The sequence below is a fragment of the Chiloscyllium plagiosum genome, chromosome 9 (genome assembly GCF_004010195.1).
Source record: "Chiloscyllium plagiosum isolate BGI_BamShark_2017 chromosome 9, ASM401019v2, whole genome shotgun sequence".
NCBI lineage: Eukaryota > Metazoa > Chordata > Chondrichthyes > Orectolobiformes > Hemiscylliidae > Chiloscyllium > Chiloscyllium plagiosum.
Genome location: NC_057718.1, coordinates 12,447,002 through 12,519,090, shown reverse-complemented (window position 1 = coordinate 12,519,090; position 72,089 = coordinate 12,447,002).

The following is a 72,089-nucleotide window of genomic DNA, read 5'->3' as shown; positions in this document are numbered from 1 at the left end:
ATGCCCAGAACAAAGCTTCACTGCTGGTTATCTCAGAATTGACTGGCATCCCTGGCACAGCACCATCTTTAAAAGGCTGTTGTACACCTGCACATGAGCTGAGTCCAGGCTTGCCTTTTTTTGGCCCCGTGCATGGCCCCCTGCTTTTCAGGGTAGAGACATAATAGAGGTCCTGCTGGACAGGGTGATGCAGGGAGAGCTATCCTCATTCCCCAGGACTGGCAGTGGAGGCCATGACATCAGACCATGCCAGCCTGCTCTGATATTACCACCCGGGTCAGTGCAATCTCAACAATGTAGGGGAATTGCAGCATTGCAGGAAGAAGGTCAGTTACTCCAGCATATGTGACACCATCTTCTTTCCAATACCTCACACTCACTCTATCCCTCACATCTCCCACCAAGGTCGAAGGTCAACCGCTCTCACTATTGCTTGCACCGTCTTTCTTCACTTGCTGTCACCCACCCTATCTCTAACTCTGTTTGCTCACTGTGCTGCCTACTCACTTGTTTAGGACACCTCCCCACCTGCACCAAAGGTTGTGCCACCCACTGTCATCTCCCTTAAATCCTGCCTTTCTCACTTGCAGAAGAGAAACAGCCCACGTTAAGGACAAAAGGATCAAGAGGAGTCTTTGGGCTTTTTGACATTGGGCTCCTCATCCCTTATACGTGAAGGAATCTGAGCGGGTGACTGACTGTGTCTAGCATCAGAGGCTGGGACCCCCTGACTTGAAGACTATCTCCTCTGATTTGACTGAGGACTGTTGACGACCAGGACCAGCTTCCCAGCTTTGGGCCTGTGTTAAATGGCACGGTAGAAGAGCAGTGTGGTGAGCCTAGTGTCTCTGGCTGAGGGATAAAGAGCAAAATGGCAAGGCAAGGTGATGGAAGACGGTGATGCTCTGAGCAGACAGTAATGCTCAGGGAAAATGAACCCTATGAGAACCTGATCCAGTCTATGAGCTGGGTCCATGTCCCTGAGCACATAGAGTCCTTACTGCAGTATTTCAATGATAGATGTCAGTGTGTCTCGAGGTTCAGCATTGAAGTACAGAAAGGAAATGCAAGTGGATCAGAGATGAGCCATGAGGGTTCTTAGATGCTGGCACATGGTGGATGCCAATGTCCGTGGATGTAGGATGTGGGTGTGGCCCGTGCCTGTGAAGTGTGCCCCAAGGAGTTGGTGCCTGGTGTCCAACATGGAGGTCCTTTGGAGCAAGGGGTAAGCTGGAGTCGCAGCTACCTGCTTGGACTTTCTTCTCAAGAATTCTGGGTAATTTGCTGTGCGCCTTTTGTAAGATAAGATGCTGCATATTAATGAGGTGAGATGTACAGTTATTAAAATCACTAACAAAGAACAATCCCCCTTTACAGGCAGCTCACTGCCCCCTAGTAAGAACTTTGTCTTGACGCCAAGCAGTTACAGCAAAGATGCAGCAAGTTGCTCCCAACATCAAGGTAGGTCTCGCCAGATTTCTCACACAATTCTATTACAAATCTCACCATTCTCCATATCTTTCAGGATCCTCTAAAGTTCTACCCTCAGGGTGTAAAAAGCCACAACACAGGATGTTTACTGGCCGAACATACCACCTTATTTTGGAACATTACTTTGGATTAGTAACAGGTCATGTAAGGCAGCCTTGTCTGTCTCCTGCTTCTAGAAACAACAGCAGAAACTAGTCTGATCAGCAACACTACAACAGTTACCACCTGTAACATCACATGATAAATCATGGAAACATCAGCAAGAAAACGAATCAGTTAAAGTAATACTCAGCTATACCCTTGGAATCTGCCTCTTGGAAATTTAACTGTCAGAAGCCTTTCAGCTTACTATAAACCCTGTTTGTTCACAAGATCTGAACTTCAGCTGAACATCAATTAATCTAAGAAGCTCCAGGTCTGCTACAAAAGAGATTGAAGTACTTCCAAATTGTAATTGTATTGTTTCTTTCTTCATCTGCACTAGAATCTGTGTGTGCATGGTACTGTGTGTGAGATATTCAAAATCACCCTGAATATAAGAAAGCACACTAACCTCACATAAAAACTTGTCACAATAAGGCAGATAAATTGTGTCTGCCACACTTAGCTGACCAAGAACCACTCCGGCTCTTACTGCATCAATCAGCATGTATTGAATGTGGACACTCACCTATTTGGCCATGTTAGAAATGCACTTTCCCTGGTTACAAAGTCCTGGAGTGGCACTTAAACACAGACCCTTTGGCTCAGAGGCAGAGATAATACCCACTGCACCCTCGGTATAGGCTTCAAATACCTACTGCATCCTCAGTATAGGCTTCAAATACCCACTGCACCCTCACTATAGGCTTCAAATCTGTCCTGTTGTGTACAACCATGACACAAAACACTCAAATTCAGATTTTTCTTTTCAAACTTCACCCTTTGGCTTTTATATTCTAACTTTTGCCATAAAAACCTATAATACTTTAAAAAAAAAACAGCCATCAACCTGAGGTCCAGGCTTTAATGTTCTCTGGGTCTATTCTCCCAAATCCATCCAGCCTGGCTCAGCACCAAGCCTCTTCCTCCCGGATATTAACAGCTGCTGGTGCTTTTTAAACTTATTGACATTGAATTCCAACTGGTACTTTTTAGCTTGTTTTAGCACAATCAATAGCCCTTTGTGGCTTCCTTAGGTCATCAAAAGAAGTAACTATGGCTGCTATTGGTATCATCTGGTTGTGTTGACATCACACCCTCTAGGCATATTTAAAAAATCATTGATACATACAGCACATACATTTCCAACCACTCTAAACCCGTCCTAATTCCTTCTTTGCAACTGGAATTGATCCCAAGTGTTGCAGCAAAATGGACTAGAACAAAGTGGGTGTTCTTCTGGGATGTGCAAGCCTGCTCAGCAGGATTCTGTGCTTTACAACTCTCTGCCCACGACAGATCTGCCTCACCCTCTTGATTCGTCCAATAGCCTCCACCCACGGTCAAGCATTCTTACAGTGCCCCGTATATGGATGCAGAACATGCCTTGCCTTTGACTGTATCTGTGTTTCTTCGATGTGCTGGGATAACACAGGGAGTGTCAGCAGGCAGGATGGTAGGGTGGGCGACCTCTGCACTGAAACAGATCATCCTGTCATTATCTCATTGTTGTTTGTGGGAGTTTTGCTCTGCATAACTTGGCTTCTCAACTTTGTAACAGTGACTTCAGAACTACCTCAGTTTGGGAAATCTTGAGGATATGAATGTTGCTACATAAATGAATATCTTTATCTTTTTTTCAAATCCATGTCTCACCAACTGCAACTCCGTCGCACTGCTCTGAGTCAAATAATGTCTCTAAAGGAAAGCATCTTGGCAGTTTTCTGGGTTCCTTGTACAGACCTGCATTGTGTTCTTCCGATTTTATGTGTGTGTGTGTCTGTGTGTGAGCAAATGTGTGGCTGTATTGGTCCCATTTTGAGCCCCGTTCACAGCTGGAACAGAGATTATGGGGACAGGCAGGGACAGTAAAGCTAAAGACACAATCAGATGAGCAGGTGGAAGGTCGAGAGGCCGATTGGCCCACTGACACTCCTATTCCTTTGATTATCTATGATTTGAATATGCAGAAGGAGTAAGATTGCTCATGCTTTAATCTGCCTGCCTGTGGAATATAGTGAGGTGGGTTTGAGATGAGTCTAACCAGCCCTTTACTAAATGCATAACATCAATGTGTTGTAGCAGCAGGAGAAAGTGAGGGATCTCAGTCAGATTTGTTTTTTAAACTGAACAGGCAGCCACTCTCAAACTGGACTAATCCCGGTTTAAGAAGTGCAGCAATGTAGAGCATGGAAGTGTTTCAGTTGTGGAGACTGTGCGGGTGTGAATTGAAGGCTGTGGAGGAATCTCGGCTCAGGTCCTGCAGTCTGGCTCCATTGATCATCAGCTGTTCCTGCTCCGGGTTAAACCATCCACTGCACCTGCAGCTTTGATACAAGTGAAAGGAAGTTGGGCCCATGACGTGATCTTACTGGGGGCTGCCAAAGGCGATGAGCACAAGATAATCTGTCTTCGAAACTTTAACCAGCAACCGACAGGGGAACTCTCGATAAATGGGGTCTTTATATGAGCGGGAGGATGGAGCCACAGGCATGCTTTGTGCTAATGCCTGCACTCTAGTAAATATCTCAGTTCACTTACAGCTGTTTTGTTTTTTTGTGTGTGTTGCTTCTGTCTCAGTGTTTATCCTTCGAATTGTGAAATACCAGCCTTTCGCCCCTTGTACATGTTCATTCCACATCCATTCCACCACCCCATTACCCAGTTCGGTGTCTTGCTGCCTCTTAAGATCTTGACTATCTTCAAGCTCCAATTCCTCCTCAAAGCTGCTGCAGCGAACACTCCGAGGCAAATTGCTTTTGAGGTTTTCTGCTGCTGTCCCCTCCCGATCCATCAGGATGTGGCACTGTTTGAGTGAGGGTGACACATGGGAGGGAAAACCAGTTCAGGAATCACACTGGGTAAGGCTCCTGAGTGGGAGCTGGATGGTGGGGAGGTAGAGGGTGGGGTAACCAAACAGAGGTAAAAAAAAAGGAGGCCTTACCTCTGACCTAAATGATTGCCAAATGATTTCAGTGCCAAGACAGATAGAGAGAGAGAGAGAGAGAGAAATAGTTTGATGGAATATACAGCAAGAATAACAAAGTGACATCTGTCAGAGTGGTCTGATGTTACTGGGAGCCTGGTCTTTGGTCCTGGTGTATGTGAACAGTGAGATACCCTGTTGGCATGGATACTATGTTCCTCTGTCATTAAATACCCTCTCTACAGACTGCAGTGAAAGTGCGGATCTGGGAAACCATTAAAGGTCCCTAGAGAGATAGCTTGGAATTCTACTTATCTTGGACATTGCCATCTGATAGGCTAAGCTCTTACACTGCCCCTTGCAAGGCACTTAACCTTCTAATGAATGCAAGTGTGAACATTTATCACTCTGCGGTTTAGCCTACCTAACTATTTTCTCATGTGTGCTTCCTACATTACCATCCCGTCCCTCTAGTGTAACGTTTACTGCCTTGTGAACTATTGTTCCTCTGACTATCGGCATTCTGCTTTTTGTTCATTTGACACTGCGGACTTTCATCTAAGCAAGATATCTTAAGTAAAAGGCTTCCTGTCTGGCTGAAGGGCTCATTGTGACAGGCAGGATTCCCGGACCACACATAGTCACATTTCCCTAACTTTTTGCTGTTGTTAAAGAGGCCGTGGAGACAAAGGAATAGGATGACACCAGGGAAGATGCAAATATTCTGTTGGACTTTTCGATTGTGGCTGAGTAGATCAGCCAGAAACTCACTTTCTCTTTAACTTCAGCAACTTTAAAGAAACATTAAACCATTCACAGGCTGACTCCAAGCCCTTTACTAAGTTGAGTTTGTAGGTGTAAGAGCAGTCGATTGTATAAATGAAGTGTGTCACAAAGGTTTTCTGAGAAGGGGAAGGAACACATACATGGTTTAAGGATATGTCACCCGAATATCTCTCTCAGACCAAAGGTGATTTCACGCAGCTAATCCCTAAGGCAGCTACTTCCTCAGTGGGAATACAGGGAAAATTAGTGACAGGGAAAGTCTATGTTCAGGGTAAATTGAAGGTGAAGCAAAACAATGGATGAAAAGCAGAATTGAACAGCATTCGTGTTTTTTTAAAAAAGTACTAAACGAAAAGCAGCAATGATGAACCTTTCCAAAATACTGGTTCAGCTTCAACTGGAGTATTGTGTCCAGTTCTGGGCAAAGATATGAAACCATTAGACAGAACACAGAAAAGATTCACAAGAATGGTTTCAGGGATGAGAGGCCTATGTTACATGGATAGTTTAGAGAAACCAGGATTGTTGACCTGAGAGAAAAGTTGAGAGGAGATATGATAGTCAACAATAACCCACTCACTGACAGTCAATTTGGGTTTTCCCATGGATACTCCGTTAGTTACATCCTTAGAACAAATATGAAGAAAATAACTGAAGTCCAGTGGTGAAGTGAAGATAGAACATAGAACAGTACAGCACAGTACAGGCCCCTCAGCCCTCAATGTTGTGCTGACCTTTTATCCTACTCTAAGAGCAGACTAACCTATATACCTTTCATTATACTATATTTCATGTGCCTATCCAAGAGTTGCTTAATGTTCCTAATGTACCTGACACAACTATTGCTGCCAGTAGTGCATTCCATGCACCCACCAGAATGAGATTCTTAACATTAAGGCTGCATTTGATTGAGCCTCAGCAAGACTAGAATCAATGGGAATCCAGGGGGAAACTAGTTCATGTCATACCTGGCACAAAGAAAGGTGGTTGGGGTTGTTGGAGGTCCTTCATCTCAGCTCCAGGACATTGCTGCAGGAGTTTCTCGAATCAACTACATTGCTGTCCTCGTCTTATTTCTAATCTCTGTCTGTATGTACTGCAGTGTTATGTCTTCTGGTGTTCAGTACCTAATAAACCAATTCATTTGCTTACTCAGAAAAAAATGGTTCAATTAGCTCCTTTTAAGAAGTAAATTAATTATGTTCTGGGAAAAAGATATCCACAAAGGAAGAATTCTATTAAAATTAACCTTGTTACACCCACTGAGAGAGGAAGATGAATAAAGAATGGGAGATAGTTTACCCCACCTTACCTGAGAGCTTGATCATTTGGAGTATTTCATCTGGAACTGTAATAAACTTGCCCAGGGACTGGTTATGACAGTTCTCTGACACTGAACCATCCCATGCCCATATGCTACAAATCCTGGACAAGGTAAAGTGGTATACTGATAAGTAGCAAGTAACATTCACACTGCTGAGAAGACTGAGAAGGCAATTCATTGAAATGTATAAACTTCTAACAGGGCTAGGCAAACTCAATGTCGGGAGGATGTCTCCCCTGGTTGGGGTGTCTTGAACTAGGATACTACAGTCTCGGGATATAGCATAGGCCATTTAGGACTGAGATGAGGAAACATTTTTTCAATCAGGAGGTGGTCAACCGGTGGAATTCGCCACTACAGAAGGCTGTAGAGGCCGGCTCACTGAGTGTATTCAAGAAAGAAGTTGTTAAGTGTTTAGATGTAAAAGGCATCAAGGGATATGGAGAGAATGCAGAAATATTGCATTGGATACGGGATCAGCCATGATTGTGTTGAATGGTGGAGCAGGCTCAAAGGGCCGAATGGCCTACTCCTGCTGCTATTTTCTCTGTTTCTATAGTCCAGCCATATAAATACTGTGGCTATGAAGGCAGGTCAAAGGCTGAGAATTCTGTGGTGACCTTCTGTCTCCCAGATGCTTGTCCACCATCTACAAGGTACAAGTCAGGAATATGATGGAATGCTGCTGGTCCCTGCAGTGACGTCCACATCCCATGAATGAATTAAAAACAAAATTTTAAGAACTCCCTACTTGCCTGGTTGAGTGCAGCTCTAACAGCACAAAAGAGGCTTGACACCCTCCAGGACAAAGCAGCCCACTCGATTGGCATCACATCCATAAGCATCCACTCCCTCCACCAGTGACGCTCAGTAACAACAGTGTATATAATCTACATGATACATAATTCAAATTCACCAAAGATCCTTAGACAGCACCTTCCAAACTTACAATCACTTCCATCTAGGAAGATAACCCAGCAGATTCATGGGAACCCCACCATACAGGTTTACTTCCACGCTATTGATCATCCTGACTTGGAACTATATCACGGTTCCTTCACTGTAGCTGGGTCAGCCTCCTGGACCTCTCGGCCTAACAGCATTGTGGATGTCTCTGCAATAAAATGATTGCAGCAGTTCAAGACAGCTCCCCACCGTCTTCCCATGTGCAATCTTAGTTAGGAAATGAACCCTGGCGTATCGAACAGCATCCATACCTGTGAAAGAATAAAAGGGGAGGGTAGGCAAGCAAATGAGGGAAAAAGGGATAAAGGGTCATAGTGATAGGATGAGATGGTGGAGGAGTGGGAAGAAGTTCATGTGAAGCTTGAATACCAGCATAGACCAGTTAGGTTGAATGGCCTGTAGCTGAGCTCTAATTCGATTTGTCTCATATAGATTAACATTCACTCCATGCATGTCTTTTTTACTGTGGTGTTTAACATCTTCGCCTTACATTTCTGCCAATTGTCACTTTTATACAGGTTTGAATTTGTTTATTAGAAACAGATTAACAATGGGATGAGAGGTAAAGTCACCATAGTCCTGCTCTCTCATTAGATAGAGATAACTGGTGGTGATTTAACCTGAGGGTCACCACATCTCAGGAGAGGGGAGAGGTTAGGAAGGAGAGTCCTTCATGGTAACCTCCGCCAGTTGGTGTCAGTCTGTATTACCAACCAGCCCTCCAACCAACTGAGCTAACAGACCTAATAATCTCAGGACTAATCTCAGAGGAATGTAAGTCTCACCTATCATGGCAATTGCATTTCAGGCACAATTGGAATTGCTCCTCCGTGGAGTATAGTGCACAGCCAGATCCATTAGGTAATGTGAAAATTCTGTGTTTTGATGCCAAAAGCCCCAGCAATTTAAGAAACAAAATGCCTGCCAGACTATCGGAGAACGTTTTGCGGGGGGCAGGATAAGTCTAATTAACTGAACACCGAGCAATCTTTTCTCAGGAGTGATCAATGTGTATCAATTACTCTTCTCCTGTATTGCCTTGTTATTCCGTGACAGCAGAGAAGTAGTGAAAAAACTTGTGCATTTATTTCAAGCTTTCCAAAAAGCCCTTTGCAAATAGCTTTTAAAAAATGTAACATAGAACAAGAATAAACAATTTATGCACAGTGAATTCCTACAAGAACTATGTGATAATCTGTTCTGTTGGGGGAGGGATAAATATTGGCTGGACAACTCATCACATTTTCTTTGAACAGCACCTTGGGATCTTTTACATTTGCTGTGATATTTAACTTCTTACCTCCAATATTGGAGTACTTCCTCATACTGGTGGAGCTATATCGATATATGGAAATGCAGATGCTCCAGACAGACCAATAATGGGAAATGCTAAAATGGCTATGCCTAACTAGGACAGTACAGCCTTCATTTATTACTGCGTGTGCCACTGTATTTAATATTGATCACTGTGGCTACTGATTTCTCAATACTTAGCATGCACTGCAGCAATCACCAAAGCTACTTTGTCAGGACCTTCATCCTCGCTGACGTGGACTCTATGTCCTTGCAATCATCCATCACTTCCTGAGTTCACCTCCAAGGCACACCCTATCTGGATATGAATGTAACTCTAACTGCTTTCACTTCACAGTGAAAGGGACCTTAACAGTTTCTAATATCTTCCAGGAACAATCTGAGACAGACAATTACATTGTACTGGGCTGAAAGGTGTACTACATATTATATTTTTGGATTTGGATTTCAAGACAAAATCAGATGATTGTGGATCAGTTCTGTGATACTTAAAAGGTCAAGATGTCAATTTGGAACAGTGAACTAAATACATCAGTTTCAAGAAAGCATGTGGCTGCAGTAAAGTGCCAAGGAGAACATCTGGACTGTTAATGAGTTAAATGTTTATACTGTTGTGTTTATGACAGGCCAGATAAACACAAAGGTAACTACTTTAGTTATGACTTCAGAGCAGAAGGCTTAATGTTTTAGTTACTTCAGAGTTCAGTTCAGAAAATAGAATAATTCCTCCTGACAGAAGAATCAAGTGAGTTCAGGGAACTGAGTCAACTCAACATATGGTATTAGCTGGTGGTACTATCAGGGAGGCAACAGCCTAATGCGATTATTGCTGAAATTCATCTCATCTTCTAGGGACCCAGGTTCAAATCCCGCCATAGTGGAATTTAAATCAGTAAAGAATCTGGAATTAAGGAACAGATGATGACCGTGACACCACTGACAATTGTTGGAAAAGTGCATCTGGTTCACTAATGCCCTTTAGGGAAGGAAACTGCCATCCTTACCTGGTCTGGCCTACATGTGACTCCAGACCCACAGCAATGTGGTTGACTCTTAACTGCCCTCTAGGCAATTAGGGATGGGCAATAACTACCGAGCCAGAGATACCCACAACCTACAAGTAAATTATATATTAAAAAAGTGGTTTCTAGTCTGTGAAGCTTCCAGGCCAAGAGAGTTTGGATAGGAGTCTGCAAGTTGTTAGGACTGAGAACATTTAGATTATTTGAATTGTGAGAGGTAATGTCAGTAGACGCTCGAAAGGAATCTTTTAAAAAAGGTTGCAGCACTTCAAGAAATTGAGAAATGTTATAAGTAATGATTTAAAAAGCTGAGATGGGGTGATATTTCTTTAGAATTCAGTAAAATTAATTGTAAATTGTATTTAATTAATTGTACAAGGATAATGTTGGGAAGTAAATTAAAACTGCTTTAATGATTGTGTAAAGCTCTTAACTGTCTTCTAAATTTAGAAAATTTTGCTTTTTCCTTCGTGTAATAAACTAATGTTCTGTTGTCAAAGAACATCTGCAGCCTCTTGTGAATATGTTGCCGTGACCAACCATCACGTTAACTAACTGCAAAAGTTAAATATATAAGCTTACAAGTCAAGTTCCATTCTGGGATTTGTTCAGTATTTCCATTAGTTGGAAGTTCCAATGATGCTCACATTCAGCAACAGACAATCCAAGCTGATTATGAAAGGAAGGCATTTTGCTGGGTTGCATTTATTAACTGTTTTAGTAATTCATTAACAACAGTTGGAGGGAAATCATTATCACAATGCAAATAAACTGCTTTTACTGGTGCACCTGTTGTGTCAGAGAGAGATGAACCTTATCAGTACTGATCCCACTCAGTGTTCTGTACCAGCCACCTCATCAGAGACTTTGAGCTGGAACAGATGTGATTTAATTTCAAAGTGATAGGAAGCATTTTAGGAAATGTCTACACTTAGAGTGGCCTAACAGCCACTTCCCTTCCTGTGGAGCCTGTCTTGGCATTAACCCTTTCATTGGCCTCTACACCACGTTTATACAAACATACGAGTTAGGAGTAGGAATAGACCCCTCAAGTGTTCAATAATGGCACTCATGACTGATCCACTTTTTTGCCCACCCTTAATAACCTTTCACCCCCCCTCTGCATACCAAGTATATGTCCACCTTTCTCAAGATTTTGCAAAGACTTTACTTCTGGGAAAAATGTCCGAAATACTCACAACCCTCTGTGAGAAAAACAACTCTTCTTATCTCTGTCTTAAATGGACCACCCCTTATTTTTAAACTGATGGGGTAGAATCCCAGTGCCTTGAGGCAAACAACACTGTTGAGGGATCAATCAAAGGCATTTGGAAAGTACACAGAAACTCGATGTCAGGCAGTAATTCCTGTGGGAACTGATTTAAGATTTTTCAATGTACTACAACATGAAACAGATACAAGTGTCATTTTTCATTATGAGTGACTTTTGTTTCACATAGTGGCTTTCAAACTTCACGATTTTGAACCATTACAAGGAAAATACTGCGGTTACAGTCGCTTTCTCAGATATCCAGGGTAAATGCTGTTGAACATTTTTGTTTAAAAAGAACTTCATACAATATTATATTTGATTCATGTTTTCTGAAAATTCTTACAGTTTGCAAATCTTTACACCATGCCCAGATCTAATTGGTCATTTCATAATCCAACACAGAGTGTATACAAATTTGAAAACATACATTATAAAGAAATGTTTCAACAATGTCTTCTTGCATTTATGTAACACCTTTAATGTAGTGAAGTGCTCTAGCGTTTCTCTCAGGAGTGTTATGAAGAAACATTAGACAGGAAGTGATAAAAGGTACTATTAGAGTAAATAACTAAAAGTTCAAGCTTAGGATTTAATGAGAGAGGGAAGTTTCAGAGATAGGGATGTGTGAAGTCAGGGAGGGATAATGCCAAATTTCAGTCTTTTGCTCTCAGTCCTGTCTGAAAGTCTAGTTTTCCAGGGCATCGAAGATTCTGTAGCTTATTCCTGACCTGATAGCAGCAAATCAAATAGTAACACTGGTGTCAATAGTTGCGAGTTTCAGCCCTTATTTACCGTGCTCCATTCCTTTATCAGTTGTTTAAAGTTTATACCTGATTTTTTAATTAGAGTGAATTGATAGTTAAAATCCCTCTAAAGATCTCATTGGTGTGAGATTACAGTTTGCAATATCAGCAAATGTTCATGCCTGGACAAATCTTTGGTAATATGACATTGGAGGAATTTCTCATGAGTATTGTTAGTTAACTCTGTTCTTTATCATTCACCTCAATCCCTTCCCCAGACAACTGTCCAATGCAAAACTGGACTGTTCACAAACTTGGTATCCTGTTTGATCTTGAGATGAGCTTCCTACCAGATAACTGCACTACCACCTAAATCCTCATCTGCTGCTGAAACACTTGGTGTATCCCTGTTACCTTTTACCTGCTCGAACACAATCTTGGCTGGCTTCGTTCTAACTTCCATAAACCTGAATTCATCCAAAACTCTGCTGCCTGTGTCTTTGCTTGAATCAAATCTCGATCATCTATCACCTTGCACTCACTATCTTACATTGTCAGGAATTTAAAAATTCTCATCCTTATTTTCAAATCCCTTCATGACCTCTGTATCTTTACAACTCTTCTTTCTCATAAAACCTTCAGAGATCTGATTTTTACCTCTTCAATATTCTTAACCTGGAGTGCTTCATCTGTGAATTCAGCTGCCTCCATGAACTCTGCATTCCCTGCTTAAACCTCTCCACTTCCCAAACTCTCTTTCTGCCTTTGAGACACTCTTTCCAATCTGCCTCTTTGACCCACCTTAAGAACACATTTTCATCATTCAATGTTGAATGTTGCTTCGTAACGTTCCCCTGAGAAACCCTGGCATTCCTGACCACATTGACCATGTTGCATAAATGCAGGAAGCCATTGTTAAATTACTTCTGGGTTACGTATGTTTTCAAGAATCGGCTGCATTCCAGATCGAATGTTTGACTTTGGGTGATATCTAGGCATAAGTGAGGACTGCGGATGCTGGAGATCAGAGTCTAGATTAGAATGGTGCTGGAAAAGCACAGCAAGTCAGGCAGCATCCGAGGAGCAGGAAAATCGACGTTTCAGGCAAAAGTCCTTGATCAGGATCTCTCCCAGTTTCAGCTTTATTGAAATCTGTCCTGTCAGGGAATGTGAACTCTGACCCTGCTGAAGACAGGTCTGATAAAAAAAGCAACTGCACACTGGAAGGGTTACATGGAAGACCATAGGGTAGAGGGTTAAGGTGAGGAGCAAGTGGTTCAGAGAAGATGAGAGAAACAAACCCCAGAGGATGGTAAGTATAAGGAACATACTTGAGGGTAATGGAGGTAGGTACTCTCGCAACATTTAAGAACCATCTGGATGAACACTTAAAACACCTGGGCACAGTAGGTTATGGACCAACTCCAGGTGAATAGGATTGGTGTAGTTTGGTCTTTGTTGGTCAGCATAGATATGGTGGGCTGAAGGGCTTGTTTCTATGCTGTGTGACTGTAATTGTGGTTATAGATTGTGAGCCTCTGCTTGCATTTCATAGGACACGGCAGACATAAGAGTCTTACCAGAGTGGAGAATCTTATAAAATACAAATCATAGAGGTTGCTTTTTGCCCACATTCTCCCAAATGTTCACCTCACCAAGGGCATATGCTTAGCATAATATCCCGATGGAAGTCATACATGTTGATTTACTCCTTCACTCTGGGAGGTTCAGTAAGTCCAAATCCATGGAAGTGGCATCAGGGGGTTGATTGTATTTGGATGTCGCACCGTGCTTTCAGCAAATGAAGTAGCGTTTTGAAGTCACTGTGGTAACACAGAATAACACAGCAGCCTAATTTACACGCAGCAAACTCCTGCTAACAGCAATGGGATGGCGACCAGGGCAAATTATTCTAAAATGTTGTTGGATGAAGGCTTAATATTGGCCAAGGCACCAGGGAACACTCCTTGCTTTTCTCCCAAGTATTGTAGCGGGTGTTTCACATGCATCCGAGAGAGCAGACAGGACCTCAGTTAACACCTCATCGAAAAGGCAGACTAGTTATTGGAATTCGACAGTAGACCAGTTCTGTTTTTAATTTAGTCTCTAAACGGCCGATAACATTCTTTGTAGATGTGCAATCCCACTCACCTTGACAAAAGGCTGAATACTGAATTAACAGAAAAGCAAGCAAAAAGTAAAAACCTCTGGGACAGGTTGTGAGAAGTATTGGAAGACAAGGCGATGAATTACAGATGTGGTTGCTGGGGTGGTTGGGGGCTTGCCTGATAAAAGGGGCTTGTAATCATGTGGAATTATATCATTAATGTCAAGAGTATGGTGCCGATGGTTTGCAGATGTGAAGGTGGTCAGAGCTGTTTGTCATTAGAGGGTGATTGAGCTGTTATTGAGAGTGTGGTGAAGTGATTGTATTTTTTCGTAATTCATTAACCAGACAGTGGTCAGTAATGAGTGTACCTGCTGTGAATATAGGCTGAGAGCTCTGTGACAGAGAGGGAGGGGGAGCCAAGCATGTTTTATAGAGTCAGGTGTGGAACTGCTAATCTCAGAGTGAGTTTTGAGGTGGACTATATGCCGTGGAGTGCTACTAACTGAGGGGCCGGACCTTTGCAGTGAACCGAGTAGAAATATAGCTCTTAAACAGCACCCTGGTTCCCACACAGCATTGAGTTTAAAAGTTACCATTTCTTTTTAAGGCGATGACAGGTTGATGAGTAAGAGAGAGAGAGTAAATGATTGTAGTCTAAGCCGTGGAAGAGATGTGCTGAGACCCAGCAAATGAACAGGCACATTAGAAATAGGAACACTATAGTCAGCCATTCAGCCCATCAAGTCTGCTCTACATTGGGCTGGATCATGGTCAGTCCTCTACCTCAATGTTATTTTCTCACACTATCCTTATGGTACCTTCAATATCGAGAGCTCTATTGATCTCTGCCTTGGACGCACTGAATGGCTAGGCCTCCACGGCCCTCTGAGGATAGAAATTCCTGCTCAACTTAGTCTTAAATGGCCTGCTCCTAATCCTGAGACTGTGCCCCCTGGTTCTAGAAACACTGACCACAGGGAAATATCCTTAACTGCACTGAGCCCCAGTAAGACTTTTCTGTCACCTTTCATTCTTCGGACTCTAATGAGACAGTACACCCCTCACTCCAAGCTCCCACCTCTGCTGGCTGAGGGGTGGAAATAAAACTTCCCGCTTGACTCCCGTATGTGCCACTGGTTCCACTCTCTGATTGAAAACCTCTGGTCAATGTAACAATGCTATCTTTCTGTGTTATGTATAGAGGCCATAAGGGTGGCATTATGTCTGTGCAGTGGAGTTACCCTGCAGGCATTATTTACAGCTTGACAAATGATTGGGAATGCTGGCATCTAACACTTAGTGAGAGGCTAGACAATGTCTGATCAAAACTCACAGACCCTGGCTGTTGAGAAATCCCACCTGGCCAGCACACTGAGGTGTGTTTAACTCAGACACTCTCACCGTGAAACGGCCTCTGAGTTTATTTACGTTCTTCACTATCTTGCCATTTCTCGGTGAGCTGAAAGGGTCCGTGAGAGGGAGAATTGTTCCCACACTGCGGAGTTCAGAGGAAACAGGAAGTAGGTGACTCAGGGTCAAACCCTGCCAGGCCCACTAACATTGTATGTAACTTGATCCCATGACATGTTGGAAAAGGAGGAAAACACTCTGGGCCTGGGAGCACAAATCACCAACTGTGCTGACAGGAGGGAGGCAATAAAACTCAGCACCTTCTCCTGTCTGTAAGAGCAGGGTTGAAACAAATGTAATTTATAACCAATAAATTGCCGTGGAGAGATTACTACTGTGTCACCTTCACTTTCAACATCTGAGCCTTACCACCGAGTGCTCTTCATCCCCCTCATTGCTTCCTGTGTGTGTGAAGAAATATTCTTGAATCTGGATCTTTAAGCTTTAGGCCTCAGGCCTCAGGGTCTAAGCCTTAGTTCTGAGGCCATGAGTTTTTACACCAGGCCTCATTAGGGCCCATGTAGACCTGCATGGATGCACCAATTGAAGAATGGTGCCAGCAAAAGACAAACTGGACTTAGTACATTCTCAACTTTGACTTAGCAGTTTTACATAAAGGGCTTGACTGCAGATTTGGACCCCAATTCATGGGATTTCCCAGGGCTGGCCAGATTGTAAAATCAGTAATATTCGGAAAGGGCAAAAAAAAACTGCAGATGTTGTAAATCAGAAGCAAAAACAGAAATTCCTGGAAAAAGCTCAGCAGGTCTGGCTGCATTTCAGGTCCAGTGACCCTCCTTCAGAACGAGACTGACTTCAGAAACAAACACTATTTGGAAATGAACAGACAGGTTATAATGGAAATCCAAGTTGAAGTACGAGTCGGACCGGTGAGTGTCATTTTCGAGTCTCACCGTTTTTTTCCTTCTGGTGAGGAGCTGCTGTCAGGCCTCAATTTAAAACCATTCCCATCACACCCACCAATTCCACATCTTTTCTGAAATAGTGTTTCTTTCCTGTGGGAATTCAGGCCTGCAGCCCTAGGTTTCAAACTTAGGAATGAGTAGCACCAGCTATAAATACATTGGCATCGGGAGGCAATAGAACACCAGCAAGTCTGATAAGATTTTTACATCCCCTGGAGGCACAACATTGCAATTTAGGAAAAATGCAGCAGATAATTTGGGCACAGCAAGCTTCCACACAGAGATATCAAGATAATTTCTTTTGTGATCTTGGTTGAGGGATAAATATTGACTAGAATATCAGGAAATTCCTTCTCTGGCTAAAAGTTCAGCTGCTGGGAACATTTTGATCTTCAAAATGCTGCCATGGTGTCCAGAGAATCATCAGAGAAGGCAGCACCTCCAACAGTGCAGCACTTCCTCAGCACTGGACTGGAATGCACACCAAATTCTCCACTGTGGGACTTGAACCCATGATTTGCTTCCTTAAAGGTAAGAGTGCCAGAGCTGAGGCATCATGTGATTGGCATGTGTGCACCAGCATTCTGATAACTTCACCTGCCACATAACCCGTAATAGGTTCTAGCCTCCACCTGGCTAACAATATCACTGCAAAACCCAGTCACGAGAAACATGTCTCGTTACATTGGACTGGGAAGGTAGTGCTGACAGCACACACTGTGTAAAAACTGACTGTGAAATGTGTGTTACAGATTACTAGATGGGGAGTGTGCTTTGTTTATGCTCCACTGTTTACTCAGGGAATGCCACCATTTATACAGCTGCTGTACTAATCTTCAGGACAGGATGCATTCAACTAAGCTTTCCCACAAGCAGCATAGGGGAGGTGGTGAGGTGGTAATGACACTAGTTTAATGAGGCTTATGCTTTGGAGACACAGGTTCAAACCTCACTATGGTTGCTGGTGAAACTTGAATTAAATCAGCTCATGAAAATGAATTGATAATTCTGGAATTTAAAAACCAGTCTCTATGTTTGAAACTATTTCTATTTTTAAAGAAAAATCTGCACTGGTTACTAATTCACGATGGGGAAGGAAATCTGCCATCCTTACCCATATGTGACTCCAGACCCACAGCAACGTGGTAAATTATTAACTGCCCTCTGAGGGCAGGGCAAAACATTCCATTCAAGGGTAATTAAGAGTTGCCAGTCATGCTCACATTCCAAAACTAAACTTTAAAATGTGCAGCTTATTCCGTTTTCCATCATCACCTTATGACATACATATTGCACTGGGATGCCATGATGTTGTGAAAGATGTCAAATTAATTAATGCAAATCTTTCCACCTTAAATATAGCAATTAAGTTCACAACTGGGACAAAGGCATTCAGCCAGTGTACAGTAATAGGTACCAAATATTTACTTAGTAAGAGAACGATGCTTCTTCATAAAACAGAGTGTTAGTAACTGTTCTGTAGCGGGGGCTTGATAGGATTCTGTGCAATGGGTCTGACCTCTTGAGATCCACAACATCACAGGCTCAGGCTCCTCTACAAAGGTTCAAATCCTGTTTGAGTCCTTTAAGCTCAACAATCATTGACTGTGTTGAGCGAGACAGGGGAAGAAAATGCGACAAGAAATTCAGTTTGATAAACTAGGGCATTAATAGGCAATAAATAAGAAACCTCAAAATGCAACCTCCGAATCTCTATAACCTCACCCTCAAAGCCTGATCAGTAAATTCTTCCTGTTTGTGATCTGATTTCAAATGAGCAGGTTTGCTCTATAAAAGATTTGGGTCTGAACATTTTGAAAGGGGCCACTTGTACATATCTCATTATCATTACTTAATATTGTATCTATTATTTCATGTCACCTAAATCCAAACACGGAAACAGTTAGAATCTGTGATTTGAATATTTGCAGATAAGCAGAAGCATGGACTTTTCTCTGATACTAAAAGATCTACAAAGCAGAAATTGTGATTGTCAAAGTTTATATGTGAACATATTTAATACATTGGAAAATTGATGCATTAAAGGCAGAGTACATCAGTATCTGTACATCTGTCTGGCAAGGATTTCTAATCCAGTCTATTCTGCCCTCCCAACTTTTCATCCCATCTCTCTGATATGATCCTGAAAACTGCTACACCTCAAACACAATTTCCCTTTTCATTCCTGGACAGCAACAATTCACACCAGAAGTTTATATCCAAAGTTATTCTTTAGTGGGAATTACTGGCCATCTGTAATTGTTCTTGCCCTGGGTCACATGTTTGGCCATTCTAGAGTCAGTCTCATTGCTGTGAGTTTTGAATCACATGTCGGCTAGTTAAGAAGGGCAGAAATCAGTGAACCAGATGGATTTTTAAAGTCCATCTAATGGGTGATTGTTGTCATGGTCACTCCTATAGAAGCTAGATTTACAATTCCAGGCTTAACTAGTTCAATTTAAATTTTACCAGCCTCTACAGTAGGATTTGAACCCACAATTCCCAAAGCATTGCGTGGCCCACTGGTTAGCACTGCTGTTTCACAGTACCAGGGACCTGGATTTGATTCCACCCTCAGGCAACTGTCTGCGTAGAGTTTGCGAATTCTCCCCGTATCTTCATGGGGTTTCCGCTGGGTGATCCAGTTTCCTTCCACAGTCCAAAGATGTGCAAGTTAGGTGGATTGGCCATACTAAATTGTCCCATAGTGTCCAGGGATATACAGGCTATGTAGGTTGGCTGTGGAAAATGCAGGATTACTGGGATAGGATTGGTTGATGGGTCTGGGTAGGATGCTCTTTGGAAGGGTGGTATGGGCCAAATGGTTTGCTTCCACACTGTATGGATTCTATGATTCATTGACCATTAAGTTGGTTCACTAGCCCAGTGACATTCCCACCATGCCACTTTCTGTCTCAATACTACAACGAGACTAAAAGGTTCTAACAAGGAAAATAGTGCATGGGGAGAATAGAGTAAGGGGCAAACAATGCATGACAGAACAAGAGTGAGGATGAAAGCATCGTGCTAATTTATTATCAAAGCTGAACACTATCACATCCTCACAGCCACACGTCCCATTAGTTCCAGTGTGCGATATGGTCACTGGGAATCTGTAAGGAGTTGGGATGAATGGTAACATTGCAGAGCCAATGGATGATCTGTTTTTGCCATCAGTGCTACAGTTAAGTGTCAGACACTGCAACCAACTTTGATTTCCATTTGTTTAGTACAGACAGGGAGGGTTTAAATGTAACAGAAACCAGAAAATTGAACCTAATAATAGAGCAATCATTGTGTTAACTTCCAAATGACTGTATCTAATTCTGCAAAAAGCCAAACTCAATCTTTTAGAAATATTTCTAACAGACAAATACCCTCTTGAGTTTTTTTCCTAAGGTAGCTGTAACACCTCACCTCTGTCCTAGCTCTAAGAATCTAAGACAAGCACATATGGGACCTAGCTGGAGTCATAGAATGCCTACTATACAGACAGAGGCCACTTGGCTCATTGGGTCTGCACTGACCTTTGAAAGAGCATCCCACCCAGACTCAGTCCCATCATTGAACTGTGCGAGGAAACCTTCGCAGACACAGGGAGAACATGCAAACTCCACACATACAGTCACCCAAGGCGAAAATTGAACCTAGGTCCATGGTGTTGGGAGGAACCACTGTGCCATCACGCTATCCTCACGGGTGAGGTTTATATAACTTCAGCTGCAGAATTCTAAGATTTGGAATTCCCTCCCTAAATTGGATGTCTTTCTCTGTCCTCCTTTAAGATACTCCTTAAGACCTACCTCTTTAACTGAGATTTTGGTCTCATATCCTCATATTTCCTAAAATATGTGACTCAATGCCAACTCTCGTTATCATCTTGACTAGATGTTAAATGCACATGTTCAAGGGCTTTTAAAAATTTCAGAAGGCCAGAAGTTTGTGTTTTTGGAACACCTTGCCACAGAGAACAGTGGGGATAGAGTCCTTGTGTACATTTAAGGCTGAGATTGATAGATTCCTGATCAGTCGGGGAATCAAGGGTTACAGGGAAAGGCAGGAAAGTGGACGTGAGGAATGACAGATCCTATTGAATGGTGGAGCAGATGAGAGGGCCAAATGGCCTAATCCTGTTCCTATTTGTTACGGTCTTACAATTGGGGCAATTCAGAGATTCTGGAGGATGGTGGGGCTGAAATGGATTGCAGAGAAAGCAGGTGACGGTTTGCTGAGAATTGGAATATGAGAATGAGAATTTTAAATTCCAAGGGATTTCAAATGCATTGGTCATCCATGTTCAGAAGCAGACAGTAAGATTTGAGATCAGACAGATGGCCAATTGAACATTCCCATTTCATGCTTCTCAGAGTCAATCCAAGTAGCACAGCTGAGGTTCCAGGGAATGTCAACGCTTCAGGACAATATTATGTTGCCAATCAGCCAACATTAGCCTGGAGCATGCAAGGAGTTGAAGATTCTCTCCAGAACATTGCTGGAAGAAACTCCAGGGAGAAAATGCCTCCCCCAAAATTGTGCATAAGTTATTCTTTTTCCTTTTCTTTGAATGCTTGGGTTCATTCCAAAAATATTGGAGAGGGCTGTTTAAAATGTCATTGGACACGGCAGTCAAGCACTGTCCGAATGGATTGTTTAATTCCTGTTTACACTCTAATCAGAATGGCAGGCTAGCCCCCATGATGAAAGACAGATCCAATGGTGAGAGGGGGTGTGGGGTTTAGTTTGAGCATCATGTGACACAGCCTTGATTCTGAGGGAGCAGCAATGCAGAGTGGGAGAGGGGCTTGCTCCCTCTGGTGGACCCTCAGAATGAGGATGACACCTGATCACAATGATGTCCTGTGTGTGGAATATTTTAACTACGGGACATTGCTGTGCTTCAATTCACATAGTTTTGACAAAACAGGAAACTTCCCCAAAAGGATTTACACATGGTTCATCAACCCTTCTGGCCAGGTTAATGGCACATCTTCAATACCCATCAGGTCCTATACTAATACTACCACTGTGCCACAAGACTTACCTACCTGATAGGATTCACATGGTTAATGTGCAGTGAAGGTTGTAACAGCAGCTCAGCCAGCACTGTAAAGGTATCATTCTTCAGACCTATGCTAAGCTGACACTGCCTCTCCAGTAGAGAGGAGATGACGGTGACTTGACATTATCCTGGCAGGTGGACAAAAAGGAAATGATTGTTATTCAGTCCAGAATTCACACAGGGAGTGGTTCCCTTTTCACAATTTGTTCAAAGTACAGCCAACCCAGGATGGCCCATATTTAATCTTCCTGGGTTTATGCTGACTTAGCTAATCACAGCTGGAGTGGGATAAATAGCACAACCATCAGCCTCATTTGTTTCCTGATGGAACGTACGTCTGCTTATGTCTCACTAATCTCTGACGTCACTGGCAAAAAAGGCTCACTTACAAAAGACTAAATTATTTCCATGGAAACATCGAGAAATACAAATGAAATACTCCTCTGGCCTTATCTCTGATCCTCTCTAGTCTGACATCAAAGGAATTAGCCTTCAGCTTGAGAGAATCCTGGGCCTCAGATTTGAGAAAAGATTTCAAAGCCTCAGGAAGGTTACAGATGGTGTCCACTAAGATGTTTCTCTATTCTTTCATGGAATGTTGACATTATTGGCAATTGTTGCGAATCACTAATTGCCCTTACACTGAGCTGTATTGCAAGGCTGTTTCAGACGCCACTTACAAGTCAACTACATTGCGCCGGGTCTGAAGTCACATGTAGAATAGATCATATAAGGATAGCAGATTACCTTCATGAAAGTCATCAATGAATCCAAGTGTTTCACAATATTAACTGTTGGTTTACATTACTGAGACTGGCTGTTTTCCAGATTTATTAATTAATTTCAAATTTCAGCAGCTCCCAGGCTGGGGTTAGAATCCACATCCCCACAGGGTAGTAGATTGCTAGTAACTTATCATTACACCACCTTCACCTCGACCTGACATTATCAGGGATGAGGGATTTTAATGGTTTCGATGGAGTCCATGGTACAGAAGGAGGTCATTAATTGCATTGCATCTGTATTATCGAAGAACAAATTATCCAAATAAATCCTTTTACACTCCATTGTTGTGTAAGTTACAGCATTTCGAGTGCATATCAGTGTTTTATTTTCAATATTGTGGTTCATCATCTCCGTCATCAGTGAGTTCCAGACAACCCAAACCCTTTGAGTAAGGAAAATCTCCTAACTTTTCTCCAGGTGATCTCCCACTGTTTTAAATCCATGCTTATTGATACCTTTGCTGAAGTAACTGGTCTTTCCTGTTCATTCCATTCAGTGCAATCAATAGTGCCCTGCCTCTGGGCTAGAAGCTCTAGATTCAAGTCCCATCCTGGGAATGACCAAGGAAGTAACAGAGCTAAACAGGTTGAGCAAATCCTTCCAAAACATGCAATAGCCAGAGTTCAATTCCGGAGAGATTCCTGGTGATGGAAAGAACATCAGTCATAACTATCCATAGCTCCAGGCTCCAACTTGCTTCCGAACGTGGATATTGTTGGAGGAACACGATCTCATTAACACACCAGTCACCAGGTGAAATTGGGAAATGTCCAAACTGTTTCCCTTGAAGTAGAAAATGGTATGAGGTGACTGGAAGTGACGACAGGTTTTTAGATTAGATTAGATTAGATTAGATTAGATTACTTACAGTTTTGACAGAGTCGGTTGAGGTAAAACTATCCCTGTCAACAATCAATACTACAACCAGGGGTCATAGGTTTCAAATCATTGGTAAAAGATGTAGAGAGGGGCTGAGGAAACATTCATCCACTCAGAGAGGTGTCAGGATATATAACTCCCAACCTGAAAGATTAATGAAACTAATTCACGAAATAATTTTAATAGAGAGTTGTGTAGGTTTCTGAGGATGAAGGGTTAGGGGTGAAGGTGAGAGTGCATTCGGGTTAGGCCTAGGGTTAGGATTCAGGTGAAGGGTAAAAAGTAAAGGTGTGGGACTAAGTGACTGCTGTTTCAAACAGGGAGTGCAGACAAGATGGGTGAATGTCCTAATTTCATGCTAACAATTTCTACGATTCGAAAAGACGAGAGTTGAAAAGAATTGGCTGAGTGTGTGATGGAGGATTTTATAAACATGAATGTTAAGTGTGGCTGGTGGGAAGTAGGTGTGTGGCAATGGCATCCAATGTCCCGTAGCTCAGGACACGTATTTACTAAAGTTTGTTGACAATGCGACAAGTCTTGATTTGAATATATTAAGGTCATAAAGAGGCCAAAGTGCAGCTCGCTTGTTGTAACTGAAATTTAGATGGATCCAGAAGAAATTTCAGAAGGTCAGGGACGTTGATGATAGAATCACCATTGAACCATTTGATCAATATCCCTTTGTAACCTTAGAAAACCTTCTTCATTGTCTTAAGATTCCCCTGATCCTCACCGTCCACCCCCCTCAGCCTCCGCATTTAAAGGATCATTTAAAGGAACAAGAGTTTGGTCATTAATGCTGTCACAACATAATATTTAAACCCATTCATCACTGTTAGTGTACAGCAACCCAATGAACAACAGAGAGAATATAGAAGGGTCAGTGATTAGAGGTTTTTGGGTCAGAACCAGTTACATATTCAGACAGAGGCATTTAGAATTAGAAGGATACATGCTGTTAAATATGGGGTCTGTATTATCTTGTAGACAGTACACATGGTACACGTGTGTACAGTCAACTCAAGCGAGCAAAATGCACAGTGCAATTTTCAATATACTATGAAGAGAGCTGTTGCCAAATCATCCATGTGGAACTCAACTCCTTATTCATCACCAACATGGACAAGTGTGAGGTGATACACTTTGGACGGAGTAATCGGAATGCAAAGTACTTGGCTAATGGTAAGATTCTTGGGAGTGCAGATGAGCAGAGAGATCTCGGTGTCCAAGTACACAGATCCCTGAAAGTTGCCACCCAGATTGACAGGGTTGTTAAGAAGGTATACAATGTTTTGGCCTTTATTAATAGAGGGATTGAGTTCCGGAACCAGGAGGATATGCTGCAGCTGTACAAAGCTCTGGTACGGCCTCACTTGGAGTATTGTGTATAGTTCTGGTCACTGCATTATAAGAAGGATATGGAAGCTTTGGAAAGGGTGCAGAGGAGATTTACTAGGATGTTGCCTGATATGGAAGGAATGTCTTACGAGGAAAGGCTGAGGGCCTTGAGGCTGTTCTCATTAGAGAGAAGAAGGTTGAGAGGTGACTTAATAGAGACATACAAGATAATCAGAGGGTTAGATAGGATGGACAGGGAGAGCCTTTTTCCAAGTATGGGGACAGCAAACATGAGAGGACACAACTTTAAAGTGAGGGAAGATAGGTATAAGACAGATGTCATTTACTCAGAGTAGTAAGGATATGGAATGCTTTGCCTGCAACGGTAGTAAGATTCGCCAAGTTTAAGTGCATTTAAGTCATCATTGAACAGGCATATGGACATACATGGAATAGTGTAGGTGGGAGGGGCTTCAGATTAGTATGACAGGGCGGCGCAACATTGAGGACCGAAGGGCCTGTACTGCGCTGTAATGTTCTATATTCTATGTTTCACTTGGCAAGTGCTGGTATTGAAAATGCCAGTACTGAGAGATGCCTTTAAACTTATTTAAAATCTTCTGCTTGTGCTGCCTTTGCACTGTTCACTGTTTCTCTACTCTCCATTGTGTTAAACCCATTTATCCAAACAAATCAATACAGTGTTCTATAATCTACAAAATAACCCATAAAAGAATAAAAGCTGAATGTTTAGAAATACTCAGTCTTTAGCAGGGGGTCCATGCCCAAGTTTAGACAAAGGATAGTGGATGATCCTTTAAATGCAAAAGCTGAGGGGGTGGATGATGAGGATCAGGGAAATATTAAGACAGTGAAGGAGGTTTTCTAAGGTTACAAAGGAATCCTGATCAAATGGGTCAATGGGCTGAAAAATGGCAGATGGAGTTCAGCCTGGATAAATGCAAGGTATTGCATTTTGGTACAACCAATAGGGGTAAGACTTATATAATTAATGGTTGAGCCTTGGCTAGTATTGTAGAGCAAAGGGACCTCAGGGTTCAGGTACATAATTCTTTAAAGTTTACTTCACATATAGATAGAGTGTTTAAAAAGGCATGCTTGTCTTCGTTGCTCAGTCCTTAGAGTATAGGAGTTGGGAAGCTATGTTGAAGTTGTACGAGACATTGGTGAGGCCTTTTCTGGAATATTGTGTGTAGTTATGTTGTTCAGTTATAGGAAAGATATGATTAAGCTGGAGAGGGTTCAGAAGAGATTTACTTGGATACTGCCAGCATTTGAGAAGGTTTGAGTTATAAAGAAGGGCTGGATAGACTGGAAATGTTTTCACTGGAGTGTAGGATTTTGAGAGGTGACCTCATAGAAGTCTACAAAATCATGAGGGGTATGGGTAGAGTTAATGGTGTCTTTTTCCTAGGATGGGGGATTTCAAGATGACGGGGCATACTTTTAAGGTGACAGGAAAGAGATTTTAAAAAAAGACATGAGGGGCAAATGTTTTACATAGAGGGTGTTTACATGTGGAGTGAACTTCCTGAGGAAGTGGCAGATATGGGAACAATTACAAGAGCTAATAGTCATTTGGATAAGTACGTGAATGGGAAACATTTGGAGGGATATGGGCCAAGAGCAGGTCGGTGGGACTAGTTTAGTTTGGGATTATGTTCTGCATGGACTGGTTGAACTGAAGGGTTTATTTCCATGCTGTCTGACTCTATAACTCTTCCTGTGCTTTGGGGACAGAGGTAAAGGGCTGAGAGCAGTCGAGTGGGAAATGGGTCAGACACAGTTGAGAGGCCTTTCAGCTCAGTGGGGGATTTTCAGGGGGCAGACTCCTTGATTGGAGGGAAAGAAAGAAGTATTGTATTGCAGAATTGCATCATCAGAACAATTGTGAGGGAGACAGAGAAAGGTAGAGAATGGAATGGAGTCCTTAGAGTGTGAGGAAAACACACTCAAGGTAACTGTGGGAAGCAGTGGGCTTGTACTGAATGTTATAAGACCATAACACTTAGGAATAGAAATTAGACCATTCAGCCCATCGAGTCTGCTCCACCATTCAATCGTGGCTGATAAGTTTCTCAACCCCACTCTCCCGCTTTCTCCCTGTAACTCTTGATACTCAAGAACCTATCCATCTCGGTCTTAAATATACTCAAAGACCTGGCCTCCACAGCATTCTGTGGCAATGAATTCCACAGGTTCCCCACTCACTGGCTGAAGAGGTTTCTCCTTATCTCTGTTCTAAAAGGTCTTCCTTTTACTCTAAGGCTATGCCCTCGGGTTCTCATTTCTCCTACCAATGGAAACATCTTCCCAAAATTCACTCTGTCCAGGCCTTTCTGTCCTTCAAAGTGAAAACAGAGAAGTTGAGGAAGGGGAGGGGAGAGTTAGAAATGGACCATGGGTTGGTGAGTGGGAAATTGGTTGATCATGGATGGTTGGTCTGTGTGTGTCCAAATAGGTTAACAATTTGTGTAGAGACCATTTATTCCACATTCTCCAGAATGAATCATCAACAAGTGTATGAACATATTGTTCCTTGGGTAATACAGACCTTCGGATTCTAAGAGCTGTCTACTTCCTCCATGTTGACGAGATCAGGGTGGAGTGTCAAGATATTGGCCCCCAATAACAAACAGCAGTGTCCAGGTCTGCTGTCATCGAGACTGGATCATGAGTAAATAAATGTCTGTTTTGTTGCTCCCTTGCAAATTGGTTTTGATAAAAGTTATTTTCTGGTGAAGGGGATGGAGTTAGTCAGCATGGTTTACAGTCCTGGGAACTGGACTTTGTCTGGTCTGTTCTCACTGCTATCACTGACTCCTCCTTTCGGCCAACAATCGGATGATAGTTTTGGATCAGCGAGTGCTTTCCCAGGCCCCCTCACCTCAGAGAGAAACAAGACGACATTGGCAGCAGCCTGACAGACCACCCTCATCAATAGATTAAACAAATGGTAGAAATTAGCAGCAATTGAACACTGAGTTCCCCATCCCAACCACAGTGCACACAAAGACACACACACTCAGACACACACACACGTGTATTCAAATGTGCACACTCACACTCAGACACATTCACACAGACACATGTCCATACAACACACACACAGTCACACCAGCCTTCTAGCTTCACCAGGTTGTCACCTCATTTTCAGACAGCTCTGCTGGCGTGACTTCCTCCTGCACCCTTCATTGAACCGGATCAATCCTTGGGCTTGATGATACTGGGATCGGCCAATGCCCTTAAATACTTATTCCCTCTGCTACTGTACATGTTGGCAGCAAGTGTGTGTACCATCTACAAGATGCTCTGCAGTAACACAGCAAGGTTTTTTGACAACACCTTCCAAACCTGTGATTTCGAACACCCTGTCGCAAGGTTGATTTACGCACATACCAACGCCATACCGACAATAGTGGTTTAAAAAGGTGGCTCACCACCACTTTCTTAGGGGTCATTAGGAACAGGCAATAAATGCCAGGTAGCTAGTGATACCCATATCCTATGAATGAATACTTAGAAAAAATGTGAAGGTGTATATTTCCAGAAGTATGGGGAGGGAGGAGGTGGGAAGGATTAATTAAATCAATCTTTCAAACAGCTAGTATCGACATGATGGACTAATGGCTTATTTCTCTACTGCATTATTCTTGATTCTAAACATTCTTTTCTTAAAGCCCGTTAATTGAGCTGTTTAATTGAAATTGCTATATTTGCTATCAGCAGCAAATCAAAGTTATATAAATGTTTTCTCTAAGTTGCTGCACTACTGACCATGGGTTTAGGAGCTGGTTTCAATGGGCAGTTTACTAACAGGGGGTTTATCTGCCCTCACAGTATTGCCAGGCATCTTCAGTTGTTATCTTACAAGTTACCTGTGTGCGGCCCGAGTGTTAATGTGACTGTTGACAAGACTTGCTCTAACCAGCCTTTGTCACTAAACTCTCACATTTCCACACTTGCCACGTTTGTCACATAATCCACATTGGCTCGTGGTTTGCTATTCAAAAATAACCAATCTCACAGTTAACATTGGGAAAAGTTCTGACATTCCGATTGCACCATGAAGCTAGGATTACCAATGTAGGCCAGCAATTGCCATGCCATAAATATAAACTGTTTCATGCCTCGCTCCCAGATTCGAGGGGCCCCCAGCCCTCGGTAGTGTCAACAGGCCCCTGAACCTCAGCAGTTTCAAGAGGCCTCGATTCTGGGCAGTTGAACAGGTCCCAGTCATCGGCAGTGGCTGACTCGTGAAACTAACAGGATGTGGAAAGAGCAAAAAATGATATTTGTCTTTACCATTGTCTCTTTTTTTTAGAAAATAGAATTTATGGAATTAAATAGCGCTGTTTTTGTGGTGACTTATACACATTTTACTGTATTTTCACAAATACAGGTAACAATAATTTTCTACCTATCCATTTCTCTGTCTCTCATTTTTCTAAGTTGCTGATGCATTTCTAGGTTATGACTGCCACACCCTTCAGAATTTTGCCCAAGTTATCTTTATTTGTGGGTGAGTTTGATGAGGACTAGAGGCAGCACCACCATCTTGTGTTCTCACCTGACAGTGAACTGGTGCATTGCCCATGAGGAGTTTTTTCTTAAATGAGGGCATTGCTGACTCCATTAGCATTTATTTCCCTTCCGTAAATGCTCCAGAGAAGGCATGGGTGAACCACAACAGTGCATGTGTGTAGATTCACCCTCAGTACCATGTGGAACGAAGTTACGAGATTTTGACCCAGTGACACTGAAGGCATGGGGATACAGTGCGGAGTGGAAAATTCTTTCTTCCCCACTTGGACAATTGAAGCTGTTGGGACAGATTGTGATTGTTGGGTCAGAGTGTTGAGGAGCAGAGTGTTGAACTGAGAATACTCATGATCCCATTGAGTGATGGGATGGGTGGTGGAGTAGGGGCAATGTCACTGGGTGAGTAACCAGCGTCCCAGACTAATGTTCAAATCCCACTGGTGGCAGGTAATGAAATTAGAATTCAATAAATATCAGGAATAAATGATTTAATGGTGATTATTAAAACAAAATCTGGTACAATAAATTACCTTCAGGTCAGGAAATCTGCCGTCCTTACCCAGTCTGGCCTACAAGTGACTCCATACCCACAGCAAAATGGTTGACTGTTAACTGCCCTCCGGGCAATTAGGGATGGCATTAAATGCTGCACAAGCCAGCGACACCCACATCCCATCAGGCCCTAAGGGCTGAATGGCTTCTCTATGTCACAAAGTGTTTACAGCACTATACTGTCCTGACAGATCCATCATAGTGATTACATTTCTTTTGTTCCTGACTTTACTATGGAATCCCTACAGTGTGGAAGGAGGCCATTTGGCCCATCAAGTCCACCCTGACCCCCCTGGAGAGCGTCCCATCCAAACCCAGTCCCTTACCCTGTCCTTGTAACCCTACATTTCCAATGGCCAATCTACTCCGCACATCCCTGAACACTATGGCCAATCCACCTAACACATCTTTGAACTGTGGGAGGAAACTTATGCAGACACAGGGTGAATGAGTATGCAAACTCCACACAGACAGTTGCCTGAGGCTGGAATTGAACCTGGGTCGCTGGTGCTGTGAGGTAGCAGTGCTAACCACTGAGCTGCCATGTCACCCTTCTGATAAACAGAGCTAATGGATTTGTAAATTCTCTCCTTTGATGTTGCTTGTTTTCATCTTTCCCTCTCCTGAGGGAGATGACTTTTGCCACCTTCAGCTCCTGACCCATTTTCATATTAGGCACTTACCCAGATGATGAGAGATTAACCCAGTGAACCAACTGATGCACAGCTTTATAAAACACTTCTATAGTTTATCCCTTTGAGCGTAATTGCTTCAATTAACACGTGACATCTACTCTGGTTTCTGAGGGTCAGTTGTAGGTCACGTGGTAGCACTCTCTCAACACAGGTAGATGGCTTAAGGCCTCCTCTAGTTGCTTTACAATAACAAGCAGACTGACCCCACTCCTGTTCATAATGGGAGAGCGCTGGATAAGGGGAGATAGACATCTTGAAACAAAACAGAAATTGCTGGAGAAACTCAACAAGGCTGGCAGCACCTGTGGAGAGAGAAAGCAAAGTTAACGTTTCAGGTCGAGTGACCCTCCTTCAGAATTGCGTTTTGTTGAGATGGTGAACTTGGGTGCTGGTGTAACTGCAGTGATAATCTCAAGGCCCAAGCTGGCGATCTGAGGGATACCAATTCAAATCCCATCAAGGCCGCTGGTGGAATTTAAATCTAATAAATGAAAATCAGGAATTGAAAGCTCGCCTTGGCATGGGTGACTGTGACACTAACATCCAATGTCATTAAAGCCCGGTGGCTCACGCATGTCCGTTCAGACAAGGAAATCTACCAGGCCCACCTGGTGTGGCCTACAAGTCTCTCCAGATACAACTATTCAACTATTTTGTTGAATCATAACTGATCTTTGAAAGCCCAGCAAGCTTCCCAGTTCAACAGTGGGTGACAAGTATTGGCCTTTTCAATTACATCCATGTGCCATGAAAAAATAAATTCAGAAATACTGTTGGATGGACTGAAGATTGGGATTAGACATTAAACTGAGGGCCCCACTGCCTGCCTAGGTAGATGTAAAAATTCTTGCAGCATAAATTCAATAAAGAAAAGGGGGCATTAACCTCATTGTCCAGATCAATATTTATCCCTCAATTAACATCAGTAAATTTCTGGTTGTGTGACCATTTGGCACATTGCCATTTGCAGAAGCTTGCTGCGCACAAATTGGCCTTCAGTCTTCCTCCGTTACAACAGTAATCACACTTCAAAAGGTACTTTGTTGGTTTTAAAGCATTTTGAGACATCCGGGTGCTCATGGAAAGGGCTATGTAAATGCAAATCTTTCTCTCTTCTGGAGAGTGGGCAGTTCATCTGGTGCCTGTGAACACCTGGCTCCAGTAGGGAGGGAATGGCTACCTCCATTCCTACCTGACTGGAACTTGGATGGGCAGAGATTTTGACATAGGCGTGTATGCTGGTTTTGTTGTGAGTGCTATCAATCTCGTTTGTTGCCAATGCATAGATTTACTGACAAAAGGTTCTAAGTTCTGGACTTTTTGCAGTGCAATCAGTTTTAAGCCCTCTAATACCAGACAGGCGGTTTACAAATGGATGAGAGTATGTGCCATGGAACAGTAAAGCCTGCAGCTGATGGGACATTATCTGGAAACAACTGAGGTACAGAGATATATTTGCACTGGGGAGCTGTTTGGCTGATTTCCAAAGAACAAATTCAACTCAAAGTGACTCCTGGGTCCTCAAATCCTATTTTAAATTTGACATTACCATTTGTTTGCATCACTCTGCCATGCAGCAAGTAGTTAATAAACTAACATAGAAACCATTAAAGGTTCCTGAAGCATGGCCTGTAAACCAAGCAACAGGTTCCAAACCTTTAGGGGAAAAAAATGGTAGACTTAACTTTGGCATTTAATGCAAAATATGAGCTTCCTATTATGTTATGTGCAATTCATTAGAACACACCTCTATACTATTGGATCTGGAATTGAAGTTAAGCTTTAATACAGTTGAAAGAAAGCTCTTTTGGGATTGACACACGCACATAGAGACACACACAGACAGTCAAAAACACAGTATTTTTCCTCTTCCTAATCTGGTAAAGGACAATTTAAGTCTAGCTGGAATCAGTTAATGACAATAGCTTGCGTTTATATAGTTCCCTTTAAAAAGTTGTCATGCACTTCAGAGGAGTAATTCTCAGAGACAAACTGCTGTAGATGGAAAATAAACCAGGGATTTTCCCTGTCTTTATGACTCAACTATTCACTGGCATCAGAGAAGGCCAGGTACTATTTGTTAAATAAAATACTCAAACAGATTTCATTAGCAGTCTCCTGTACTAATCTTTGCACGGAAGCAAAACTACACATCAGGGAAAGCAGGTCAGTTCCTGGAAATATTCTTGCAGAATTGGTTGTGAGACTGAAACAGTTGTCACAGCATTAATGTGAGTGAACTATGACCTCCCTTCGAACATCCATTACCAAAAATGTTATGGATCTATAAACAGATCTGTTTTTTTCATTTGTCTTTGATTTCTTTCTTATTGCTGGCATTTTGCATCCCTGAGTATTTATTGATAGGGAATGGTTATTTCACAATTTAACCAATTACAGGTTCCATGTGTTTGTTGTATGAATCGAGCGTATTGAATTTTTATGTTAGTAATTCACTTAAAGACATTGGTCAAACCATTACTCACCCTGCCTTCGTCCCTGGATTTTACTGATCTGCAAAGTGACACTTCAGGGAGAATCATATTACAAGAACTTCAATTGTCCTTGAATGACCCGTGAATATTAGAATTGCCTCATCATTTAGGTATTGGAATTTTTTTTTGTCTGTTTCAGATCTGCATGGGGATAAAATGAGGTGTACATGGCCCTGTGCCAATTCATCTATCTCACATGGCACCATTTTCCACACTCAGTTCTCAAGTGTAGCTCCCTCAACAAACCATAGTCCAAACTATTGATGGCTGTTGTGTTCATTCAAGGTCATATCATGGGAAGTGAAAAAGGAACATTTGTATTTATATAGAGCTCTTCAGGACCACTGAATATTTTAAAGCACTTTACAGCCAAGAAGTACATTTCAAAGTGTAAACATGATTGTGATATAGGAAACCTGGCAGATAATCTGCATGTGGTAAGATCTCACAAACAGCAACTTTATAATAACCAGATAATCTTTTTTTTTTGAGAAGTTGTTTGCACAATAAATATCAACCAGGCCACCAGCGTCTAACTGCTCTGCTCCATTTCAAAAAAGTCCATTGAGAGTTTTTATATCCACACTCAAGCCTCACTATATTGTCTCATTCAAAAGATAGCACCTCCAACAGTGCAGCAATCTCTCCGTCCTGCACTGCAGCATCAGCCTTGACTTAGTTTATGTGCTGAAGGGAGATGTGAGGCTAGAACCTCATAATCCAGAGGGAAGAGAGCTACCAACTAAGTCACAGGGCTCAGTGGTGGGCTTTGAGTGCCACATGTCGACAATACCTGATGAATGATATTGCTTTAACAATCTGGAGTGGGGTGAACATAGAACATAAAACATAGAACAATACAGCACAGAGCAGGCCCTTCAGCCCTTGATGTTGCACTGGCCTGTGAACTAATCTCAGCCCATTCTCCCTACACTATCCCATCGTCATCCATATGCTTATCCAAGGATTGTTTAAAATCTCCCCAGTGTGGCTGAGTTGACTACATTGCCAGGTAGGGCATTCCATGCCCTTATCACTCTCTGCGTAAAGAACCTGCCTCTGACATCTGTCTTAAATCTATCATCCCTCAGTTTGTACTATGCCCCCTCGTACAAGCTGACGTCATGATCCTAGGAAAAAAGACTTTCACTGTCTACCCTATCCAATCATCCGAACATCTTGTGTGTCTCTATCAAATCCCCCCTTAGCCCTCTTCTTTCCAATGAGAACAGACCCAAGTCTCTCAGCCTTTCCTCATAAGATCTTCCCTCCAGACCAGGCAACATCCTGGTAAATCTCCTCTGCACCTTTTCCAATGCTTCCACATTCTTCCTGTGATGGGGCGACCAGAACTGTACACAATATTCCAAGTGTGGCCACACTAGCCTTTTGTATAGTTGCGGCATGACATTACGGCTCTGGAACTCAATCCCTCTACGAATGAAACCTAACACACTGTATGACCTCTTAGCAGCACTATCAACCTGGGTGGCAACTTTCAGGGATCTATGTACATGGACTCCAAGATCCCTCTGCACATCCACACTACCAAGAATCTTTCCATTGACCCAGTACTCTGCCTTCCTGTTATTCTTCCCAAAGTGCATCACCTCACATTTAGCTGCATTGAGCTCCATTTGCCACCTCTCAGCCCAATGTTGCAGTTTATCCAAGTCTCCCTGCAACCTGCAACATTCTTCCACACTGTCCACTACTCCACCGATTTTAGTGTCATTTAGGGTGAGGTAGTGTGCCATCAATTGTTTCATGTCACATAACTCTTGCATCATAGGTTAGATGGATCTCTTTGGTATTGTATTTTCTTCACTTACATACAGATAAGTCTCTGACAATCCAGAGAACGTGGTGGGTTGGAAACAGCAAGGATAATCCAGAAAGTACAGAATGCACTCATTTACACCCTCCTCAGTCAGGTAAATATAAGGGGCAATTCTGCCCTTCGTGATTGTAAAGTTGGTAGAATAGACAGAGAAGGATATTTATTCACTTGTACATTGCAGTCTCCCATACTTCTGCCCTCACCCCCTCTCTTCTCTCCCGCAACAGCGATAGGGCTCCCCTTGTCCTCACCTAACATCCCAACAGCATCCACATCCAGAAGATCATCAGCCATTATTTCTGCCACCTCCAGTGAGATGCTACCACCAGACACATACTCCCTTCCTCTCCCCTCCCTTGTCTGCCTTCTGAGGGACCGTTCCCTCTGGGGCACCTCGGCCAACTCTTCTTCATTCCCAACACCCCCTTACTACCCCACGGAGGATCAGAGGGCCCAATCACACCTTCCAAGTGAAGCAGCACTTTACATGTACTTCTCACAATCTAATCTACTGCATCCACTGCTCACAATGTGGTCTCCTCAACACTAGCAAATCGAAGCATAGACTGGGTGATTGCTTTGTAGGACATCTACGTTCTGACCGCAAGAAAGACCCCGAGATTCTAGTTGCTTACCACTTTGACAAACTACCCTTTCCCTGGCCAACATCTCTGTCTCAGGCTTGCTGCAGTGCTCCAGTTAGGCTCAGCGTAAGGTGGAAGAACAACACCTCATTTTCCGCTTGGGGCCCCTGCAGCCCTCCGGACTTAATATCGAATTCAATAATTTTAGGACCTGAACTCCCCCATGTCCTAGCCCCCACCATGTCCTAGGCCTTGTTATCACACAGTGTACCATTACACACCATCCACTGTTAGCCACTAACAGTCTTCATTAACAGCTATTCACCCTCCCAGCCGGATCGTTATCCTTTGTCTGTCCAACTGTTCTTCTCTCTCTTTGGGCTCTATCCCCACCTATTATTTACTCCTTACTCCCTCCCCTCACTCTATCTTCTGCATATAAACTCACATTTTCCTAGCTATCGTCAGTTGTGAGGAAGGGTCACTTTCTCTCTGCTTTCTCTCCACAGATGCTGCTAGACCCGCTGAGCTTTACCAGCAATCTCTATTTTTATCTCTGATTTACAGCATCACAATTTTTTTGGTTTTTAATATTGAATTCAGTGTTGGATCTGTGCTTGATTAGTTGAGTCGGTTTACTGATCTATGCTTAGTGGTTCTTGATTGGTTAAGCCTGGGTGTGGACTCAGGGTAAAGTAAGCAGCCATCATTAAATTACCAGAAGTTGAGCTATGAGCGTGAATGCAATTTGAGATTGAAGGGATACTTTTAAACTCATAAATAAATCTGTTACATGTGGGGGAATTAATCTCTGCTTTGATCTAGGGTGAATAAAGTATATAAAATGCACAACTGTCAATTTAAGGTAAATATTTAGTACCAGTTGTGTTGTTTTCAAACTACATCTGCAATCTTATAACATTGTAAGGATATGTGGACATTGCTACAATAATTCTAACATAGAAAGAACCTTACACAGGAATTTTCCATGGATTTGGAATTAGACTGCCGTGAGTCACTCAGTAATAAGAGGTTATTGTGAGATGTAGACAAAATGTGATTCAGACACTCTGTTTCCACATCCCTCTTTGCACTCACACTATTTTCCTGTGTCATTGATTACCTCAACTTCCAACATCCTCACAAGCAGGAAGTTCCATTAAAACTCCCTGACTGAGAAGATTATTCCTCACATTTGCCCCTCTATCTCTTTTTCAAAACCTTAAATCAGTGTCCTCAAGCATCAATGAATGGAAATGTTTTTTTCTTTGTCGAGTTATCTGAACCTGTCACATTCTTGTATCAAATCTCCCTTTCACATCTTTTGATCTAAACGAGTACAAGTTTAGCTTCTCCAATTGAATCTTGTGACTTAAGACCATAAGACTATGAGACAGTGGAGTAGAAATTAGGCCATTCAACCCATTGGGTCTGCTCTGCCATTCAATCATGGCTGATACATTTCTCAATCCATTCTCCCATTTTCTCCCCGTAACCCTTGATCCCCTTGATACTCAAGAACCTATCTATCTCCATCTTAAATGTACTCGATGACCTGGCATCCACATCCTTCTTTGGCAATGAATTCCATACATTCACCACTCTCTGGCTGAAGAATTTTCTCCTCACCTTTGTTCTGAAAGGTCTTCCCTTTACTCTAAGGATTTTGTGCCCTTAGTTCCTAGTCTCTCAATACCCACCCTGTCCAGGCCATTCAGTATTCTGTCAGTTTCACTTGGATCCCCCTTCATCCTTCTAAACTTCATTGAGAATAAACCTAGAGTCCTCAAGTGTTCCTCATATGTTAAGCTTTTCATTCCTGGGACCATTCTTGTGAACCTCCTCTGAACATACTCCAGGGCCAGTACATCCTTCCTGAGATATGGGGCCCAAAACTGCACACAATACTCCAAATGTGGTCTGACTAGAGCCTAATAGAGCCTCAGAAGTACATCCCTGTTTATATATTCAAGTTCTCTCAAAATACCAACTCAACCTGCAAGTTTACCTTCAGAGAATCCTGGACTAGAACTCCCAACTTGCTTTGCACTTCAGAGTTCTGCATTTTCTCCCCATTGAGAAAATAGTCCATGCCTCCAATTCTACCTACCAAAGTGCATGATCTCACACTTCCCAAGTTGTTCTCCATGTGCCACTTCTTTGCCCACTCTTCCAATCTATCCACATCCTTCTGCAGCATTCCCATCTCCTCAATGCTACCTGTCCCTCTACCTATCTTTGTACCATCTGCAAACATAGCCAGAATGCCTCAGTTCCTTCATCTAGATCATTAATGTATATAGTGAAAAGTTGTGGTCCCAACATTGCCCTTTGCAGAACACCACTAGTCACTGACTGCCATCCTGAGAAAAACCCTTTTATCCCCACTCTCTGCTTTCTGCCAGACAGCCAAGCTTCCATCCATGCTAACACCTTGCCTCTAACACCATGGACCCTTATGTTACTCAGTAGCCTCCTGTGCGGCACCTTGGCAAAGGCCTTCTGGAAGTCCAGGTAGATAACATCCATTGACTTTCCATGGTCTAACCTGCTCATTACATCCTCAAAAGAATTCTAGCAGGTTTGTCAGGCTAGACCTTAATGAAGTTGAAACTTTATTGCTGGAACAGCACAGCAGGTCAGGCAGCATCCAGGGAACAGGAGATTCGACGTTTCGGGCACAGGCCCTTCTTCAGACCTTAATGAAACCATGCTGACTTTGCCCTATTCTATTTCATGGGGCATTGGTTCCACTTCATGGGGCATTGGCATCAATTTTGGAACCGGGGGGACGATTTCCACCTGAACCAATTTGGAACCAGTGTTCTAGCGAATAGGGTGGTCAGTAGGACTTTAAACTTGAGTCGGGGGGGGAATGGAAAGTGAAAGCGACAGGGAGTATGGAGTTAAACAGAAAGATAAGCAGCAGAAGAGCATATGTGCAGGTGCGTTTAAGCTTGAGGCAGACTAGGAATGCAGCAAAAAGGAAGGATACCTTAGGACATCTTATGATTTCCAATATCTCTAATAATGATAAGAAAGTTAGCATTAAGGCACTTTACCTGAATGCTCATAGTATTCGTAACAAAGTAGATGAATTAACGGTACAAATCATCGTGAATGATTATGATGTGGTAGGCATCACAGAAACGTGATTGCAAGGGGTTCAGGACTGGCAGTTAAACATCCAAGGATTTACAACTTATCGAAAAGACAGAAAGGTGGACAGAGGGGGCGGGGTTGCCTTGTTGGTTAAGAATGAAATTAAATCTATGGCACTGAATGACAGAGGGTCAGATGATGTGAAGTCTGTGTGGAGGGAGTTGAGGAATCACAAAGGTGAAAAAACCCATAATGGAAGTTATGTACAGACCTCCTAGCAGTGGTCAAGACCAGGGGCGCAAGATGTACCGGGAAATACATAGGACATGTCAGAAAGGCAAAGTCACGGTGATCATGGGGGACTTCAATATGCAAATGGACTGGGTGAACAATGTTGCCCGTGGATCCAAAGAAAGGGAATTCATGGAATGCTTACAGGATGACTTCTTGGAACAGCTTGTGATGGACCCCACAAGGGAGGAGGCTATTCTGGACTTAGTGCTATGTAATAAGCCAGACTTTATAAAATAACTTAAAGTAAGGGAACACTTAAAAGGCAGCGATCATAATATGGTAGAGTTCAGTCTGCAGTTTGAAAGAGAGAAGGCAAAATTGGATGTAATGGTGTTACAGTTAAATAAAGATAATTACAGGGGCATGAGAGAGGAACTGATGAAAATCGACTGGCAGCAGAGCCTAGAGGGTAAGACAGTAGAGCAACAATGGCAGGTTGCTGGGTGTAATTGAGGACACAGTACAGAGGTTCATCCCAAAGAAAAGAAAGATTATTGGGGGACGGGATTAGACAGCCAAAACTACCAAAGGAAGTTAGGAAATGTATCAAAGTAAAAGAGATAGTCTATAAAGTGGCCAAGAGCACTGGGAAATCAGATGATTGGGAAGGCTACTAAAACAAACAGAAGATAACAAAGTGAAATAAAGAAGCAGAGGATCAAATATGAAGGTAAGCTAGCCATTAATATTAGAAATTATAGTAAAAGTTTCTTTCAATACATAAGAAAATAACGAGAGACAAAAGTAGGCATTGGGCCGCTCCAAATTGATGCTGGAAGGCTAGTGCTGGGAGATAAGGAAATAGCTGAAGAACTTAATAAATATTTTGCGTCAGTCTTTACAGTGCAAGACATGAGTAATATCCCAACAATTAAGGAGAGTTGGGGGCAGAGTTGTGTATGGTAGCCATTACAAAAGAGAAAGTACTAGAAAGGCTAAAAGGTCTAAAACTTGATAAGTCTCCTTGCCCCGATGGGCTACATCCTAGAGTTCTGAGGGAGGTGGCTGAGGAAATAATGGAGACATTGGTTGTAATCTTTCAAAAATCACTGGAGTCAGGGAAAGTCCCAGATGTATTGAGATTTCTAAATTCTTGGAAGTACAGGGTCGGATTAGAACAAGTCAGCACGGATTTAGTAAGGGGAGGTCATGCCTGCCAAACATGTTAGAATTCTTTGAAGAGATAACATGTAGGTTGGACCAGAGAAACCCAGTGGATGTTATATATCTAGGCTTCCAAAAGGCCTCTGATAAGGTGCCTCACAGGAGGCTGCTGAGTAAGGTGAAGGCCTATGGTGTTTGAATTGAACTACTGGCATGGATTGAGGATTAGCTGTCTGACAGAAGGCAGAGAGTTGTGATAAAAGGTTATTTTTTGGAATAGCAGCTGGTGACAAGTGGTGTCCTGCAGGGTTCAGTGTTGGGGCCGCAGCTGTTCACTTTATATATTAATGATCTGGATGAAGGGGCTGGGGGCATTCGGGCGAAGTTTGCCGATGATACAAAGTTAGGTGGACAGGCAGGTAGTACTGAGGAGGTGGGGAGGCTGCAGAAAGATTTAGGAGCTTCGAAATCGACGTTTCGGGCCAAAGCCCTTCATCGGGAAACGTCGACTTCGAAGCTCCTTGGATGCTGCCTGAACTGCTGTGCTCTTCCAACACCACTAATTCAGAATCTGGTTTCCAGCATCTGCAGTCATTGTTTTTACCTTGCAGAAAGATTTAGACAGTTTAGGAGAGTGGTCCATGAAATGGCTGATGAAATTCAACGTGAGCAAGTGTGAGGTCTTGGAAAAAAGAACACAGGCCTGGACTATTTTCTAAACGGTGAGAAAATTCATAAGGTCCAAATGCAAAGGGATCTGGGAGTGCTAGTACAGGATTCTCTAAAGGTTAACTTGCAGGTTGTCCATGATTAAGAAAGCAAATGTAATATTGTTATTTATCTCAAGAGGGTTGGAATATAAAAGCAACGATGTGCTTCTGAGACTTATAAAGCTCTAGTTAGGCCTCTTTTGGAATACTGTGTCCAGTTTTGGGCCCCACACCTCAGGAAGGACATACTGGCACTGCAGCATGTCCAGCAGAGATTCAAATAGATGGTCCCTGGAATGGTAGTCCTAACACATAATGAATAGCTGAGGATCCTGGGGGTTGTATTCCTTAGAGTTTAGAAGCTTGAGGGGAGCTCTAATAGAAACTTACAAGATAATGCATGGCTTAGAAAGGGTGGACACTGGGAAGTTGTTTCCGTTAGGTAGGGAGACTGGGACCTGTGGGCACAGCCTTAGAATTAGAGGGGGTCAATTTAAAATGGAAATGAGGAGACATATCTTCAGCCAGAGAGTGATGGGCCTGTGGAATTCATTGCCACAGAGCGCAATAGATGACAGGAAGTTAAATGTCTTCAAAGTAGAGGTTGATAAATTCTTGATCTCGCAAGGAATTAAGGACGATGGGGAGAGTGCGGGTAAGTGGCATTGAAACACCCATCAGCCATGATTAATTGGCAGGGTGGACTCGATGGGCCGAATAACCTTACTTTCACTCCTATGTCTTATGGTCTTATTTTAGCACACACTTCCAAGTATTCAGAAATTTCATCCTTCACAATGGATTCCAGGATCTTATCCAGGATGAGGTTAGGCTAATCAGTCTGTAAGTTTCCATCTTTTGTCTTACTCCCTTTTTAAATAAGGTTGTTACGTTAGCAATTTTCCAGTCCTTGGGAACCATCCCTGATTCTAGTGATTCCTAAAAGATCACCATTAACACCTCCCCTATCTTTTCAGCTATCTCCCTGAAAGTTCTGGGGTGTAGTCCATCTGGTCCAGGTTATTTATCCACCTTCACATCATTCAGTTTTTCTCACACCTTCTCCTTGGTGATGTTCATCATACTCAGCTCTGCCCCCTCTCTCTCTTGGATGTTTGGAATATTACTCATGTCTTCCACTGTGAAGACTGAGGCAAAGTAATTATTCAGTTCCTCAGCCATTTCTTTGTTCCCCACTACTATCTCTCCAGCACTATTTTCCAGTGGCCCAATGTCTACTTTTGTCTTTCTTTTGCCCTTTAGATATCTAAAGAAACCCTTACAGTTTTCCTTTATATTACTGGCTAGCTTACCCTCGTATCTAAACTTCTTCCTTTTTTTCTTCTTTGTCATCCTCTGTTGGACTTTGTAAGCTTCCCAATCCTCCGGTTTCCCACTGCCCTTCACCACATTATATGAGTTCTCTTTTGCTTTTATGCTATCCTTGATTTTCCTAGTCACCACCCCTTTTCCTGTCCCTGGAACCATTCTGCTAAATATCCCCTGAACCCCCTCATTTCCTTCCTAAAGAGTAGCAACTAGACCTGAAGTGATAGTTTAGCTGTGTCCTAGCTAGAGCTTTGTGAAAGGCCAGCATAACATCCCTGCTTTTCTGTTCAATGATCCTATTTCTGACACTCAATGTCCCACATGTTTTGCTGACCATGCCAGGGAAAATCGAATGCAAAATAGAAGGGTATCAGGTGGAACAGAAGTCATGATTCAAAACAAGCCCACTATTTTTGAAAAAAAAAGCAGAACTACTCTGAAGGGAGACCTTTAAAATATTAGCTAATAGTGAAGACTGCATTGAATTTCTAGTGTATACTGTCTTTACCATACATTCTGTAACTTTACACAGCCTACTAAATCAATGTTTTTTAAACCTGGCAGAGGTGATTTGCAGGGATATTGTTGGGACAGTAAGATTTGAGTTGTAAGGAGAAGCTGAATAGGCCTGGGCTTTTATCAGTGGCTGAGGGATGGCCTTGTGGGGGGTTGTAGAATCATGGCCAGGGTCTTTTTCCTAAGATAGGGGAGTCCAAAACTGGAGGGTGTGAGTTTGGAGTGAGAGGGAGAGGTCTAAAAAGGACCTGAGGGATAACCTTTTCATACAGGGATGGTGCGGATATGGAGCAGGCTGCCATGGGACATGGTGGAGCCGGGTACAGTTGCAACATTTGGGTGGCATCTGGATTGGTATATGGGTGGGAAGGGTTTAGAGACATATGGGACTAGGTCAGAATAGGATGTATGATTGGCATGGATGAGTTGGACTGAAGGGTCTATTTCTGTGCTGTATGACTCTATGAAACTGGTTTTGTGCAACTACAATAAATATAGAAGGTCTTCTGTCACTGTGGGTAGTATCCCTACCTCTGAGCCAGCAGCTACTGTTTCAGGCCCATGGCAGGACGTGTTGGTCATGGAAGGTATATTTGTATCATAGCCAACCAGGTTGATTGTCAGCTTGTAAACCCTTGCAACACCTGATGGCCGTGCTTAGACTGCGACATTTTCTTGATGAGACCATCCTGCAGAAAGCTACAGCAATGCGCTGCAGCACTTTGCCTGCAAGCATTGACCAATCCAATGCAACTCCGTGGCCAGCTTTCAGTAAAAACAGACAGGCACAACCGCAAAATGAGTCCAATTTGGATAACCCATAACTCCGGCTGTGGTGAAGCTACCAGCCATTCCTGCTGGCAGAACAGAAAATCCAATGGGGGAGGCAATGGCTTAGTGGAATTATCAGTGGACTGTTCATCCAGAGACCCAGATAATGGTCTGGGGACTTGGGTTCAAATCCCACCATGGCAGGTGGTGGAATTTGAATTCAATAAATCTCTGGAATTAAGAGTCTAATGATGACCATGAATCCACTGCCAATTACTGGAAAAACCCACTAATATCCTTTAGGGAAGGAAACTGCCATCCTTATCAGGTCTGGCCTACATGTGACTCCAGACCCACAGCAATGTGGTTGACTTTTAACTACCCTCTGAGCAATAGGTGCTAGTCTAGCCAGTGATGCCCTCATCCTAGAAATGAATAAAACAAAAAGCATGCCCACAATGAGCCAAAACTTTGGATTCAAGCTCCTGTTATTTGACCAGGCCAACACATCAGAACGGATTAGGCAACGCCAGAATGTGACATCCAGAAGTAAGGCTAAACATGTGAGAAAATTAAAAGTGCTGTCGATTGCTAACAAGGTGAAATTCATACAAGTGAAAAACTGCGATGTGAAGCAAAAAGAAAAGATTTCCACAATCGAGCTTTTCCCTGCTTTCGTGCTGCAGTGCAACATCACAGAGTCTTTGCGGCTTCAGCAGGAAGCAGGCAGGTCAGTGGGAAGACCAGGGTATTAAAGGATATGGGCCATAGGCAGGTATAGAGAGTTGGGCCATGGCTCAGCCTTGATCTCATTAAATGGTAGAACATGCTCGAAGGGCTGAATGGCCTACTCCTATCCCTGTGTCCGCATGTTGGACTATAACCAGGTGTCATGTGATTTTTAAACTTTGTATGACATTCATCAGCCTCTTCAGGATTATTAGCCTTCTCAGTTGAAGAACATACGACTGCACCATTTGCCAGTTCCCTTGGGTGGTGTGCAATGTTGTCTCCCTCAGCATTTAGTTCCATGGTGGTCTTTGCCAGAATTTTCAAGGAACTTTTAAGGAATGTTCAATATTTCCCACAGAAGAGCTTAAATGGATTCTGCCTGCTCCCCCTTGTCTTGTGTGGTCATAGCTTGGATCTAATATGATGGATTGTGGCTTCCATTACTATCTTACACACCAGCCCTCTAGAACAGCTTGGTGTAGCCATACTTCTTATCAAGAGCTCTGATAATGTGAGAGATCGGCTTCGTCTGCAGTAGGTTTTCAAGTCCCTCAGCGCCCACCAAGCCATTGGCTGGAGCTTGGTTGTGGTGTTGGGAAGCCTGCCTGGTCATTTTCTGTAACCTTATTACATGGACTGTGATGATTCAAACTGTTGGCTCACCATTGTATTCTCGAAGGCAATCAGCGATGGGCAGCGAACGCAGGCTTTATCAGCAATGATCACAACCCAAGAATGAATTCAAAATGGCTTATCATTGGTAAAATTGGGATTAAATGTGGGGTTACTCATCCAGTACCATAACCACATAGTGATCAACTACAGGAGGCGGTGACCAATGTCCTGGGACCTGGTTTTGAATCCCACCATGGAAGATGGTGAAATTTGAAATCAATAGAAAATCTGAAAGAGAGAGCTAGCCTAATGGCAACAATGTAATCATTGTCTGGAAGGCCTATCTGGGAAGGAAATCTGCCATCCTTAGCTGGTCTGACCTACATGTAACCCCAGACCTACTGCAATGTTATTGCCTCTTAACTGCCCACTGGCTAGCAAAAGCTCTAATGTAGGAATATCCACAAAACATGGTACAGCCAAACTTGGGGGGGGGGGGGGAAATTAATACATCATTTTAGTCTACATTGCTAAGACAGTACAACATGAGGCTAAGCATATTGTCCTTAACTTGTATACATTTCTGGTGCAACCATATTTAAAGCATTGAGTTGAGTTTTGAATCCCCTCTGATGCTGGTCCATATCAGAGGGGAATGCCTAGAGCAGCACAGACATGACAAAGGTTATGAGGTTTTGAGGGTCTTGGTGATCAGCACAGACTGAGGGATTATAAGAACAAAAGACACTGGAAAACTCAGCAAATCAGGCAACATCTGTGCAGAGAAACAGAGACAAAGTTTGACACTGATGACTTTTCATCAGAATCATTGACTCAAACATTGGTGGAATTTGCATATTTGCAATGTCTACACAACTCAGCAGAAGCAGGAACTGAGCCTTTTCAGCATTTTCTGCTCTCTCTTCAGATTTTCAGCATCCACATTATTTTCCTTTTCGTCTGAGGAATGTCAGGGCCTGTTTTCATTAGTGAATCCCAACCTTTAAAGAAACAGGGTTGAAAACTTTCAAAATGCCAAAGATATTAGATTCTGTCCGATTGGTTGGACGAAGGAGAAATCAGTTGTGAGCAGTGATTTATTCTTAAAGAAAATCATTAACCCCAAATGTCAAAAGCAGAAATTGCTGGAAAAGCCCAGTAGGTCTGGCAGCATCTGTGGAGAGAAATCAGAACTAACCTTCCTCAGGACTGTAAGTACGCTCCTGAAAGGATGTGGGTGTTTCACATTATGCACCCTGGCATCGAGAACCAGTGGCATCTGCAGTGGAGGCTTTGCTTTGACAGACTATAGGGACAGTTCGAACAATTTTCACCAGTGGCATTGGTATACGTTCTGGTCATGGCCAACAGAACCATCACAGTTGCCTGGGGCAGATTCATTGTCACAAACCTTCTCATTTATATTAGTCGAAGTTATAGATACCAGGTGGGGAAGAATGCCCACACAAAGTCTTTGGCAACAGAGAAATTCAGTCTTGATGAAAAGCATAGATTTATTGCATAGTACTAAGTAGCTAGTTTATCACCTTAGAGTTGTTTGGTCATCTCTTGAGAAGTTAAAGGTAGTACACATTGCTGTTGGCTACACAGACCTTGGCACCAGAATAGCAACACTTGAAAATTCTCATTAGCTCTCATCCCAGGAACAGTCTTTTGTGCTTTGATGGTTGGAGCTCATCTTTGGCTGCCAGTTAACCCTTCCATACAATAATTGCCTTACACAACAGCTGCCATTGTTATGTCAAACTGCAGAATACTGATAGGACTAATCAGAACTATTGCACATCATTGACCTTCCCTACAGTGAAAACAAATCTCACTGTAAAGCATCAACCACGTTCTTGCACACAAACCCCAAATTGTGGAGATTTCTCAGCCTTCATTCCTCTGATAATTCTCAGATTTTTAACAGTAAATCTCATTCTAATGTGTATCCTAACTTGCTCCATCTTCTCCCTCTCAGTGGTTATTGGTACAATGGACCATGAGCTGTCACTTATATCCCTGGATAGAAGTAACACAAAAAAGACTAACCATTTTTGATATGTACTGGATGTCACTTGCATTTGATGCACACATTTTGTGCAGTGATATTCTAGCTCCCTGCCAGCCTTTGCTCCAATCTTTGGTGGCTGTACGTCACATGCCTAATCCCTAAACTCTGGAATTTACACAATAAAGGTGTCCACCTCCCTCCACTCCCTTAAGCTGCTCTTTAGACCAAGCTGTTGCTAACCGGTCTTATTATGTCCCAAGGTGATTCCACCTAAAATTCTACCCGTCAACATTCCCAAAAAGTACTGTGGGAGACTTTACTTCATTAGAGATGCTATATAAATGTAAGTTGGTGTTGCTGTACCACTGGAACTCTGTAGTCATGTTGAGAAAGCAGGCAACAGCTGTATATGCTCTCAAGCCAAACAGATATTTCTGATCACCATTTAGCACCTCACATCCTGTAATCAGTAACAGGAATGAAATACTCTGTAATTACCCTTTACATTGTCTGTGGTAACCGAAGAAGAAAAGAAATGGATGGAAGTCATGCCAAATAAAATTAACTTTACATTGAAACTAAATTGACTGGAATTTATTGCCCATTCCTAGCTGACCTTGAGAAAATGGTGGTAAACCTTCTCTTGAACCGTGGCAGTGAAGGGCTTCCACAATCTACAGGGAGTGTCCCAGGAATTTGACTCCCTCATGAAGGAACGGAGATATATTTCCATGTCAGAATATTTCATGCCCTGGAGGGGAACGTTTTAAGTGGTAAGGGGTTCTCAGGTTTGGGATGCACTGTTGAAGGAACATTGGCGAGTTATAGTCATACAGCACAGAAACAGATCCTTCGGTCCAACAAGTCCATGCCAACCATAATTCCAAACTAAACTACTCCCACCTGCCTGCGCATGGCCCATATCCCTCCAAACCTTTCTCAGCCATGTGCTTATCCAAATGTCTTTAAACATTGTAACTGTATCCACATCCATCACATCCTCTTGAAGTTCATTCCTCACAGAAACCACTCTCTGCCTAAAAAATTTGCCCCCATGTCTTTTTTAAATCTTTCTCCTCTCACCTTAAAAATATGCTCTGTAATCTTAAAATCCTCAACCCTAGGGAAAGAAAATCTGTCATTCACCTTATCTATAGAGTCAAAGAGTCATAGAGATGTACAGCATGGAAAATGACCCTTCGGTCCAACCCATCCATGCCGACCAGATATCCCAACCCAATCTAGTCCCACCTGCCAGTACCCGGCCCATATCCCTCCAAACCCTTCCTATTCATATACCCATCCAAATGCCTAAAACTGCTGTTGTTTTGACTTTTTTTTCCTCAAAGTTCCAAAACAATGCAACAGCATATGAAATAGTAATTGCTGCTTCTGGAATTCGAGGAAATCACCTCCAGCACCTAAAATACCTCAAAAAAAAAGAGCAGCTGTTACAGCCTGAAATTTTTTCCATCCTCCATCTTGGATTACCCAGAATCCATTTCATGATTTTATAAACTTCTATGAGGTCATCCCTCAACCTCCTATGCTTCGGTGAAAAAAGTCCCAGTCTATCCAGCGTCACCTTATAACGCAAACCCTCCACTCCCAGCAACGTCCTGGTAAGTTTAAATTCAATTAATTGAATAAATCTGAAATGAAAATCTTGTAATGGTGTCCATTGTATGAAAACCAATTTAATTCACTCCTGCCCTTTAAAGAGGAAATCTGATATATATATATATATAATTCCAGGTTCAGAACTTTACAATTGATTCTTTACTGTCTTGTGAAAAAGTCTCACACGCTACTCAGTTGTAGCAAACTAAAATGAAAATTAAACAGGAGAAAAACTAGATGGATTTAACAGCACTGTAGGTGTACTAACACCACATAGACTACAATTTGCCCCCTTGCCTTTCAATGGCATTACCATCACTGAATTTCCTCAACATCCACATCCTGAGGATTACCATTGACCGGAAACCAAGTTAGGCCAGGTATATAAATAGTGTGGCTACCAGAGCAGGTTAGAAGCTGAGAATTTTGCACTGAATAACTCACTTCCTGTCTCCCCACTACCTACAAGGGAGAAGTCAGGAGTGTGTTGGAATATTCCTCACTTATCTGGATGAGTGCAGCTCCAACAACACTCAAGAAACTTGGCATAATCCAGGGAAAATCTTGACTGGTATGCCAGCCATTTACCTTCAAAATTCACTCCCTTTACCAACAATGCACAGTTGCAGCAGTGTGTACATCCACAAAATGTAATGCAACAAGATTCCTGTGACCATAACTTCCAAACCCATAACCTCTACTATCTACAAAAGTAAGGGCAGCAGATATATGGTGACACCACTGCCTGCAAGTTCCCCTCCAACCTGACATGGAAATCTATCATCATTCCTTCATTGTTGCTGAGTCAAAATCCTGGATCCCCAGCAGCAATGTGGGTGTGGCTATACCACATGGAGTGCAGTAGTTCAAGAAAGCAGCTCATCACCACTTTCTTAAAGGCAATTAGGGATGTACCTTACCAGCAAATGGCCCCATCGTATCCAAAAAAATCAATATGAATGTTCAAATTAGGAGCAGGAGTGGATCCTTCAGACCATTAAGCCTGCTCTATCCTTCAATAAGATAATGGCTGATCTGATTATGACTTCAACTTTATATCCCTGCCTACCTCCAGTAACTTTTCACTCCCTTGTCAGTCAAACGTGGGTCTTAAAATATGCAATGATTCAATAGGAAAATGTTATTTTCACACACATACATGTTCCATCTGGATACAGAAGGCAAGAGTCCAAACTAATCCCTAATCTGAACAAATACTTTTCCTGTCGTGGTAGCCCCAAAGCTAATGAATTGACTTTTACTATGCGAGTAAACTATATTGTACATAACCTAACTCTCTTTACTGCATTATGGCAGAGACCACACCACAGGGGGAGCCATACTTTGAAATTGCTGAGATAGTGAAAAACAATTCTCCAATAACCATGCAGTCATTGTTGATTGTTGCATAATCCCATCTGGTTTACTAATATCCATCTGGAAGGAAATCAGCCACCTTTACTCTGTCTGGTCTACATGTGACTCCAGACCCAACACAATATGGTTGATTCTTAACTGCCCTTTGGTCAGTTAGGGATGGGTAATAAATGTTGGCCTCGCCAGCATTGCCTATGTCCCAAGAATTAATACAAAAAAAATTAGTCGAGGCAAAAATCTTTCTTTTTAGCTACAAATTAATTGAAATTTAGCATCATGCCTTGAAAGTCACTGAAGTGGATGTTCTCACATTGAAGGGACTTTGGTATTCATTCCAATAAGAAGGTTTTACATCCCCCTCCAAACTCCGAACAATGAACACTGCTTGCAAACTGAGCTCCAAAGAGTAAAGATTTGTTTGTGGATGATATATTGATTGTCTTGCGTTGGAGAAGAAACATTATGGGGAAAGACAAGTTCCCAGTTAAAAACGTTTGCCTTTGGAAACCTGATATTCTAAATGGATACTCTACAGGATTCTAATCACATGATAGGAGATACTTGAGACTTGTACATCGATTTGAAATGTAGTCGGAAGATAAAAGGAGCGATGGCTGATGTCAATCAATAAAGTTCTTTTACCAGCTACCCTTAAAGATAAACTTCAAAGTCACAGCCTATAAAGCTCCTAACCTTTGTTGATTGGTTATGTGAATCAGTTATCCTCTTGCACATTATGCACATTATTTATCGGGCGAAGCTGAGATTTGAGAGGATTGGTTTGCCTCTGTCAATAATGTGGGTACTGCAAGGACACAAAGAGAAATATTTTTACATGACTTCCAGTCTTTGTGAGTACAATGGTCTGAAAACCATCTTTGAGGATATTAATCATTACATGATATTAATAAATTATAGGAATACTAATATTCCGTGGATGGCACGGCACATTTAGTTGGAAAGCAGGATGGCAATAGATGGATGTTTGATGACAATTGCAGACACAATGAATAAAAGGTCGTCTTTCTTTCTAACTCTAAATAAGATCATCAGCTCCAGCAGACTGACATATTACAAAATGAGAAATAGGCAGTGAGAAATGATCATTACCAGCTGGCCATTCACAGGATGTTGCTCAATCATTGCTACTTTTAAACCTGATGAATCTAACCTACACCCTGGCCGTTCTCCTTCACTTCCACCTTCACAATGTGTATGGTTATGCAGAACTCCCCTCCCCATGTCTGGCACTGATTTCCATTAACGTGACAGCCCTAGTATTCTTGCCGCGATCAGTCAATTGCAACTCCCAAGCTGATTGGCTGGCAGCTCCTGGTTGCCCGGATGCTAGTATTGTGGGCTGTGACAGGATAGGAAATTCATTTCCCATTCAGCCTGTCAGCTCGTCAGTGAGCTGATTGGGTCAATTATCCCAGTGACCACCCAACCCAGCACACTGACCCCCACACTTCATATCAGGAAATATGAAGGAATTCACATCTCCAGTTTCCCTCTCTGTACCATGTCAAATCTTTCAATCTTCTTAAACCCCTAAATTAGAACACACTTTAATCTTCTGTGCTGAATAAGTAGACATGATTGTTGGGTAAGATTAATGGGGAATACATATCATGAGATATGGATGCCATGTCACCCAATCACAGCAGTAGGCCATAAAGGGATTGCCAAATGCAAGTGATCTGTTGTTTTTGTTGTTGTCTCCATCAGAAAGCTTGCTGATATTTTGGATACTATATACACACACCAGATTCACTGGTCTAATGTTCTCATTTGATCATTCTATTCCTTTTTCAAAGGAGGTAGGAACTGTCTTGACCTTTCTCCAATCCCCAGTCCTTTATATATGTTGGTAATTCATTTGATTCTGCTCAACTGGTTGAAGAAGCGCTTTAGAGTCATAAGGCTCTAGGTTCTAATCCCACTCCAGGTCCTGAATACAAAGGGGCTGCTGACAGTCCAGTGCAATGCTGAGGGAGCACTGCATTGTTGGGAGACGCCATCTTTTGGATCAAGCGAATAGACCCATTTAGCCTCTTAGGTGGATGTAAGATATCCTGTGGCACTAACTCTGGCTGCCAATTAGTCAATCTTTACCCACTCTTTAGATATATCCATAAAGGAAATTAGGCAGGGGTGTTTTATCATCATGCTGTTCAGGGATGTTATGACACACACTTGGAGCAGGTGAATCTTGAATCCAGGTCTCCTTGGCTCAGAGGTAGAGGCACTACCACTGCAGAACCAGCCCAACTGTATTGTTCCTAACAAGCCACTACCAGTCCGAGTGTGCCTCTTTTATCCTTTTTGGTTAGGAATAAAGCCAATTAAATTAATTAGGTAATGAGAACATGATCAACTGCTTAAAGGATCATTGTAACCAAAACATCAAATTAAATTAAATGACTGCAGCTGATGATGTACTCCAGCAACAGGCCCACAAGAAGGGATATATCTTTGGAGCAGCAATTAAACAAATGTACAATTTAGCTAATGAGCCAGGCCTTAAAGGGGCACTGTCACATAAGCCACAACTTTAAAGGAAGCTTATCAAAGGTTATTTAAAATAATAGCTGAAAATGTGTTGCTGGAAAAGCGCAGCAGGTCAGGCAGCAACCAGGGAACAGGAGAATCGACGTTTCAGGCATAAGCTCTTCTTTATTTAAAATAATATGCCTGTGGTTTACCCTAGATCATGGAAAGCCTCAAGCTTACCAAATGGATACTCCATCTCCAAGGACACCTGGAAAGGGGGCAAATAGGATGGATGAAGGACCCCCTCAATAGCTTAATGCCTGGACCTATTAATGGCCAGACCAAGGATAGACCCATAAGGAGGAGTGTCTCTTCCTAACATTATAGAAACTCATAAAATCCAATAAAAGCCATTAACAAATAAAATGAGTGACAGCCTCTTAAAGGGGCACCATAACAGAAATCAAAGGAAATTTAACATTTATATGGGAAGGAGGCTGATTCGTTCCAACTCCAGCCATGCCCACCAGTCAGAGTAGGCCTCATGTACCAGCAGATGCTGCATGATCCCTCTCCATAGCAATAGGAATGAAAGCATCGTCAAGAAGCAGGTAGTCAGCTTTCATAACCTCCAAGTATCTCTCTACTCTTTCTCAAAGCAACTCACCTAAATCAATCTAAATTGACCGAATGAACCAAATTAAATAAAGGCAGCCTCTTAAAGGAGTTCTGCAACAAATAAACAATTGTTTAATTGAAACGTCGATTTAAATTAATGTTTGGTTATGACTGGAGATAATGCCCTGTGGTGCCCCCTGGATGCTGGAAGTTTAAAGTGCGTCAGTGGACAGTCCTTCCTAAGGACTCCCAGGCGATGGGGTGACCTCAGAGGAGAGACAGGCAGTCCAGTCTAACTACCCCCGAGTCTTTCAACATCCAGCTTAAATGTGTTCAAATATTTTTATCTAATGAGTACCTCCACTTATACAGGCCGAGCCTTCAACAATCTTGTGGAGTAATGGTATTGTCCCTACATCTGGGTAAGGAGGCTTGGGTTCAAATCCAACCTGCTCCATAACATCCCTGTACAGGTTGCTTAGAAATATCTACACCAAGACGTAAGGACAGCAGATACATGGGAACACTACCACCTTCATCTTCCACTCCAAGCCACTCACCATTCTAAAATATATTGCTGTTCCTTCACTGTCACTGGGTCAAAATCCTGGAATTCCCTCCCTAAGGGCATTGTGGGTCAACCCACAGCAGGTGGACTGTGGCAGTTCAAGAAGGCAGCTCATCACCACCTTCTCAAGGGCAACTAGAGATGGGAAAAAATGCTGGGCCAGCCAGCGACACCCACATCCCACAAATGAATTTTTAAAAATGAAGAGTGTAGTGCCTTCTCCCAAATGTCCTAGCCAATATTTATCCTTCAATCAATATCACGAGAAAGTGATTATCTAGTCATTATCACATTACTGTTTCTGTCTATACTTCAAAAGCAGTGTGTTGGCTGTAAAAATCTTTGAGATGTCTGGTGTTTGTAAATTCAAGATTTTCTTTCATTACTTTGATGTATAATTATTCTTGTTTGTTGCCTGGTGTTCTTTCAAGATGGGTAATTGTGTAATACTGAGCCATCCTGATTTAATTCTGAAATCCAGGTTGGCAACTGCATGCTTTGCCACAAACAGGATAGCATTGCAATACAACAACATGTTGCAATTACATTCTGCACTTAAAAAAAGGTTGATCAAAAATAAGAACATGCACAAAATAAAACAATTGATCCTGACATAAAGTTAGAGACATTAGTTCAAGTCACCAAAAAAAAAGTCGAAGAGTCATTATGGCCGAAAGGGAGGCCCATTGAGCTCAAATGGATCAAAGATGTAGATTTTTGAAAAACCTCTTTAAAGAGGAATGGGAGGGAGAAGCAATTCTGGGGGTGGGGTGGGGGATTCCAGGTCCTCAGGTCTCTTGAAAACTGTCACCGGTGGACGAAGAAATTGGAGGCCTCCCAAGAGTCTGCAATTGAATCATCAGAGTGCAGAGTTCTGGGAGAGTTCTAGGAAAGAAGGAGGCTATGGAGGGATTTAGATATGTGAAGGAGAATTTTATAATTGAGATGTTGCTGAACAGAAAGCCAGGATGTCAGTGAGAAAGTGGGGAGTAGGTGAATAGAGTTGGTGCAAGTTATGAGGCAGAGAGATTTGCTAATGTCACTGTGACCTCAATGGTCATGTGATAGAGACTCTGGAATCAGAAGAAAGTGAGGACTGCAGATGCTGGAGAATCCTGATGTTGACATTCCTGATGAAGGGTTTGTGCCCAAAACATCAACCTTCCTGCTCCTCAGAAGCTGCCTGACCTGCTGTGCTTTTCCAGCACCACACTCTCGACTCTGATAGAGACTCTGAGAGAAGGATGGAATTAGAGCAGATTTAGGCAGAAATATTTGTGCAAAAACACCATGTATAAATTGTAAATAAGTATTGTTTGAAATGTCAGGTACGTTTATGGTTTGGAAGGGAACTTGCGGATGGTAGTGTTCCCATATATTTGTTGCTCTAAGCGGTAGAGGTTGTGGGTTTGGAAGATGCTATTGCAGGAGACTTGGTGAATGGTGCAATGCTTTTTGTAAATGGTGCACATTACTGCCACTGCGTACAGCTGATGTGCCCAAACTTTAGGAAGAACCTCAACTCGCTGGAGTCACTGCAAAAGAGATTTGTGAGAATGGTTCCAGGGATGAGAAACTTTTATTGTGAGGATAGACTGGAGAAATTGGGACTGCTTTCCCTGAAAAGGAGAAGGCCAAGTGGAGATTTCATGTAAGTTTGAAATTTATGAGGGGTCTAGATGGAGTAGATTGGGAGAAACTGTTCCTGCTCATAAAAGGATGGAGGGACGAGTGTTTTTCAAAAGAAATAAATGCAAGGTGAGAAAAGCACTTTGACACAACATAAAAACTGAAAGAACTGCAGATGCTGTAAATCAGGAGGAAAAACCAAAATTGATGGAAAAGCTCAGCAGGTCTGGTAGCATCTGTGGAGAGAAATCTGTGGGGTGGCCTGGTGGCTCAGTGGTTAGCACTGCTGCCTCACAGCACTAGGGTCCTAGATTCAATTCCAGCCTTGGGTGACAGATTGTGTCTGTGTGGGTTTCCTCCCACTGTCCAAAGTTGTGCAGGTCAGGTGAATTGGCCGTGCTAAATTGCCCGTAGTGTTAGTTGCATTAGTCAGAGGGAAATGGGTCAAGGTGGGTTACTCTTCAGAGGGTTAGTGCGGACTTGTTGGGCCAAAGGGCCTGTTTCCACACTGTAGGGAATCTAATCGAAAAATCAGAGTTAACGTTTCGGGTCCAGTGAACCTTTCTCAGAATGTGCTGAGCTTTCCCAGCAACTTCTGTCTTTGATTTTGATACAGGATGTGGTTGGGGTCTGCACTGCACTCACTGGAAATGTGGTGGAGGCAGGTTCAACTGAGGCACTCAGGATACCTTTGTCTGATTATTCAAAATGGGCGGGGTTATGGGTAAAAAGCAAGAAATTGCCACTCGGTCAAAATATTCAGAGAGAGCTGCTGTGGTCTCCTTTTGCAAAATAGTTCTGCATTTCTGTGGATTGGTGGTGAAGGGAGTAACTGTTGTAAATGGTGGAACAAACAAGAGGTCTCCCTTGCCTTGTATAGTGTCGAGCTTCTTGATGTTGTTGGAGCTGCACTCATTCAGGCCAGTGGGGTGTGTTCTCTCACTCTTCTGACTTGTGCCATGTCAATGGGGGACAATCTTTAGGGATTCAGGAAGGGAGTTTCCTGCCACAGGATTCCCACCCTTTTGACCTGCTCTTGCAGCCACACTGTTTGCATGGCTAGTCCAGTTCAGTTTCTGGTCAATGGTAAGCCTCTGGGATACTGCTGGTTCACAAATTCAAGGGAATCCCCGGCGCTACATCCTATTAATCCTGTCACAATTAACCACCCTGAATGTAAAATGATAGCTGTTTCTCTGAGTCTACATAAGCCAGGAGAAGGAGAGAGTCTGGTTTGTATAAACACAGAACATGTGTTCAGTTCAATATGACCATGCTGTCTTGGGATTAAAGGAACATTGCCTGTTCAAAATATACCTAAAGCATCATTGCTGCAATGATTACCGCAGACACAGAACTGACAATAAAAAACAGAACATTGCAAAGGAGGAAAAACAACTGGGAAAACAGTCCACAGACACATAAGAGAGCAATTATATCAAAGAGGGCATTCTGGTGCCCACAGGCCACAGGTTTTATAAAGCTATTGAGTGGAGCAGGCCACACTGGTGTACGTGGAATCCAGCGATGGGGTATAATATGGAGGGTGAATGACGCAAAACGGAAATGAGTGACTCAGATGTCTTGCTACACAGAGGCAGACAAGTACACAGCTGTGTGTGTGTGTGTGTGTGTGTGTTGGGGGAGGGGGAATGGGTGGGCCATGGGGGAGGGGGAGGGGGAAGGGGGGAACAATGAAATAAATGAGAAAAAAAAGCCCGCAAGCGAATATGAAACACATGGAGCCACTCCCATCTATTCTTACTGCAGCTTTGCAAGGCTTTCACTGACAAGACAGACCACTAAAAATGTAAAATTAAGGTTGCGCCATGGGACTCCATAATTAGCATGTGGAGCAAACAGTCCCTGTCCCGGTCCCAATCCCTGCCAATTGGGGTAAACAGTGCTGTAAACACTCCATAGAACATGTCAACAAACACAAACATCTGAGGCAGACCATGACATGCCAATTGAGGAGGAAACATCTTGAACAGAATCTAATGACAACAGCATGTCCTTGAAAAAAAGTTGGAAGAGAATTGGGAGCTTGACAATGGCACTGCCAGTTAACTGATACCTTCTTACATGGCTGCTGCCCTCAACCTCTTGTTTTCTATCCCCATCCACACCTTCCTTATCATGGAGGTGCCTCACGCTTCATGCTGGAGCCAATGGTGAGTGAAGTAACTCCACAGAGGCCAGTATCCTGTCACCAGGTCCCCCTTTATTTACACATGTGTAGTACTTCACACTGATCCAGCTCCCTCAGAGCCAGTTCTCAGAGTGAACAGAACATCTGACACTCCTGTTTATTTATTTTTTATTTTTTTTGTGTGCAGGTGTGAGACACAGTGAAAGACACAAAGTGCACAAATCTTTATTCAAATTCCACCACCCGGAAGATAGGAAAACACCCGGGTGGCCAGTGACAAACACTGCCCTTCACATCAAAGGGCAGTGCTGTGTGATCAAAACAGTGAGGGGTAGGGTAGGGACTAAATCAAAATAGAGTTGGAGGGAGAAATGATGCACTCCACTCCCTGCGGCGCCCACCTCTCCCTGAACAACTCCAGGGTGTTGACACTCCTGTTTATTTTTTTTTGTGTGATCAAAACAGTGAGGGGGAGGGTAGGGAATCTCCTGTTTATTTTTTTTTTGTTGAGACACAGAATCCCCTGTTTATTTTTTTTTTCTTTCTCTTTCGGGAGGGTAGAGACTAAATCAAAATAGAGTTGGAGACACTTCTGTTTATTTTTTTATTTTTTTATTTTTTTCCCCCACACTACCACCTAAGTGCGGTAGTGCTTATTATATATTTTTTTTCCCCAGCACCCATGGTGTGTGTGTGCGCAGGTGTGAGACACAGTGAAAGACACAAAGTGCACGAATCTTTATTCAATTTCCACCACCAGGAAGATAGGAAAACACCCGGGTGGCCAGTGACAAACACTGCCCTTCACATCAAAGGGCAGTGCTGTGTGATCAAAACAGTGAGGGGGAGGGTAGGGACTAAAGCAAAATAGAGTTGGAGGTAGAAATGATGCACTCCACTCCCTGCGGCGCCCACCTCTCCCTGAACAACTCCAGGGTGTTGACACTCCTGTTTATATCTGTCAGCCAGGGCTCCCTGATTGGAGCAGCCCCAATCAGGAGCTACTATTCTACAATGTCCACCTAGCTGACCTCGTTACAATCACTACAATTAGAAGTCATGATTTGGAGATACTGGTGTTGGACTGGGGTGTACAACGTTAAAAATCACACAACACCAGGTTATAGTCCAACAGGTTTAATTGGAAGCACTAGCTTTCAGAGCACCGCTCCGGCAACCACCTGATGAAGGAGCGGCACTCTGAAAGCTAGTGCTTCCAATTAAACCTGTTGGACTATAACCTGGTGTTGTGTGATTTTTAACTCTGTACAATTAGAAGCTGGGAGCAATCCGCCATTTGGTTTCCCCTTTCTCTAATCCTGGGGTGTTGGGAACAAGTGTGTTGCTTTCCAATAGGCCAGCTGATTGGTTAGCTCTGTGGGCTGTACAGCTGGTTTGCAATGCAGAATAATGCCAGCAGAGCAGGTTCAAATCCTGCACAAGCTGAGGTTATCATGAAGGATTCTCCTTCTCAATCTCACCCCTCGCCTGAGGGGTGGTGACTCTCAGGTTGAACTTGCTATCTCTCTCTCTAATCAGCCTTATAGTCTAACTAGATTAGGATGACTTTACCTCACCTTTACCTGGCACCTTCGTTACCTGTATGGCTCTGTCCATAAGTTGAAAATCTGGGCAGAGTGCCATCAATAAAAGTTCTGAACTGGGGTAAGTGGATTTTAATATGATAAGGTGAATCCTGGCCATAGTAGGGTGGGAGCACCTACTTGATGGAAAACCTACATCAGGACAGTGAGTCTATCAGAAGGGAACTAGTGAGGGTCCAGTTCCAACATGGTCCCATCAATGTGAAGGGTGAGGTCAACAAATCCAGGGAACCCTGTGTCAAGGAGGGTATGGGATTGGATCATGGGGTAAAAGGGGAAGCTTATGATAGGTACCTAAGGCTCAAAACACTGGAAGCTCGAGAGATATACAGAATGCTTCTGCTAAGTTCCTTGGGGTGTATTAATGACACAAAAGGTGCTATATGGATGGATGTTATTGTTGGCTGCTCGCTTAGCTGTTATACATGAGTAAAAGCTGTTATATTTTACTCACAGCCTATGTGCTTCATAAATAGGTTTGAGTTTTTGACGCTTGAATAGGTTTCCCCACAAGTCCTTGCCACTGAATTCCTCCCAGCTTCCTGTTAACCTGTAGAGCCAACACAATTCATGAAATATGAATTACTGATAACCAATCTGATGATGTAGGTCTAAGATGTGTATTCGCATTCCTGGGTATCAAGGCCCAAGGCTGTCCAGTAGAGGATTGTCTCCCAACCCCTACCACATAAGAATCACAAGAAATAAAGCAGCAGTAGACCATTCGGCCCATCAAACCTGCTCTGCCATTCAATACAATTGTGGTTGAACTCCATTTTCCTGCCCACTAGCCATATCCCTCAATTCCCTGAGAGACAAGACTATCCATCCCACCCTTAAATATATGTGATGATGGAGCATCCATGAACTTCTGAGTTCACAAGGTTAAGGCAAATAACTTCTCCTCACCTGGGTGCTGAAGATCGGCCCCTTATCCTAAGTCTGTGGCCCCTGAGTTCTAAGTTCCCCGACCAAAGGAAATCTTCCCACATCCCTCCAGATGCTGGTATGGTTTCAATGGGATCTCCTCTCCTACCCCATAGAGAATGCAAACCCAAATTACTTAGCATTTCAATACAGGGAAATCTCCTCACCCCAGCGATCAATTTAGTGATTCCAAGGAAAGCGATCTAAGTGGTACATCCTTCACTGGGCAGTTACAGCACAGTGTTGATGGTCGGATAGCTCAGTTGGCTGCACGACTGATTTGCTTTGTCGAGTGATGCCTACAACGCGAGTTTGATTCCTGCACCCGGTTGAAATTACCTCTTTGTCAGTCGGTCCCCTTCCCTACGATGTGGTGACTCACAGGTTAAACGAACACTTCTCCCTGTCTGCGCCAACTCTCTCTCTCTCTCTCTCTCTAATGAGAGAGCAATCCTCTGGGAATATTTACTTGACTTTTACAGAGCAGACAAATACCTCAGAAAAGATCTCTCAGGAAGCTGTCAGTTACATGGGGAACCTAAAGCATGGTGAGGAATTGGGAGCTAGAAATTAATTTTGAAAGTGGGTTGTATGAAGATAATTTGGGTTGTGCAGTGAGCGATGGGATTTCACTGAATTGACATATCTGAAGGAGTGAGGACATTGTTTCCTCTCATGCCTTGCAGCAGCCAAAGTGTTTAATGCCAGCACGAATACAAAGAAACCTTTGAGCGACAACGCTTGATTCTATAGTCCTGTTTCTGTGAGGCAGTGGAGCTGTTAAAGGGATGAAATGTTCCAGGACTTTTGGGCCACACTGACGATTCTTTAAGAGCGAGACTATTTTTGGCACGGTAACTGATGCCGGGCCTTGCACTAATAAAACAAGCCTAAAGTATGTTCGCATCAACACAGGCTCAAGTCCTCAACACAAACTGCAGCTGCTCCTGCTGGCCAGCTTTCATCTGCTCCAGTGGGAGACAAGTTTATTGACAGTGTGCTCCTTTCAAGCCTCTCTGAGTCTCTACCCGCACATTACAAGGTCAAAAATCATAAGGGAAATTTTCTCTTTGTAACTGACTCCTTTGTTAATACAGGGTTGGAAGACGCCATTGCATCTCTGCACCCTCACCTCCCTGTCTCCAATATCCTATGCTGCCAATGATCTATCTCTTCTCCTCATGAATTTACCAGCACTATCCATTTCCACAGACTCCCTGGGCAGTTTGTCCCATAGATTCCCTGTCCTCTGTAATAACTGTCAAATCTCTATTATCTCAATCTGATTATAATATTTGTAAAATCATTGATTTATTTTTCTTCTTATGGTTGTTGTCATGACAGTGTTTTCACAGAATTACAAAACTTGGAAACTATTTCTAAAGATTACATTTCAGACTAATTTTAAAAGAATTGATTCAAAATGGATTCTCAGGATCACCTGACTCTTTGTGGATTCAAACTCTCCCTTATTTCCAGAGGTAACAACAGGGGACACTCGGAAACCAAAACAATGCATCTGTATTCAGTGGATATCCACAAAAGCAAATAGACTCCAGTAACTTTAATGACTTTTCTTCAAGCATGGACACTGATCTAGTTGTGCAAAGCCATCATATCAGGTGGGAGATGGACTAACTGATGTTTGAATTGTTGAGAGTGTGGTGCTGGAAAAGCACAGCCGGTCAGGCAGCATCTGAGGAACAAGAGAATGACGTTTCAGGCATAAGCCCTTCTTCAGATTCCTGATGAAGTGCTTATGCTCAAAACGTCGATTCTCCTGCTCCTCGGATGCTGCCTGACCGGTTGTTCTTTTCCAGCACCACACTCTCAACTCTGATCTCCAACATCTGCAGTCCTCACTTTCTCCCGCATGTTTGAGTTGGTTGCCAGATTGTCCGGGGCACATGATGCAATCCTCCCTCAGTAAAATAAACAGACTTTCTTCACAAGCAGAACTTCACCTCTACATTGTTCCACCTTCGAACCCAACTCTATAAACCGCCTCTGGCAGATCAACTTGAGAAGCCATTGTTGCCACTGAGACATTCCTGCTACCCCACAGTCTCCACTTCAGACAGCGTAAAAACTCAACTATGAAACAACAGGCCTGCACCGAAACAGAAACTAACCTTGACACCAATTTTATGAGTATTTGTTTTCATCTTCAGCTGCACATAGTGTTGTGTGTACGAGTTTGTGTGAGAGAGAATGAAAAAGTGATAGTTTTCTCTGGTAACTAATCTCACTGAATTGGATTGACAAAATTGATAATCTTACACATCTTACCATTGAGTACTTTTCTCCAATAATTAATCCATTAATCAATCACTTATATAATTATATTACATTTACCACTCATTACTCCATCTCCCCCCAAGTCTTTGGCTTCATGAATGCCAATGGTCTGAGCATTTCATACATTTCTCATGGCACATTGTGTTTGGACTTTGAAGAATGGCTGGCCTCTTGCTTGAGGACTGTTGACCCTGGTCTGATCCATGGATTATTTTACCACTGGAGGATCTCATTGACTCAAATATCCTTTGATGGTTGGTATTTCTCTTTATTGTTCTACCTTATCTGGAATATCCTGATTGTCTGAATCTCCTTCCTGGAAGACAGCTGCTATGTTGAAAGAAATAATTTCTTCCTTGTAATATGTTGGATCTTTCCAGCAATTGCTTTCTCAAAATAGTCTGGCCAATTCCTTCCTCTTGACCATATCCTGGATCTGGATATTTGAATAGTTACTATGAAGCTGTATGCAATTTATCTCTTTTGATCAGGCCGGATATCTTCAGTAATCATTTGTGTTTAGATTAGATTAGATTACTTACAGTGTGGAAACAGACCCTTCGGCCCAACAAGTCCACACCGACCCGCCGAAGCGTAACCCACCCATACCCCTACATTTACCCCTTTACCTAACACTACGGGCAATTTAGCATGGCCAATTCACCTGACTTGCACATCTTTGGACTGTGGGAGGAAACCGGAGCCCCCGGAGGAAACCCACGCAGACACGGGGAGAACGTGCAAACTCCACACAGTCAGTCGCCTGAGTCGGGAATTGAACCCGGGTCTCTGGCGCTGCGAGGCAACAGTGCTAACCACTGTGCCACCGTGCCACCCACAATTAGTCTTCTGTCCTACACTAGCAATTGTGACATGTCGTTGTTAGAGAGTAGAGAGAGTAGTTTTTTTATTTGTCATTTCTACCATATACAACTAATACAGTAAAAAAAAAACAGCCTTGCTCCAGGACCGAGTGTGCTATATGGACAGCACAAACTACACAATCGTGAGAGAGTAACTGATGATTTAGATTTTCTCATACCCTTATTCATGTTACTAACAGACTGTTCCTTTCTCTATATGATCTTTGTCCTTGGCATTAACAATTGTGCTGTATCAAGTTGTTCATTAAAGTATTCTACTGCCTGAACAACCTCAATTAAATATTCCTCAATGAGCTCCAACGGGTTGTATAGCTCATTCTTGTTTCAGTCTTGGTTTCTTCTCAAACTTTGCAGAATTTTATCTTCTGATGATAGGACTTTTTGCCAGCCCTGTCAGTCCCATAGAATCACAGATTTCACAGTGAGTTATGAAATGTTAAACTACATTTAAGAACTCTGTCTATGATGCTGCTTGAAGATATATCTGGCAATGCTTAAGTGTCCCCAGTGTATTCTTTAAGATATATCTTCTTGAAGGGAGGTTGGGATAATTAGTCTTCTGTCCTACACTAGCAATTGTGACATGTCGTTATTGACCAATGTGCATGTTCTTGGTAAATTCACTGGAGTCTTGGTCTGGACTTCCTTCAATGCAGCATTGGTGAATGGTAGGAAATTGTTGATCGCTCGATTGATTTGAAGTTCTTTTGGCTTGCTGACCATTTCCTCCCCTTGGCCATGTGAAACATGTCTTTTCTGCCAACATAGGTAATCTCCATGGATTCTTTCTTCACATTGGTTCCCATGGTGAGTTTAGGAATGAAATCCTCTCCTGGTTGTCCCTTGAACAGTTGGTCAATGGCTGATATTAGACTGGTTGTTTTCTTGGAACTGGTGGGAAATGTGACTTTTTAAGGAGGTCCAAAATTTTGGCTTAGATCAAAAATGAGGAGTGTTGATTGCAAAGTACACATGTAGGGATGATTTTACCATTTTTAAGCTAAATCCAAATTGTGAGATGGATTTCTGCCATAGGCCTAATGGATTTGCTTGCCACATCCTCCAAAACGTGCCTTGATAGATACTTATCAGGCCCTACAGCATCCCTCACCTCCAGATCCAGCCCCATTTTACCATGCACCATTGCTGGAAATAGTCACCACTTAGCAGATGTCCCAGAATTCAGCACAATCCCTTGTCTTCCCATCACCTTTAAACACCTATTGTGGCCCTGAGCAAGCCCTGAACGGTTTCCCGACATTTTCCCCAGACAAGGCAAGTTGGGGAATACCCTATTTTGTGGGACTGAGATTTGGAGATCCTGCTGGATGGAGTGATGCACAAATAGGACTTCCTGTTCCCCAGGCCCAGCACAGAAAGCCCTGACACCAGACCAATTTTGAGTTTACTACTGGCTCAGGCAGTCTCTGTCATCTGCAGGAGTGCTCAGCAATGTAGGAGGAGAGTCAGTGACCTTCTCTACATCACCAAGTAACACCATCTTCTCTTTGATACCTCACCCTCACTCTATCTCTGCCTTTGTATCCATCGAGGTCCAAGCTCTACTACTCTCATTATCGCCCGCAACATCTTCCCTCTCTCACGCTCATCCACCCGTACCCTTGACACCAATAACCCCTATATGCCCTCTGCACTGCCTATTCACTCACTCAGGATGCCTTCCCAACTGCGCCACAGTATTAGCTGTGCCACACACTTTCATCTCTGGTCGCATTCCAGCCTGTCGCAATCCAGGATCAAAACAGCCCTCAGTGGGGCATAAAGAATCCAGACTGGTGGTAGTCTCCCACCCTTTGTGTGGATATGATCCTATCGTTTACCACCTTGCATGGCTGACTGACAAAGTCCAAGCCCTTGGACTGGTATTGGAGGCTGCCTTTGACTTGTCGAGCTAGGACCTCTTGTACGAAGACTGTTCCCCATTGAGACCTGATGACAACCATGACAAGCTTCCTTCCTTTATGGCTCTGCTAAATGGCAGAGCAAGTCAGGAATAATGAGTCTGCTATCTCAGTGTAAAAAGGCAAGGAAAGGCAGAGATGCTGTGAGCATTAAGGTAGATCCAGAGTCAGTGAATACTATGAAAGTAAATGAAGAATCACAAGATACAGCCTGGTCCATGAGTTGGGTGTGTGGCCCTGTGCACAGTGTCCTCATAGCCTGAGGCACAGCAATAAAGTGCAGAAATGTCCTGTAGTGAATTAGAAATGTGCCCTAAGAGTTGTTAGAAACTGGGACATGTTGGATGCGACTGTCCATGAAAAAGGTGCATGGGACTGGTTCCTATAGCCCATGCCATGTGATGTCAATGCCTGGTATTCAACATGGATGTCATTCAGGGCACATGGTGAGCTGAATCCACCAGGTACCTGCTCTGATTTCCGTGGCGAGTTTTCTCAATGTCTAACTTGTTTGGCGCAGATAGAAAGCAGAATATTAAGGAGGTCAGTTGCCGTCAACCAGGTGTTTAACAAACAATGATCCTTTTAAATGGCACCTCAGCTCTGCCTCATGAAAAACGTGCTCTGTTGTTCGTTAAAGGCATCAAGGACGGAGAAAGGTGCTCCCAAAGCAGATACCAGTCTCGTGGACAGCTCTTCCAATTCTGGCACAAATCTGATCGTCAGTTTCATTGCACAGATCCCTAGAAGATTCCAACCATAATTCCACCTGTCACACTCCTCACATTGCAGTGTCACTTGTAGAATTCCCAAGAAGAGTGTTATTGGACTTGAAATGCTAACAGTGTCCCTCTCTTCACTTATATTGTCCGACCTGCAACCCTCACTTTAATCGTCAAATTCTAATTGTTTATTTTAACCTTGGCTACATCGTCTCATCACTGCAGACTGTAGCTTCTCTTTTTCATCCATGTTAACTGGTCTGATCGGAAAGTGACATTGGTACTGGTATCAAGTTTTGAAGAAAGCAGGAGATTGCCACTTGGTAATGATGCTCATTTGCAGAGATGGCGCAGACATGCTGGGCTGAATGGCCTCCTTCTGTGCCATAATCAATCTGTGAAACATAAATTCAATCAACTTTCTATTGACATAAACAAATTCTGTGAATTCCAGATCACTGAGATCACCAATTTCCCCTGTAGATGTCTTATTTATCTTTTCTGAAGTAGATTGATGTCCTCTACTAAAGCTTTTGCATATGTAGCCTCTTCCTTTTCTACAACTCTGTAATGGTGTGTTATTTCTGCACTTAGTGTTTGATTTTGAGGCAATGTTGTATCTTAAGAATTATCATATCCATGAATGTATTCTGTTTGGTCCATTTCTGATCTTGAATTAAGTAATGAACTATTATATCTTCTCCCATTTCTTCTCAATGTGTTGATTAATCTTATTACTGTAAAGGTATTTTAAATCTCTATCATTTCAATGTTGATTTAAATCTGCTGTTCCTTAAGCTTGTATTCACCAGTGCTAATTTAAATTCAATGACTGTAGAGATTATTAGGGTCTGTATCACAACAAAGTTGCAATGTTTGCTTTATTTGCCAGTCATTTTAACTCCATATTTCAGATATACTGTATTGAATTCTTCAATAGACCTTTAAGTTGTATAACTGGCTATTCTGTAGTAAGTTACTGCTTTCAAGATTTACATTCTTTGTAATTCTCTTTAGTGTTTTTATTGAGTTTTCCAACTTTTCAAGCTTCCCCTAATTTTTTTAACAATCAAAATTGCAGCTTGACATTTCTTCAAAGGTGTTCCTGTGTTCTGCAATAATGATAGAGCTTTCCCACTCCTAACTGGGAAAAATGCATGTTTTTCTGCCTTTTAATATCCAAGGTGCTATTCTTCTGCAGAACTTTTTAAATAATCATCTCTAGCAGCAATCTATATAAATCTCCTCACTAAAATTATGGCTTAATTACTGAGTACAGGTCTTTTAAAATCTTTAATTTGTCTGAACTTTCCTTCTTCTACTAGATTCTTTCATTAGATTTCTTTTAATTTGTTCATTTTCAGTTTAAATAAAGTCTGAAGCATTCTTTTTGGGTCTTTGTGCTGCTGTTCACAAAGCTATTCACTTCCCCTTTCAGGATTTCTAACTTTATCTCACTTGTTCCTTTCCAAACCTCCTTCTCTAAGACCTCTACATTTTCTAAGTGAGGCTGGCATTTATCTCTTTTCCTTGTTCACAGTCTTGACATTGCACCGCTTACCAGCTTCTGACTGAAGTTTTACTTTCTTAAAGTGGTTAACACTCTTGCTTGAATTTTTCTCTTTTCTTCCTGGCCTTCTAGATTTCTCCTCTTTGTGTTCGAGGTTAAGTCCACACAACTTCAAAATGTGATATTTTCCCAAATGACCACTCCCGCTACATTGAGGGATTTACCACCTCTACCAGAACGTGGTGCTGGGTAAGGATTGTTTGAGGTTGTGAGCTGTCATTCTCCTTTGTCTTTGATTGTGCTTGGGCAAATCGAATAATTATTGACAGAAGAGGCAGAGTTCTTAAATAGGCAGAAGTGGGTACTACAGATGCTGGAAATCAGAATATAGATTAGAGTGGTGCTGGAAAAGCACAGCAGGTCAGGCAGCATCCGAGGAGCAGGAAAATTGATGTTCTGGGCAAAAACCCTTCATCAGGAATGAGGCCTGATGAAGGGGTTTTGCCTGAAACATCGATTTTCCTGCTCTTCGGATGCTGCTTGACCTGCTGTGCTTTTCCAGCACCACTCTAATCCAGAGTTCTTAAATAACAAGGTTTTTGCACTATAACAATAAATATATCTACACTTGGTCAGGGAAATTACTAAGTCCTTAGGGAGCTGGTATAGATACATCTGTTCCCTCCAAAACCTAGAGGAGAATTCCTTGTCTCCATCCACAGACCATGTAAGACTCCAGTAGAAAATGTAACGTGACCATTAACCTTTCAGAGCCTTGAACATATATAGCAAAAACAAGAATAGACACATGAGTGATCTCTTTTGGTTTGGTGAACAGATTAGCTAAGATTCGCTTGACTAACTGGTGGCCTGAATTTCTGAACAGTGACTCTGTCCACATACCTAGACAAGAAATTCATTTGGTCCTGTCTGAAGGCAAGAGTTTGAATGGCTTCAGGGACCTTTATGAAGACAGGGAGAAAGTGCATGAGAAAGGGCAAAGGTGGTAGGAAAATTAAAAAGGCCAACTGAAGAACGCAACAAAGAAGGAAAGATTATGGGACGGAAACAGGATTAACTGAAGAATGAGGGAAAGTAAACACGTTGGAATTACTGGAAAAAATAAGAAGCCTACAACAATAAATTGACATCAGTTAAAGAAAATAAATCAAAAGCACAAAAATATGAAAGTCAAGGAACAGAGTCAAAAGAAACAAAAGATGATAAAAGATTTTTAGATCTGTGTAAAAGTTATGAATGGAAGAGAATGTCAACAGATGGAGACACGTACAGTAGTTAGAAATACTAAATGAAAGAAGAAAGAAGATTTGATTAACTAACCAAGAAGAACAAGTGGAATAAGTTGAAAGGCTAGGAATTAATAAGAAAACTAGCATTTATCTTGCAGCTATTACAATCACAAAAATTTCAAAGTCAACAAAGTACAGTCCAGAATCTTGTGATTTTAAATAAAACTATTGGATTATAACCTGATGTCATGTGACTTCTAACTCAAAGCAAGTATACTACCAACACAGCCAGGGTTAACAACAATAAGAGAATTTAGAGATATGGTGACAACATTGAATGCCAAGGGGTGCTGGTTAGATTATCTATTGCTGAAGGTCATAGCCTGACATTTTTGTGGCATGAATGTTACTTGCCACTTGGCAGGCCAAGCCTGGATATTGTCCAGACCTTGTCACATTTGAACATGGACTGCTTCAGTGTCTGAGGAGTCGTTATTAGTGCTGACCATTGTACAATCATTGGCAAACATCTCATTTCTGGACTTATAATGGAGGGAAGATAATTTATGAAGTGGTTGAAGATGGCTGGGTGTAGGACACTACGCTGAGGAACTCCTGCAGAGATGTCCTGGAGCTGAGATGAAACCTTCAACAATCATGACCACCTTCCTATGTGCCAGGTATGACTCCAAACAGTGGAGAGTTTGCTAGGGCTCCTTGATGCCACACTCTGTTCAGTGCAGCATTGATGTCAAGGACCCTCACTCTTACCTCACCTCTGCAATTTAGCTCTTTTGTCCATGTTTCAACCAAGGCTGTAATGAAGTTAGGAGCTGAGTGGCTTTCACTGAGCAGAATATTGCTGATCAGTTGCTATTTGATGGCACTACTCATGACACCTTCCATCACTTTACTGAGGATCGAGAATAGACTAATGGGCCAGTAACTGGCTGGGTTGGATTTGCCAAGCTTTTTATGTACAGGACATACCTGGGCAATTTTCCACATTGTTGGGTCGATGCTAGTGCGTAACTGTATAGGAACAGCTTGCCTAGGGGACCGACACTTAGCCAATACTTACCTAAAAGAAATGTAAGAGTCCGTTCTTTGTCTCCACCCACAGACTGTGTACGACTGGGTGCTTTCTGACCTTCGTGCCCCTCACATTCAATATATAGAAATATGAAAAATCTAGAATGAAATTTCAACTTCATTTACTTGGCAATCGAAATAACATAATTGGTGCCCTTTAAAATCTAGTGCCCAGGCACCCACCTAATTCATAAAAAATAAAGAAGAGAGGAGCAGGAGGAGGCCATCTGATCCTTGAACCTGCTCCACCATTCAATACGGTCATGGCTGACCATTGACGTCAATACTCTAAATCTGACCTCCCCCCTTACCCCTTGATCTCTTTATCCAGAAGAATTCTGTCTATCTCCTTCTTGAAAACCATTTCCCTATATAGACATGTAGTGTCTCTCCGTGTCATCAGCAGAATGGTGGAGCCATTTTAACATTATCCCCTTCCAAACTATTACGTTATGCAATTGTAATGTCATTGAAAGGGAGACAGTTAGAGTCTCTCTCGTTGGAGACAAGCATTGTCTGGCACTGGAGAGTTGTGCATAACCTATTAATCACTTCTTACCAATCAAGCTTGAATGGTCTTCCTGGAAATGGACTTTCACTCATTCAGAATTTAAGGAGTTGGAGACGGAACATTGTGCAATTATCAATGAACATTCCCACTTCTGACTTTATTGTTTTTTTTTTGTCCTGGATGGGAGTGGGAAATGAAGTATGACCCAGAAAAAGTGGGTCCATTATAGTTCCACTAGAGGACATGCAGCAGGGGTAGGACAGGGAGAGATTTGAAGGGGTTGCTGGTTGAAAAGAGTGACTTGAACAGTGATACGTCCAAATGTGCTGATGAGTTAGAGTGAGGCATGAAAACTGTTCCTATTCCCCAAGTTATGCAGCTGTTCTCGAAGGCAGCTCAACACCACCTTCTCCAGAGTTATTACAGCAAGCAATAAATACTGGTCTATTCAGTGACACCCAATTTTAAGAGCTTCAGTGGGAAACTGGGGACAGTCTGAAGTCACATGACACCAGGTTATAGTCTAACAGGTTTATTTGAAATCATAAGCTTTCGGGAGCACTGCCTCTTTTCCTGTTGGACTATAACCTGGTGTCGTGTGATTTCTGATTTGTCCACTCCGGTCCAACACAAACACCTCCACATCATGGGAACAGTCTGGAAGAGGAAAGGGGGAAGGAGAGGGAAAACAATAGGGTGGAGTAAAACAAATGAATATTTAATTGTGATCCATCATTTTGGACAAATTTGGATGTTTCCAGAATTCACGAGGAAGCTACTTTAGCCTGAGGTTGGTTCTGTGACTTCGGCTGGCGTCTCTACCACTTCCATCACAAGTGGTGTTGTTTTTAAGTCATTTAAAATATTTATACAAAGCAGGTAAAATATGTAAGAGTCACATGGTTACGGTTGTCTAACAGCAGACCTAAAAGTGTAAACAGTGGACATCTTTCATCTGTCGAGGGACACAGCTGCCTTGTGTAACCCATGGCCAGCTTCTGTGTACAGATGAGGGCAGGAGGCTCCTGGAGTTTGGTTTGAAAGAAGTTGTTTACACCCTAAGCACACACACACTCAGAGCACAGCTTACAGTGAAAGGACATGAAAAGAAAACAAGAAAATGCAACAATTCTTCGACAAACGAAAGTGTCCCTTTGAGAGTAAGGTTGGAGGTTTTCTTAAATGGAGCGTACATTGAAAATGATTCAGATTCAACTAGTACTTCACCTAGCACATACACGCACACACACACACACACACAGAAACACACACACACACGCACACACATCAACTAGTATTTCACCTAGCACATACACGCACACACACACACACACACACAGAAACACACACACACTCACCTCCCCTCCCCCAAAGCCTCTGAACAGTCCTTGTTTCAAGTCCTCTTCCAGGACAAAGCTGACAATTCAGTGTGGTACTGACGGAGTGCTGCTCTGTTGAAAGTACTGCTGTTTGGAGAGTTCCTATTTGTCTTTTCAGGTGGTATTATTTTGAAGAAAAAGTTAAGTGATTTTCCCCAGTGCCCTGACCAATATTTGTCCCCCTATCACCATCATAAAAATACATCATCATCGGATTGTTATCGCATTGTTGTTTATGGGAGCTTGCTGTGTACAAATTGGATTTTGAGATTCCTGGATTCTGACAGTGACATTTCAAAAAGTACTTCATTGACTGGAAAGAGCTTCAACACATCCAAAGGTTCTCAAAACCTATAGAAGTAAATGCCATAAATCCTTTGTCACTTGCTTTAAAACAAGCTCAAAATTGATTCGCAAAACTGTGCAGATATTAGTGTTAAGCACATGTATTGAGAAGCTGATGGAAAGGAACTTAAGGTGAAGTTAGGTTTCCTCGATCTATTTACTCATGTTTAGTTTGAATCATGGTGATGTGCTGTTTGAAGTAACTCGAATGACCTGTGTGCCTGGCAAACCTTTGAAAACTGTTATGACTCCAGGTTACTGTTCTTTGTAAACACACCCTCTGTATTCTCAGGTCTGCAAACTGCTGCTTGGTATATTCTGAAGACTGTTTATAACAGACTGAACTTCTCTTGCTGATTTGCCCCTCCACACTCAGCTGTCTCTTGATGAAGTCAGAACACGTGGAATCATGGACAATTAGCAGAATAGATTGTGGGTATTTCCTTAATCAACCTGTTCAGAGATGTCATGACAAAACTGTCACCAAATCTCAGCACTTAATGGCCAAGGAGGGTGTGTTTGTAAAGAGTGATTTTATTCATTCTTGGGATGTGGGTATCATTGGCGGGGCCATTTATTTCCCGTCCTGAATTGCCCCAGAACTGAATGGCTTGCAAGTGCCATTTCAGGGGACATGTAACAGTCATAGAGTCATACAACAAGGAAATATACCCATCCATGCTGACCAGATATCCTAAATTAACCTAGTCCAATTTTCCAGCACTTGGCCCATATCCCTCTAAACCCTTCCTATTCATATACCCATCCAGAT